A 72,089-nucleotide genomic window follows, 5' to 3' on the forward strand; every position below is an offset into this window, starting at 1 on the left:
CAAAGTCCCTTGGTAGCCAAAAACATGTTAATTATCATTTTTTTTTTGAGGGGATGTTAATTATTATTTTATTATTTTTAATTATGATAAAACTTAATTTGATTAACATTAATTATGATTAAACCCAATATTCCATTTGGTACCATTGAATTTTTGGCTTTTCCATTTGGTACCACTGTTATTTTAAACTTCCACATGATACCACTCTAATTTAATATTAATCTTTATCATACCATTTTTTTTAAGTAAATTGTTAGTTAATGGTTGAATAAGAATACGATTTTGTTTGAGTTTGCATGTTTCTATTTGCAGTTGCAAAAATTTAATAAATTAAGATTTTAGGGTGTCGTTTTAACCCTTAAAGCTCTATTTTTCAGTCAAAATTTTCATAAAAATGATCATAATATTCTATGTCTTTTTATTGTCAAATATGACCTCAACTTTGACCTTAACGACTAAAACAATTACTAAAACCTTAACGCAAATTAAAACATGTAAATCGAAGTAAAACTCTAGCATATTCTAACTTAAATTAACACTTTACTTAGTTGAATGCTACAATAGAGAATAAATTCAAATTATAGTGGTACAATGTAGAATATCTGAAAAATAGTGGTACCAAATGAAAAAGCCAAAAGTACAATGGTACCAAATGGAAGAGTTATCCCTTTTATTAATAATTAAAACATAAAAAAAATCCCAAAACCCAGCCCCACCCTCCACGACCCACACCAGACCACCACCTCTAAACTCCACGACCCAGCCGCCAGTCGCCAGTCGCCACCCCACACCGGACCTTAGCCACCCAACACAACCCGAGCCACCCAACCAACACCCAAACCAATTCGAACCACCCAAACGTCAGAGATTCGAACCACCTACACACTACCCCCCAGCCACCCACGGTCCACCCCCGAAACCAGTATCCACCACCCACCGAAACCACCCTCCAAACCCGAAAACCACCTACGAAATCAATCGATGGTATTTGATGATGATGATTAATCGATGATGGTGGATCGATGATGATGGTAAATCAATGGTGATGATGGTGATTTTTGTGGGTTAGTTGGTGGGTATTTCAGTCAATTCTAAATCGATAATGATGATGAATCAATGATGATGATGAATAGGGTCAGTTAGTTTCGATGGTGGAGGATTTCGTGGGTGGCTGGGTCATGGAGGGTGGAGGTGGTGGGTGGGTGGTGCTGGGTCGTGGAGGGTGAAGGGTGGAGGTGGTGGTCTGGTGTGGGTCGTGTAGGGTGGGGCTGGGTTTTGGGATTTTTTAAAAGTTTTAATTATTAATAAATTTTGGTTTAATTATAATTAGGTCTTGATCTCCACGCTTATTTTCAGTTCAATTTAGTTTAGTTCAGTTCAGATCAGTTCAGTTCAGCTCTTGATACTCCCGTATATCACTATTCAGTTTAATTCAGCTGTTTCATACCGAAAAAAACATGCCCTTAATATCAACCAAAATGATAATTAACATGCTTTTGGCTACGAAGGGACTTTCCCAAATATTTTAGGGCTACCATTAAGAAAATAAAATAAGAACTGTTACTATAGAGAATTCCTAAAACTTGAGATCTACCAGAGAATTTCCCTAAATAATATACGTAACGTGGCAGATAGTCGGCGAACTGTACGAAAAGAGTCTTTTGTCTCAAACTCTCAAGTGGAGTGGTAAAAACTTGACACGTTTCATAGAGCGGTGAAGAATAATTATCTTTAGTTGTTGGCAAAACAAAAGTAAACATCTGAACGTGAAAGAGGGCACACAAAAATCCAACAGATCCAAGATAACCACTCAAACTACACCACTTGTTTACTTTAGTTACTATTCATATAAAGTACAATTACTCCCTCGTCCCTCCTTTCATGTTTATGGCACCAATATTTAGACAACTACTATTACTACAACTTGGTTGTGGAAATTTTAAGAGAATGTTTAAGTAGTTAATTGATTACTAATAAATGGATATTATTTGTGATGCATAAAATATTTATTTGTTGTAGCTATTTGTTACGAGGATTGTTAAACATTGTCTTGAAATTATTTAAAATCGGCCAAAATATATTTTTATAGACCATTTCACCATTTCCTCTTTTCCACACCACCCACCACTCCTACCACCACCAACCTATTGCCATTTCACCTTCTCCTCTTTTCCCCACCACCCACCACACCACCACCAACTACCTTCCCACTACCACCGTCGACCTCCACGCCATCGCCTAACGTCCTCCACCGCAGCCACCTTTGCGTCGAAATTTTTTTATATTGGCGATCGTCCGACCAGGACGTTCTGCCCATGGGACGATCGTCCGGCCCGGACGTTCGCGCCACGGGCAGAACGTCATGGCCGGACGTTCGCCAGTATAAAAAAAATTCGATGCGGTGGTGGTTGTGTGCAACGTAATGCGAAGGTGGTGATGGTGTGCGACGTTACGCGAAGTGGAGGTGAGGGTGAGGGTGGTGGTGGTACGTAAATAGTGAAGGAGAGAGGGGGGGTAGTTTCAATGGAGGTGAGGGTGGAGTGAGGTGCGTGGGTGGTGGTGGAAGGCAGGAGGTGAGGGAGATGGTGGTGGTGGTGGTGGCGGCAGCCAAGCAGGCAGGAGGTGAGGGGATGGTGTTGATTTAAGAAAATAATGAGGAAGGTTATAAATGTAATTTCAATGTTTTTTTGGGCGATTTTAAGTAATTGTTGGGCGGTGTAAGAAGTTCAGTTTTTTTACGTATCCAGTCATTTAATTCTAAGAAAACAATAATATTTTGCTCTGAAATCTAAATGTTATCCAAAACTTTTTGCTATACTGTGTGAGTGATTCAAAAACCTGCATCTAGCAAGTTGTTGCAAATGTTGCATTCCTGAATCTTTTGTCAATTGTCATTGGTTATCAGTTAAAATCTACTCAACTTGTATATGGTCAAATTCTTCGTTTCCATGTCAAGTGATTTTTCTTTATTATAGCTAGACAACACGGTCATACTAACACAATAAGTGAACAAGGATTCAATAATCCAAAACCTGTCATGCAAATTATAATAAAATCCACTTGTTACTGTGAATATATGATATATGATATTTGCCTTATCTTTTTCATGGTGCTTTCTTTTAAAGGTGAATCGCCAACAAGTTCAAGGAGCGTATGATGTAGCTCAGCAGTGTGCTAGAACTTGTTCGCAATTCACCATTGCTAGTTTCAAATTTCAGTTTCGCAATTCCCCCTTTGTAAAAAAAAAAAAAAAAAAAGAAAGCCCAAAACTCTTAATTCTTGCAACAAAAATGGTTCATTTTTCCACTCAAGTTATTGACATTGAAAGGGACTACATTGAATAATTTATGTAATTATGGTGGAATAATAGTAATACATATCCTAGTTTATAGAGACGTTAATTAAAAGGAAGGACAAGTCAAACACACTTTCAATCATATTGCCTCTCCTTTTTTAACAAAGTTTTTTCTAAGTTGATTGTAAACATGAATATATTAGTTTTTTTTTCCAATCAAATATTCAAGTTTGGAATCCCTTCCTATTCATACACCGCATGTTTCGGATAACATTCCTTTGTCTAATTCCAATCTCCCATCCTTCTACTAGATAGTGACATGGTTGGTTGATTTTCACTAAGGCTGCCAATTATCATGATTTGGAATATATATATTTTGTATGTTTCAAGATGTTTCTGATGTCGTGTCTTTTATGTTTATGCGTGTATTTATCATACATTCGGGTATATCATGTATATGATATATTTAAAACTATTTTTTGTTCATTTGGAGTTCTCCTCATTCGGCTTATTTTACCCATTTGGAGTAATCTAAACAAATAATGAGAAAAAAATAGCTTTGGGCCTATTATACTAACTATACGTCCATGTGTATAAAATTAAAGATGTTTGAAAATATACGAGCAATAGGTGATGATCTACTGATATTAACATCACCTTAGGATCGAGTCTCACCCCTTGTGGGATCTTCGATCAATTCCACCCCTCCCCTTCATTTTTATAAGGGACTTCATCTTACCAGTCTAAAAAGAATGTTTTGTCAATATATAATTTTGATCATCAAATTTTAATATAATAACATTTGTCTTTCAAATTCCAAAAGAATACGTCAATGTACACATATCAGGTTACTATTGATTGTTATATAATTCACTTTCTAATACTTGCAACATTTTCCATTTTAGAAAATTCTCTATTACTTAAAGTTGACATTTATAGCAATATATCCTCTATTTCTTTTTCCTGACACACAAGGATTTTTTTTAACTCTCTTCACTCCTTGACCATTACACGTTATACGCATTACAATTTTACAACATTATGAGTATTAAAAAACCGAGAAATTATACAAGGAAACTAATCATCTTGCACCATCATTTAGAATTACGCAACATACTTCATCCTTTCTAAAATAAATAAAACACTTACCTTCCACATAAATGAAAGAATTGTCTCATTTATTTCAAAATAGAACAAATATATAAAGTCTATCATATATAAATATATGATATAAAGTTGATAATATCTAGGATTACTCATAATCTCATATGATATCATTTAAATCGACAACATATACAAGGAAACTAATCATGTTGCACCATCATAATTCATACATGATAGAATATTTACTCACAATACATAATTCATCCGTTCTAAAATAAATAAAAGACTTACCTCCTACATTAAAAAGCGAACCATCTCTTTATTTCAAAACAAAAAAAAAGTATATACTTCATTCGTTTCATATTACTCGTTATACTTCTCAATTCACGAACTCCTAGACAATTTTGGAAAAAGAAAGAAGTAGAGAGTAAAAAGAAAAGGGACCCGTGTGAGATAAGAGATATATAGAGAGTTTATTACACACAAAAAAGTGTAGTAAAAAATGTAAAACTTCCGATAATAAAAAGTATAGCGAGTATTATGAAACGAAAGAGGTATAAAATTTATCACATATTCACATATGATATAAAGTTGATCAGTTAGTCTTGTAAGAGACCGTCTACTTTTAATTTAAAAGTAGGCGCGGCCCAAGCCCAATATTAAGAAGAGAATAAATCATCTTTTTCAATATAGTGACTAGTTTAATCTATTTAGTGACCATTTTAATCTATTTAGTGACCATTTTAATCTATTTAGTGACCAGTTTAATCTACATTAATAACATTCTTTAATTCATTTAGTGACTGATTTAATCCATTTAGTGACTAGTTTAATCCATTCTGTAAGACTGTCGGAATATTTTTAAAAAGTGTTTGTTCTAATTCGAAATTCAAAGGGAAATAAAGGAAGGAGAAGAAATTGACGACTATGATGGTGCAAGATACCTAAAAATAGTGTTAGGTTAGAGAGAAATTGAATGGGCTTATTAGGAGAATGTAGGCTTGGATTGTCTAATTTTATAATAAAATTAGACCGTCTATTATAATAATTTGTGAAAGTTGATATACTATCTAGAATTACTCAAAATCTCATATGATCATAATTTAAAGTATGATATCCCCGTACATAGGTTAGGTTTTTCATATGTCACAACTCCCACTAGGGCATTGTTAAACATCGCCCCACAATTACTTAAAATCGCCCTGAGACTATTTTATTGGACTGTTTTACCCTTTTTTTTTTTTTTACCACCCGCCATCACCTCCCCCACCACCTCCCACTACCCGCCATCACCTCCGTCCTTCTGCCACCCGCCACCTCCATCTGATCTTCTGCGTATGCAAACTGGAGTTATTTTCTACAAGCAACATCTGATCTTCTGAGTACCCACCACACAATCGACCAAGAAAATGGTACAATGAGCCGCAGATGAACCGAGTTTACCTTCTTGTAAACATGCCGCAGATGATCTTCTGAGTACCCATCACCTCCGTCCTTCTGCCACCCGCCACCAACCTAGCGTCGAAATTTTTTTTGAACCATGGGGGCAAACGTCTCGCCGAGACGATCGCCCCATGGCCCGAACGTCAGGCCTGGACGTTCGAGCCATGGGGCGATCGTCTCGCCTGGACGTTTCACCCATGGCCCGAACGTCCAGGCCCGACGTTCGGGCCATGGGGCGAACGTCCAGGCGAGACGTTCGCCCCCATGGTTAAAAAAAATTCGAGATTTACTGGGCCATGGTTGGCGATGGTGGTGAGAGAAAGGTGCCGGCAGGAGAAAGAAAGGTCGAAGGAGAGAGAAGGCCGGCGAAGGTGAGAGAAAGGCCGCGACGGAGAAAGAAAGGCCGTGAAGGAGAAAGAAAGGTTGACGAAGGTGAGAGAAGGCCGGCGAAGGAGAGAGAAAGGCCGACGAAAGTGAGAGGAGGTCGGCGAAGGAGAGAGAAAGGTTGCTGGTGGGGGATGGCAGGAGGTGAGGGTGGTGGTGTTGGATCTGAAATTTGAGGTGAAAAGGTTACCAATGTAATTTTAATTGTTTTGTGGGCGATTTTAAGTAATTGTGGGGGCGAGGTTTAGAAGTTCAGCTCCCACTATTCTTCTCTTTAGAATTCTTCAAATAACTTCCAATCCATTTTTATTTCATTTTCATCTCCCCACCTTCTCTTACCACTCTCTTTTATATCTCCTCCACAACAAACACAAACACAAAAACTAGTAAATCTAATCTACAAAATAACAAATCAAAACGATGAAGGCAGAAAAAGACGACGTCGTTTCAGGATCAACCACCGACAAATCACGATTAACCATCATCGCATTCGTAAGTTTCCTCACTGGTGCTTTCTTAATGTCGGCATTTCTAACCGTGGGCCGTCGTGATTGGCCCTCTTATCTCCTTTCTCAGCCCAACACCAAGCCCAACACCAAGCCCATTTCAACATCACCGATCCAACTCCAATCAATCCTTCATTACGCCACGTCAAAGATAACCCCACAACAATCTCTACAAGAGATAACGGTGTCGTTTAACGTCCTCCGTCAAATCTCACCTTGTAATTTCCTAGTTTTTGGGCTGGGCTACGATTCTTTAATGTGGGCCTCACTTAACCCAAATGGGCTCACGTTATTCCTTGAAGAATCACCTGAGTGGGTCACCACAGTGTTAAAAGACGCGCCTTTTTTAAACGCTAAAACGGTGTCGTATCGTACACATCTTAAAGAGGCTGACCGGTTACTTGCTAGTTACCGGGATGAACCTTATTGTTTACCTGGGAAAGCTTACTTAAAGGGTAACCGGAAGTGTCGGTTAGCTTTAGAGAGTTTACCGGATGACGTGTATGAGAGAGAGTGGGATGTTATTATGATTGACGCGCCTAGAGGGTACGCGCCTGAACAGCCAGGTAGGATGGCTGCAATCTTTTCCGCTGCGGTTTTGGCACGGTCGAGGAAGCGCGTGGGAAACACGCATGTTTATTTACATGATGTGGATAGGAAGGTTGAGAAAATGTTTGCTAAAGAGTTTTTGTGTATGAAATATAAAGTTGGTGGTGTTGGGAGATTGTGGCATTTTGAGATCCCTCCAAATAATAGTAGTGGTACCAATTTTTGCTAGGTATCATTCATGAGTATATGATTAATAATGTACTACTTTACTATTTATATTATGATTATAATACTAGTATTAGTTGCTAGTAATTAATTCATATATATCGGAATTGGCATTGCTGGTGTTATAGAAAAGGTTACACATATCTGAGTTCTTTTCAGATGTATCGAGAGAGATTATATGAATATATGATGATATTGTGTAATAGGGAGTATTTGTTACCTATTGGTTTTTTCCCCTTTTTTTGAGCTAGTTTTTATTGGTTTCATCATACAATTTTCTTGTAGGTGAGTTAGTTTTATTGATTTTATCATACAATTTTGAATAGTTATGCAACTACGATAGATGTGTTAGTTGAGAATATTTATAGTACACCTGGGTGTACCATGCTCATGGTATACCTAAGACTATTTTTTCCAAATGAGCAAAATGAACAAATGAGCGAACACTTTTATTACAAAATGAGCAAAATGAGTAAATGAGCAAAATGCTCATATAAGCAAATTTGGTGTCAAAAATACCCCTGGGTGTACCATGAGTGAACTCACATTAGTTTTATTAGTTTTGTTTTTTTAAGGTAAGATAAAGTTCTTTGCAAAAAAGGAGGGAAATTGAGGATCCTTCTTTACAAAAGGTGAGGCTCGATTCCAAGATCTCTAGAATCGGAGGTTATTAATTTTATTAGTTCCGACTGTGTCTAATTTGAAGGAAAGGAGATATAGTTTTTGTATCAATATTACTAACAAATGAGATCTAGTTTTAAAGGTTAGAGACTAGAAGTACAATTTTAGTCAAGAGTATCCGTTTAATATCTTAGTTATGTTCAACGAATGGCAACAATTGTAAATTAACAAATCAATTGTGATAATGTTAACTAATGAAGTTTGATTCAATCAAGTAATCAACCGTACTATTCTTATACATGCTCATGGTTTATAATAATACTCCTGTCTCCAATGACCCTCTTGTTTCACATTCATAGCACGTTATAGACTTTGGAGTTTGAATCAGTCAATCTTCCAACATAGTAATGGTTATAAGCATCGACAAAATATGAAAAAAAAAAACCCCTAAAATAGTCATATTCCATCGTATTCATTGTATTTGGTTAGATTTGAAGTTTCAAGTAATAATCGTATTCTTCTTATTAATATATGTTATTTATAGTATATCCAGGTCTCTTTAACGGATGAGTCGTAATTTGAACTCATTTGTGTGTTGAACTTTGAGTCAAACTTAGCCGTGGATCGAACTCTTAGCCAATTTAACCAAATCGAGCCTAGCTCCTTGTCAAGTGTGTTTGGTATAACATGTAAAATGAGATGGGGAAGTTCTTGAAAAGGTAAAATCCTTGGAGTTATTTGCTTGAAGAAAATACTCATGTGCAACTTGATGATATACTTTGTCCATTTTTTTTTTACTTAAGAAAGGGAAAAGTTAGAAAAGGGACCTTATGTCCTAGGAGAAAGAAAGAGAACATATATTATCAAAAATAGATATAGCGAAAGTAAGTTATTTCCCGAAATGAAAATGACGCAAATAAAAACAAAATGAGCAAGTAAACTTCGCTATGACAAGTTTTTCTCATTTTCTAGGAAATGCAATGCAACTACATGGAAAAGCTTCCTACACGCGTTACTTCCCATGTAGCTATGTTCAACTAAACTAGCACTTAGCCTTATATTTTAAGATCTGACTGGACCGACCAATCCCCCTCCTAGCCCACATGCTTCGTGGGCGGGGTATGGCTCTCCACCTTCCAGAGCAGGCCACTAGCCACCTCCGCTAGTACTATAACACATTAACACCCATAATATGCATTTGGTCATCTAGATACAAGAAGTGGAAAGATGGACATGTATTTGGTAGCAGCAATATACAGTGAAAGACTGTTACATGGTACAACATACATTTTTTACAGGGATCTGATCAAATTATGGATATATCGAATACTATATCAGAAATCAGAAAGGCTAAAAACTAATAATTATAATAAGAGAACAAAAATTTTATCCTAAAGGAAATATTTCATTCGATCATCCTGTCGCATAGCGTTGTAGACCGCTTGCACCTGTACAAGGCAAACATCACGGCGTAAATCAACCATCTCTCGCGGTTTTCTGCAATAGATCATGTTCATATAGAGAGAGATACCTGTTCACTAGAACTGACTTGCACAGGTCCGATATTAACAGATACGTACTTTCCCCCTGACGATGATTTCTGCTTTACTTGACCCTTCGTTAATGAGTAATCGCGTTAGTCTCAATTTTTTCAACATTAAAGAGCATGTAAAGAGTTTCTTCCCTAAAAAAAAAGAACATGAAAAGAGAGGCTTAACCAGATTAGCATAAATCATAGGGGTAAAACCACATCTAAAGAATAAATTCAAACTTTACCCCCCAAAAAGATGAAAAGAGTAAACTTCACATTAACTTTACAGCTTGGTTTGGAAAAGAGACTGCAAAAACCTTATAATAAAGAGTGATGGGTTTATCTGATTGAGCATCAAATGAGGGTAAAACGGCAACACCTTTCGGCTTCAAGCGTCCATTTGTTCCATACCAAAGATAGATTTACATGTTAACTCTTAAAAGAAGCACAAGGAGGTAAATTCTGAAAATAAGGAGTAGGGACCCTGAACACTGTTAAGTTTACTGTTCTGCTGATTGGAGACTTGTTCTCCAATGAACATGTGAGGAGAGTGCAATTTGGTAAGTCCACTTGTTTTAGCCCCACAAAATTCTCCTCTCTTTTGGTTTTTGTTCTCCATCTAGCATTTTTCTCAAGTTCAACACAAGGCAATATCAGACTAACAATCCTTGAACGCAGCAATTTAGTGGACCCATCTTTTGGTACTAAGGCTTTGGTATAGCTGCTCAGCTGCTGCTATTGTAGCGAAAGGGATATAGTGGTCTCTACCAGTGATTGGGTTAGGGAGGTCACTATATACACCACAATCACCTCTAATCCGCTCAAGCCTGAGAGGGTAAAGCTCGATTGTAGGCTGAGAATATAGTTTCTGTTTCAGCACGGTCTAGTATCAACTTGGATGATTGATGGCCTCCTAAATTTTGATACTGCTACTTGTTATACAAAGTTATGCAAGCTTAATCGTATATCAGAAAATGGAAGTTCAGTGGAGAAACAACATTCATCTGGACAGACAGAACTGAAGTACACAAACTTAGGAACTGTGGCAGCAGTTAGGCAGCTGGTCCTTTTCCCGGAAATGAATTCGTAACATGGCACCTTTCAAAAGATGAACCTTGCTTGGAAGGACAAGTACCAAATGGAACACGAGCGCTAAGCCGTAAAAACAACTGTGTTAGCAAGTTAAGCATGCTTCTGGTAGTTTCCGAGTTGATAATTGAAGTTATATAGTTGGAATTTTCTCCATTTTTTCCATAAATTAGCATTAATTAAAACACTAAACCAACATAAATCATACTCCTAGGGAACAATGAATAACTTACAATAAGTCACAATATGTCACTCAAAAGGAGATAGGTAGACTATTGGCCCTGCATTGATAACATGGAATTTCCAGTCTAAGAAGGCAAAAAGATGGTCCAAAGACAAAGAAGAGCAAATATATCCCTTTGGTTTCTAATGAAAAAAAATTATGCTTTTGTCTTTTACTTATTCCCCTTAACTTGGCTCATTTGATAATATATGTTTTACCCGTCTTTAAGAAAAAGAATCCCCTCGCAAGATTTTGTTACTACTTGCTTGTAACTGGAACTTTCAAAATCAGATTGAATGATATTGCTCAAGTTCAATCATGAATAAAGTAAAAAGTTCAAGCAACAAGCACATTACGAAAATAAAGAGGGATATATTAAAGAAGGATATATAAAGTTGCAGCTGAAGGACATTGGAATCAATCATGAAACTTCAGTAGAGTCAAATGCTAGTAATTTAGTGCTAGTGTCAACATTACTAAGAGTATGATAAGCTAGCAGCCATTTGATTGAAGTAGAGGAAATAGAAAGGAAGCAACAAAAAGAAAGCAGAGGGAAGAATCAAAGAAAGGAAATGAAACAGACACAGAAAAAGAAGGGAATAATTTTACAAACATCTTCTTTAGTTAAACAATCCCCCCCCCCCCCCTTTTTTTTTTCCTCTCACTCAAGTCTCAACTTGCCAGCACATCTTCGAGTCTCCAACCATCCCTACAACTGACAATGCACTTCTCCTTTGCTAACAGCCTACCACTCTCTAACACATCGTTACTGTCTTCCTCTCACACAAAGAAGTAGATACAATTTATGGGTGGCCATACTTGCTCATTCTATCATCCCATTCAGTCATCAAACATTCAAATATCAACCACTAAGAAATGTATGGTAGGTGACAAATAACATGTATCATGAGGTTTCACAGATACGCCACCTCTACAGCATAGCTGTAACCATTGGTCACAGATGACTTGCTTATGATTCTGGTGCCCGCAATGAGCAGAGTATTGAGTTATGAGGAAATTTAGATAACTCTTTTACCCTAAAATGAAATAAGGGAATGAGAAATCTCAATTGACACCAACGAAGGGAAACAAGAGAATGAGAATCTTTCCTGTATTCACAACTCGAACCATCTGAAAAATGGTGAGCAAAGAAACCAATAGTCCGGGACTCCACATAAAGCAGTATCTAATAAACTAGTGAGCTCGCATTAGTATGTGCTCACAAAGTCTTAAAGGCTTAAGAGTCACTTCATGCATCAATTAGAAAGGTTGATTAGGTCATGATTATAGGCGCGGAATGTCTTGGGCTTAGCCTTATAATACTTATGACATGGGGTAGATGAGATTTTATTCGCGGTAAGTACTGGGCTGGCTATAGGATAAATCATACATGACAAAGAGCAGGGTTCTTTTCAATGATTATCATCTTTAAATTGCTTTCAAACTATAAAAGGATTAATCCTCTCAGAGCCATTAGGAAAGTAAGTAGGCAAAGATTGTGAAGAGCTCAAGTCAACCAGTAAATACACATCAAATCCTCCTATTAAAAATGCCAATACTTTAATTTCATAATTCTTCTATAAATTTGTATTGAATCTAGATTATTTCCCACTTAATCGTTCCACGAAAGCTCTATTAGAAACAAGAATCCAACTGTTGCGGAAACTGGCAAACATGTGATTTATTTTATCAACCCTTTCTTACCACAGGCCACAAATAAACTTCATCAACAAGCAATTTGAAAGAGTAGCCTTCTGATATGTATAATCTGCTTCGTACCCTATCTTTCTTCTTCTTTTCTTCTTACACTTCAACTACTATGCCATCATTTTTTATTCTGTTTGACTACATGTCTTGTATAGAAGTTTCATCTAACAAATAATGTCCATTATCAGTTCATCATAATGAAGAACTTGGAGGAAAAAGAAAACCTCAGTAGGCCAAAATTGAACCCAAAACCTAGTAGTCCAAATCTTTTTAATGTTCTACGCACTGATCCAGCAGAGATATCATGCTATCACTAGGTACCATATGTCCATTCAAGGAGAAGCTTTAGAGGAATAATTTTTACCCTTGGAAGTAATGTAATATAGACACAAAATTGATCAAAGAATTGAGACATGTTTCTAACGTTGATAGACTCGTTTAATGAAGCACATAATATATGCCTCACCAGGCAGGTTGGATCGCATTTGTTCTTACACGACATACACAGAAAGAAAAGAGAGAAGTCAACACATAGGAGGAGCCTGCGGACAGACAAGCACTTAGCTTTCCATAATTCCAATTGCATTGTTTCTCACCCCATAGCCTTCTTTCCTCTCAATATTAGGCATCCTATGTCAGCATGCTAGTAAATAGTTTTGGAGTTCAGATATGCAATGCAATCAAGTCATTTGTGGTTCAAACCGAATCTAGAGATGTTATCCCATGAAGAAAGAAGAAACGGAATAGAAAAATGCTTGAAGATATATCAGATAAAAGAGTTCCATTTGATGAATAACTGAGATCAAAGCCAGGCTCCACATATGGTACGTCGTCCATGGGATTTGAGAAGAGCCTTTTGCCTTTTGCCTTTGCCACTCTTTCCCACATTGACCTTGATGTCAAATCAGACACGAAATTTTGGCTAAATCACATTGCACATAAGCTTACAAACAGCGTAGAGAGATTGTATTCTATATGGTTGTCATTAATGAAACACTCACAGGGCTAAGATTCCCACTTCCCACTCTTGATCTCTAACTACCAAAATACTGATGTTCTAATCATCATGCCTAAACAAACTTCAGCTGTTTTAAGCACCATAGATCAAATGAAGAGAAGTAATGAGGTTTCATAATGCTAATAGATATTACTGACTAAGATCTCAACAGCAGGATATAAAAATAACATGCTATTTCAACTGGTGCATAATTTGCCCTATATGCTTATAACACCAGAAATATGGGTTAACTAAATATTTGGATTTTGTAGGACCAAGATGATACTTCATATGATTGCAAATAATTCTCCTCATGCACAATACTCCAGGTTCATCTGTATGAGCTAAACAAAGAACACAACCTAAGGAGACGTCAACCATTCCTCTAAAATCTAACACATTGTGTCTGAATTATCAATTAATTAGCTCATCGTGTGGTGCTCATTAGTAAGCTTTACCTCTGGGATGGGTTGCTGAAGAACGGATTCGACAGCTACAACCATAGAATGTACAAAGTCATCACCACCGGTACCAATAGCTGTAAATCCTCTAACTGTAGGGTATGAGTTCACCTACAATAAAAAGAATTGATTACAGAATCAACCAGGAATATCTCAGTCTATCTCATTTCCAGAATATAAAAAAAAGTACACAAGCAAATAGACAACTCCATCCCTCATTACAGGGTTACAGCATTTGATGCTCATGAATCATGATGGCCCAAAATTTTGACATCCAAAGGGAAGTACAACAAATTCAAGTAAAACAAGTATAAACATACCTTTTGATCCAAATCAAGCCATTCATTGGTAGAATCATCTGCTACTGTCCCTCCAATGACAACATTCGTAGTTTGTCCAACTCTTCCTTCTGTCTTTGAAACTTCTGAAACAAACACAAAGAAGAGTACACATAGCCATACTTTGATCAATTGACGGCAACACAACCCAATAATAACTAAAAAAGCGAATTTCATGATATAAAGGTCATAATGGCCAATGGGAATGAAAAGGTTGCTCTGTTTTATATCACATGATACTACAGCATTAAACCAATGCCCTGTTACAAAATTACTAAACAGATGACTAGGATTACACCACGTTGGCACAATAATTTAATCAAAATGCCAAAAGTCTATTCAAGTAGTAGATTTCTCATGTATCCTACGTCCCAAAGTGTATCAAACTAGCAATGATCCATTACATAAGCAGCAACATCTACCACAATATATAACGACCTATAGGCTATATCTACATAGCCTACATCTAGTTTTACCTAATTCTTTGTACAATAACAGATACAGGAACACAATTTGCCACCTAGTTCGATCAAATTAACCCAAAGGTGTAGCATGTGCCATCACTCATTCACCTTTTTCCGCTCGCAGATCGCATAAGAGAGTTTTAGCAAGTTAGGTAACACTGCCTACAGCCGATCAAGCTTCATATAGAATGTTCAAAGTTTCCTCAGTTAATCACTTACTCAGACTTGAGGTAATCATGTCCGGCAAGGCTACGCGTCCCAGTATCACATAAGCCATTTATTATACTCCCTCAGTTTCTTTTTAATCTACACACTTTCCTTTTTAGTCCGTTTCTTTCTAATCTACACACTTTCCTTTTTAGTCCATTTCTTTTTAATCTACACACTGTTGCTTTTTCTATTTTTGATAACATATCACATCTATTTCCTCCTCCTTTTCCACCCATGTCATTCACTTTTTAATATTTTAACCCACTCTTTTATTTCTCTCTCACTTTTCAGTTTCTCTCTCCACATTTTCAATTTCTCTCTCATACTTTTGTACTTCCTCCTCAGTTCTCTTCCAAAGTGAAGTGAGTAAACTAAAATGGAACAGAGAGAGTAAGAACTTTCTATGTATTTGGTCCAAAACCAAATGTCAAGAGTCTATAGAATAGGATTTTATCATTTCATACTTCAGGTAAAATGAAAAAGCCTCACCAAAGGAGTTTTTCCATAAAATTGTAGTACTTCTTTAAGCTAGACTACCATTAAAGACTAGAAGTAATGACCTTTTTACAAGGCACTAAACAATAAATACACCAAGTAAAATCCAATATCAAACATGCAATCCAAAAGTTCCTCAATTAGCATCATATTTCCATTGATAGGAACAAATTTAGATAAATATAGAGCATAAATCAACACACAAACGCACAAAGTAACAAACTTTCACATATCATCAATCAATCAAGTATAGCCAAAATAATAATAAAAACTCAATCAACACATCATATTTCGAATATTATCTGAAAAAATAGATAACCCAGAAATTATAGGATAAGAATCATACCTGAAATGGCTTTAAGAACAGCTTCTTGAGGTGGGCCTTGATCATCTTGAGAAGAGCAACTAAGCCGGTGAAAGTACTGGGTCCGGGTTGCCCGAAAACCCGAACCCATTTTCATATGTTGTGTCTTACACGCCCCACCCGGAGTAAATCGGGTCGAAGAGCTTGGTAGTAGCCATGGCTCCGTAGAGAATACAGTTCGCAGCACCATTCTGCACGCCATATGTTCGACGTTTTGCTTCTATAAGTGAAATTTTACCAAAGATTTTCTCTTTCTTGTTAGATTTCTCCTCTTTTCTTTTGGCTTTTCGTTTTTTTGCGGTTGTTCTTTTTTTTCTTTCCTCTTACATATTTATAGGTGCAATGCTAAAAAAAAATCACCAGTTTATCCAAAAGAAAAAATGAGAATTCGAAGTCCCATTTTTCTGGAATAACTTTGCATCTACTAGCCTACTTTTTCACCCCGTCTCATTATAGTGCTTATTTTCTTTTTACACGATCTCTAAAATATACATTTGATCTTCAATGTCTTTAGTTGTTCCATATTACTCCCTTCTTCCTATAATATAATACTTGATTTCATTTTTCACCGAAAATCAAGTATATGAAAAAAGGTGATTTTAGGAGTGAAAATAGAGATAATTGGTGAAAGAGCATTAGATGTAACCCTTGGATTAAATAAACAAAGCAACAAACTAATTTTAAGAGCAAATAAACGATGCTGATTCGATTTTTCTAGGCAAATTACGAAAAAATATAATTAAATTTAGAACCAAGCATTATATTTTGGGACTCCCAAAATGGAAATGAAAACATTATATTATGAGACGTAGGGAGTAATAAAAAAATATAAAAACGATTTTTCCACCAAATACCCACGATTTTTCACGAAATTCACCGAGTACCCTTGCACTTTTGAAAATACGCCTAGTACCCCTCAGTTTTACGATAATACACCCAAATGTGCTTAATAACTAACGGCGTTAATTACAGTTAGTTCTAACCCTAATTAAATTCTAATTAGCCCTAATTAACCTAACTTAACCCTAATTTCTAACCACACCCCCACTCTACCGCCACACCCTCTCCTATCCCTACCTTCCCCCCACCGCTCCCCTCCCCCACCCCCTCGCGAGAAAGGCTTGGTAACCAACTGTTTGAGTCCAAAAAAGACTCAAACACCCAAAAAAAAAAACACAATGGTACCATTATTACCTGACATTGGTATCAAATTGTTATCAGGACTGGTACCAAGGTATCAATATTTTCGGAGAATGGTACCATTATAACCTAGCATTGGTACCAAGCAAATGTCAGTCACACGCGAGTGAAATCTTCCAACGCATAAAATGACCAAATTACCCCCGTTTGAGTCCCCTAAGAGACTCAAACGGTTGGACGCCAAGACAAGCTCACCCCCTCGCAGCCGCCCATCCCACCAAGCTCCCCATTTGAATTTCGGTCCCTTCCCCCCATCCCCGTTGAGTTTCACTCCCCCCCATCCCCGTCGAGTTTCCTTATTTGGAATAATCACACAATAAGTGAAACCAAGCTCCAAATGGTAAAAAAGTTTACTCCTGTTATAAATATACCATCAAAAAGTAAGAGGGGACCACAACTTCAATATTTATTCACTCTACTTTATTGTGGTCCCAACTTTCTCTCTCTAAATTTCTTGGTGACTCCCCACTTTCTCTATGTTTCACTTATTGTGAGATGGGTGACGTATATAACGATAAATTTCTTATTTACTCACGTTCTCTCGTAGTATTGACATTTTCATTCACTCTCAAACCTTGTACACAAATGAGGTAAGCTATAGTGATAGAGAAACAAGTCACAAACAATTGCACTAAGACGGAGTGTGGTTGAGTCATTCTAAAAGAAACAATACAATATCATTATTGATAATTGTTTTCAACTTCAGTGATGGACTTATCATTGATACTAATCCCTATATATTTTCTCTCTATCATCTCCTAAAAATAAGTGTGCCTGTATACAATGCAAGCGTAGGATAAATTGAAGTATAATGCAAAAGTTAATTTCATCAATTACAAATTAACAACTAACTTAATCTAGATTGGAGAATATTGATTGGGAAAATGTTTACTAATTTGTTTAAACATGTCACCACAATTTTTTCTAATGAGATTTTCATCACAAAACATGGAAGTAATTTCATAAGCTATATACTATGTGGGAATGCTTTTTTGCAGGAAGATGAGAAGGATCATATGCTGATAAATAATCGAATTCTCTTTACACAACACACAAGTTGAGATGGCCGAGTTGGTCTAAGGCGCCAGATTAAGGTTCTGGTCCGAAAGGGCGTGGGTTCAAATCCCACTCTCAACAATAATTCAATGTTTTTGTCCTGAAATATATGAACCAACCTTCCTTTTTTCCCTCCTTTCCTACGCAAAAATATCAGATGAACGTCCTCAAAATTGATATTCCTTACTCCTTTCCTACTCAACCAAATTTGATTCACGGTTTACATCAAAAATTGCACAAATTTTTTTCAAAAAGCAAGTGAATCTACTGCTAGTATCCTACAGGCTACAAGAATCACACTCTAATTCTGAACTCTGCCGCGCCCTAAACTAACACATAAAGCTTGAAGGAGCAAAAATCATTACTTCATGCCCACATTTTTTAGTGCATTACAATCTTAACTTGGAAAGTATTCTGTCGAATAAAAATTACAAAATCCTGGGTGAAATTCATGAACGCAAACCAAGGGTGTTGCGAAAGAGACTCGAACCAAGCTATCCGGGCACTGGATGGCAGATAGAACTTAAAAGACTTGTCTGATGTTAATGTTGATTCTTGAAGTTCCAATGTAATCCAAGAAACAACGATCATGTTCAGTTGTAAAGTGCTTCTCCAAAGGTGCAATTTCAGAGTGTTCTGTGTCGGTGAAGATGCGGGGTACCCCTGTCACATTGAAGATGAGCAATCGTTCAGTGGTTAGTTGAGACAGAAACATGAAGTATAAAATAGTAAAGTTATAGCATTTAAGTATGTTGCTGAATAAAGACACTGAAATAGGCTTCTTAAGCACTCCGTTAAAACTAGTATGAAGCATGACCTAAAGTAGTTCTCTTCAGCTTAGATAGTGTCATGGTGACATCAGAACATGCCTCATTGCATACAAAACCTAATTTGATACTACAAAAGCATTTTAGGAATCAAAGAAATGCATAACCAAAAAATTTATGTTCATAATATGGTTTTGCCATCTCCCCCTAATTTTGCCAGAATTCAAAGCAGTATGTCAAACTGCTGGTAGGACTTCATAGTTCATACATTTGGAGCTCCCAATTAGACTTAATTTGTCATTGCAACCTAATTTTACAAGAAAAGTCAAAGCACATAATTTGATGGTAGTGATCTCAAACAGTGATAACAAGTTTTATTCATGTAAAGGCTAGTAATTTCCACATTTACAACAGAACAATTCATAAAAAATGGCCCAATATTTGAAGTCATATCACATATGGACATTTATACCACTTGAACATGCATATCATAAAAATTGACACCAAATGAGAATGTGGATTCCATGCTTACCATGAAAGCATTCCCTAGCTTGTCCAGCCATCAGTACAACATCCCCACTACGTAGGAACATTGCCAAGGGCTCATCATCTCTAGACTTTCCTCCAAGAAGAAATATTGCTTTACAACCCAAACTGAAAGAACAGGTGAAATAGAAGGCTTAGCTTCCTGCTAGCATACAATTTTTCAAAGAATTAGTAGGAAATATAAGGATGCAACATAAGACCTCATGCTTACGATAGGTTTAGTCCAGTCTAATTCCATATCATCAAGATGTCCACCGAGGGTATCACCTGGAACATGGAAAGTCAGGTCTTAGAAGTCAAATGAGAAAATATTATCCTGCAGTTGATGGGAGTTGAAGATGAGACACAAAACACTGGACATATATATTGATACCTGAGGCAAAGTAGTTGACGATAGCAGCTTCCGGCTTGAACTCGTCCCCTGCAGGCATAGCAGGTGCGGCCAACTTCTTAACCAGTTGACAAAGGTCATCTGGAATCTTGTTATGTGGTAGAGAAACATCATAGTTTCGCTGGACCATGAAAATAAATTTGTCTAAAATTCAACCCTCGAAAAATTTCAACTGCAGATGCTAACTAAGAGTGCAATATTCCACTGAATTTGACTTGTTTAAACTTATTAGAACTTTTAGTTGAACTTATAATACTTATTTGAAATTATTTGTTCTGAAATAAGTCAAAATAATTTGAACAAATCACTACCTTACAGGCCATGCTAATGTTATAAGCTGAATAAAAAGGCATGAATGGTCACCTTTGACCAATCAAATTGTAATCCAAGTGTACTCCACCGCAACTTCCGTAGAAGCACTGATGCCATAATTGAACTTCCACCATATCCCTTCAAAGCTACATTTTCTGACTTATCGCAAAATTTACATCTTTGAGCCTGACCATTGCTCAATGACTCTGGTGAATGTTCCTCTTGAACTAAAATTTTTCCTTCTCCAGCTGCAGCAAACAAATCCTTTATAGGACCATAATGTGCATTGTGATTTGTCCGATTGGGAGGTTGTGGGAAGCTCATCAAGCTTTCTCTTATCCATTGACACTGTTGCTCAACATTCAATGCTCCGGGAATAAAGTAAAATCCTGCAGTAGTAAGAGCAACTAAGTTCAAGTGCCAGATTTCAATTTATGAATAAGATCATAAATTAGATACATTATGCTTATCATCAGTTACCACTGAGAAATGCAAGTTATCAAGCAGAATGGCTAAGCCATTCCAAATAGTTACACGAGGTAACAAGTTACCACAATACTTAGTAGATCACAATAAGCCTACAAGCAAAGAAGCAACTTATAAACTTTGAATTCGGTTAATATGTTACATGCTTCCCATTAATAGCAGTAAAAGCATCATGAGGCAAGTATATGTATTACTCCCTCCGTCCCAAAATATAGTTCCCATTTCTATTTTGGGAGTCAAATTTTAAAAACTTTGACCAAATATTCTTACTAATGTATACATAAAAACATATTCATGAGGGGTCTTGTTAGATTCGTCTCAATGTATAAATTCGTAATATCAACTTTTTATATTTTTTACTAATAAGAAATAGAAGATATCGTAGGTCAAAGGTACGTCTTAGAAACTGTGCAAAATGAAATGGGAACTATATTTTGGGATGGAGGGAGTAATTAGTAATATACACAATGTCTAACCTGGACGATTGTCAAGGCGAAGAACAGGACAATCAAACTCCCCCTTAAGTACATGAACTCCATTTGGTGTTTTCCCAGTTCGATTAAAGGTGTCCAAGATTAACTTGAAATCCAGCACCTCAGATATATCTACTGGTCTAGGTTGCTTCTTCCTAAAAGAATCGCAATCAATACATTAACCAATGCTTTACCAGAATCACGAATAAATGCACAGTGCTAAAATCACAATAAGATCAGTACTTTTTCGAATTCTGATCATAATAAAGCTTGTATTTCTTCTCTGCTCTCCGAAACGCGGTTCTATCCACATCATCAGTAACTCCATTGCCATACATTATATTCTGAACTACCAACACTGATTGACAAAATAAACCCAACTACCATCTTCAGCAGCAAGCAATGTAGTAAATTTGACAAAAAAAAAACTACAAATGACTCATTCATTTATCTAATAAAAACTCATATGTCCATCTACATAATCTAACTAAAAAGCTAAATATTAACTAATAGTAGTATAATAATACCCTTGAAAAATTCCTTCTTATTTCTACTATTTAAAGAAAATTTTAGATTGTCATAAGCTCCTAAAATCTATGATCAAATTGTGGAAAAGATATATAATTTTCGTGCCTATGAAGACAATTTTTCAAATTTCTCATCAAAATTGGACAGAAATCATCAAAAGAGACTAAACGATGATTCTAAGATTGGAAATTTGATTGGTAGCGTCAAAAGAGAGAAACTGAAAAACCCTAACTCGCGAAAATTACTCATTGTAGGGCAAATTAGCACAGAATTTTCTGAATAAACTAACCTTCAAAAGAAAGCAGAGATGATGAAATTATCAAATTGAAGGATTAAACTGCATCGGCGCACAGAACAACTTACCTTGAGAATCGCAAAGATCGCGATTTGCGAGAGATATTGACAGTATGACTATGAAACTGAGGATGAGGTCGTGTAACTGTGTTTATGTCCTAAACTCAATTCATCTGAATTAATCCCTCTTGATTTTTAAACTTGACAAATGAAAGATTAAGTGAATTTATATCACTTTTAATCTTAAAGTATTCGCTCACAAACAAAGGTCGGATTAACCTATGAGAGTTGTCTATCTTGTAAGACACTTCATCTTACTATAGAGTTCTCACTTCTCAAATATCTCAATAGGAGCTCAAAAAACGATAAATGAATATTAAAGTGAAATACCCCCTCCGTCTCAAAATATAGTTTTCATTACACCCAAAATGACAATTTTCATATTTAGTTCCATATTTTTCCGTAATTTATCAAGAAAAAACGTGTCCCATCATTTATTAGCTTCTTGAATTTTGTTTTTTCCTTTGTTTATTCAGTCAAAATGTTACAATTAATGCTCTTTCACCAATTGTTCTTCATTCTCTCTCCTAAAATAATCTTTTTCCATACAACATTTATTTAAATAAACAAAAAAATCTTTACTATCCCTCTTAGATTCTACTTGCATAAATTACTGTGAAAAAAGAGAAATGAGAACTGTATTTTGGGACGGAAGGAGTAGTAAATAAACGAAAAAAAACAAAAGCAGTAATGTGAAACATGTGGATTTTCTCTTTTGATATGCTAATGCACTAATTAACTACTATACAATACTCATGTTGGTATTTGTGAGGGGAAAAATCTTTTGAAGACGAGATATTATTTTATTTTTGAGGATTTCAAATATACGTTGATAAATAATCCAAGCATATCGTCCGGGACGAGAAGTAACTAAATTTCATAACTGAGTTTATGATAATCTACTAGAGTTATTTATGAATGAAATTAAGAGTAAAAAAAGCAATCTAGATCAAAACAATGAAACCATATAAATTATTACAATATCACTGTTCCTATTAACGTAAAGTGAGCCCCCTCTTTTTTTCTCTTTAGAACCCTAACCTCCTCTATTTCAATTAGGTCCTGCCATTGATGATTTCATCAATGGTAAGCTCCTTTTTTCTTTTTGTTTTCAGTTTTTAGTTCTTTTTCTTGTTTTGTTGATTAATTTAGTATCTCCTTGTGAGATTTCTTCAAACCCTATTATGGAGTTTTTAGTCTCTGTTGTGTAGATCTCACTCTCCCCTATGAGAGTTGTGAGTATGTTTTTCTTGTTTTTTGTTATGAAAAATTATTCTCATTGGTTGACGTTCGAGACTCAACATGAAGATCTTGGAATCTCTGATGCGGTTAACATGGCCCGGTCAAGGATGCTCTTCCCAAACTATGTCAAAATGATAGACTTTCTTATCAATAGCTGCCTGATTCAGCAAATACAAGGGGGTTGCGCTGTATTGTTCAACCTGGTTCATTGTAGTTTTTTCGAAGATAAATTTGATTTAACATTGTTTGATTGTATTTTGTTTTTCTTTAATATCTATTGTAAATGTCATTTGGCATTCAATTGATGAAATTTCTCTTTCAAAAAAAATATAAATTATTACAAAAATTTGCATACACCCGAGTTATCTAGCGTGTGTGGCCAACATTTCATAATTACATTTTCAAATGGTTATAATAATAGGTTCACTTTTTTTGTCATGTATGCCCGCACGTGCTAGGAAATTGATAAATCATATACTTTCTTCATTTTTTATATTACAAAAAATATAATATGTTTTTTAAGAATAGATGAATATTCCTTGCACAATGCCACATAACTAGGTCAACCTTGATTCTTATTTTAAAAATACACGTATTGAGATGTATTTATCAAAATCTTACATTAACATATTGTTGGGATGAGGATTCGAACCATGAGCAATGCCTTCGAATTCAGGGTGATACTCCATTGCCCTCAATGGTGACCCTGTTAAGGCGCGGGCTAATGAAAGAGATAGGGATGGTTGGCAACCTCCGGAGGGGGTGATGATAAAGTTGAATACAAACGCTGCTGTTTTCCCTGATGGAAGAGTGGGGTGTGGAGGGATAATGAGGGACTGTAGGGGTGAAGTTCTGGGTGCTACATGTCTGTCTTTTGAGGGGCGCTATGACATTGACGCTGCGGAAGCATTTGCGGCAAGGCATGCGATGCAGGTTTCGTTGGAGGCGGGCGTGAATCGATTAATGCTTGAAAGTGATTTCTCATTCGGAACGAGGAGTTACAGAGAGCTCTAGCTTTGATTTCTTAGTAGCTGATATTTTAGATTTGTCTAGTAGATGTCTTTCCTTTTCTTGTAAGCATGTTAAGAGGGTCGGGAATCAAGTTGCTCATAAACTTGCGCATTTAAGCAAAGGATTCTCTGTGGTGAAGGTGTGGCTGGATGAAGCTCCCTTGGAAGTTAACTCTCTTGTAATGGCTGATATTGAGTAAAATATTGGCACTTTACCCGTCAAAAAAATAAAATAAAGAGCTACTACCTCTTTCTCATTTGTGCATAAAATAATAAAGTCAAAGTAAACATAAATAATGTCAAATATAATAAATTAATATCAACTAGTACTAAAAAAAAAAAAGCTCTCGTATAATTTTCTCATTTTGGTGGCGAATATGGAGAAAGAAGAAAAAAAAAAACCTCACATAAATACATATGGTATACAAGTAAATACAGACGGTAAATAGCGGGAAGGTTTTGGAAGCGTTGCTTCACTAATCAGTAATCACTATCGTGAACGCTCAACGGCTCAACTGAAGCATTCTTTCAGTTTCCTTTAGTTTTTCCCGCGCTCATGTTAACCATGGCAACAACAACTTCCACCAACAATTTCACCTTTTGGGTTTCATCTTCTTATCAAAATCACTCAAAAATTACCCTCAATCATCATAAATTTTCGTTCCCACTTTTCAAACCCACTTCAATCATCAACCCAAAATCATCAAGTTTCATGTTACAAACCCCCATTAAAACCTCAGCTGTGCTGAATAAACCCAATATATCACACAAACTTACAGATTGCAATCAGAAAATTCGACATTTTTGCGAAGTTGGTAAAGTGAAAGAAGCTGTTGATTTGCTCTGTAGTTCAATAACGTCGAATTTAGAGTTGGGCACTTATTGCTTAGTCCTTCAACGTTGTGCGGAGCAGAAGTTATTGCGTGAGGGTCGTCGAGTTCATTCAGTCATTTCGTCGAACACTTTGCAGGGGGACAGTGTTTTGGGTGCTAAATTAGTGTTTATGTATGTGAATTGCGGGGATTTAGTTGAAGGTAGGAAAATATTTGATCAAATTGCGAATGAGAAGGTATACTTGTGGAATATATTGATCAACGAGTATGCAAAAATTGGAAATTTTAAAGAAGGTGTATATTTGTATAACAAAATGAAGGAATTTGGTGTTGAATCTGATTCGTATACTTTTTCTAGTATTTTGAAGTGTTTTTCAGGATTAGGGTTGTTAAATGAAGGTGAAAAGGCTCATGGGTGTTTGTTGAAGTTGCATTTTGGTGTTAACACTGCAGTTGTGAACACCCTTATTAGTTTTTATTTCAAGTTTGGGAGGGCTGAAAGTGCGCAGAAGCTGTTTGATGAATTGCTTGACCGAGATGTTATATCATGGAATTCTATGATTAGTGGGTATACGTCGAATGGATGTCCAATGAAGGCGGTCGATGTTTTTAAGCGGATGATTTGCACTGGTGCATTGCCCAACTCAACAACTTTGATATGTGTTCTTGCAGCTAGTGCAGACATTGGTGTTCTTGGGTTTGGTGGAATGCTTCATTGTTATGCAGTAAAAACTGGTTTTGATCAGGATTTGATTTGTAACAATACATTGCTTGATATGTATTCCAAATGCAGTGATTTGAATTGTGCGATTGAGGTTTTCGAGAGTATGGGTGATCGGAATATTGTTTCGTGGACTTCCATGATAGGTACCTATGCACGAGAAGGTCTATCTGAGGCTGCAGTGAAATTGTTTCATGAAATGAAAAACAAGGGTGTTAGACCCGATACCTTTGCTATGACTACTGTGTTGAATGCCTGTGCTTCAGGTGGATTGTTGGACGATGGCAAGGAGGCACACGAGTATCTCAAAAAGCACAATATGCAGTCAGATTTATCAGTATGTAATGCTCTTATAGATATGTATATAAAATGTGGAAGCATGGAGGATGCAGAATTAGTCTTCAGTCAGTTGTCTTCGGTAGACATAATCACCTGGAACACTATGATTGGTGGTTACTCAAAGAATGGCCTTCCCAACGAAGCACTGATTTTATTTCTACAAATGCAACGTGAATTTCAGCCGGATGGTGTAACCATGTCTTGCATATTACCTGCTTGTGCAAGCCTAGCTGCCTTGGAAAAGGGAAAACAAATCCATGCCTACGTAGTCAGAAATGGACAATTTTCTGATCAGTATGTTGTTAATGCACTTGTTGACATGTATGTGAAGTGTGGGCAACTGGCTTTGGCCCGTTTAACATTTGATATGATTTCTAACAAGGATTTGTTTTCATGGACAATAATGATTGCGGGATATTGTATTCATGGACTGGGTAGTGAAGCTAGTATCACTTTTGATGAGATGAGAAGTGACGGGATTGAACCAGATGAGACTTCCATCACATCTATATTATATGGTTGTGTTCACTCTGGATTGCTTAATGAGGGAAGGAGATTTTATCACATGATGGAAAAGGACTATAACATTGAGCTCAAGTTGGAGCATTACTTTTGCATGGTGAATCTCCTTGCTAATGCCGGTAGGTTGATAGAAGCATATAAATTCATCGAAAGTATGCCACTGAAGCCTGATTCTGCTTTTTGGGGTGCTTTACTTCAAGGTTGCAGAGTACACCATGATGTCAAACTAGCAAAAAAGGTGGCTGAGCGTATCTTTGAGCTTGAACCAGATAACACAGAATACCATATGCTTCTTGAAAACATTTATGAAGAGGCTAAAACATGGGAGAAGGTTAAATGGTTGAAGAACAGAATCAGCCATCTTGGACTAAAAACGAATCAGGTTTGCAGTTGGATAGAAGTTAAGGGGAAAGTTCAAATCTTTATTGCAGAAAATACGACTGCACACCCAGAGTTCAAAAAGATAGAGACATTCTTAAAGAAGCTACGAGTGAGGATGAAGAATGAAAATTACTCTACCAAAGCAAAGCACACATTGATTGATGCACAGGAGTTGAAGAAAGAAGTGTCTCGTTGTGGACACAGTGAGATATCAGCTGTGTCTTTTGGAGTTTTGACTTTGGCACCAGGGAAGACTATACGTGTTACAAAGAACTCAAGGGTTTGCCATCAATGCCATGAAACAGCAAAGTATATCTCAAAAGCTGTTGGTAGGGAAATCGTCTTGAGAGATTCTCATCGTTTCCACCATTTCAAGGATGCACGTTGTTCTTGTAAAGGTTAATGTTAAAGAGGTTCTATATAGTCTTAACTGAAAACGGCTTGGAGAGCTCCCTGTCTTCTTTCCACCGCTGATATATGTAGATTGCAGGTATCAGCAATGATTTATAAATTTCATTAATTAATGTATGTATCTTTCAAAGCAAACTGTAGTTAGATTTGGGATAAGGGTGCTATTCACATTTTGCCACCCTGTTGTAAGGGTTCGAATGCTGGAATTATCTTTTGATATCTTTATATATCCCAGGCCTGTGGAGCTCTCATATTATACATTGATGCTAGAACTAGCCAGCATAGGTTAGCATTTGGTAACCTTTCATCTTAGTATCATATACGCGCGAGTCGCGGCAGCTGTGGTTTTTTTGGTACACACTTAGCATTGTCTTCCACCGAGATATTTGGCTAATTAAACAATGTTAATGCTCGAGGGTTTTTTGTGGTGTAGTTTATAGGCCCAACAACTATGCTTTGTTTCCACTGAGTGAAAGATACACAGTCGAAGATTCATATGGGTGATTTGTGCGAACCATCAATCTCATCCCTCAGGTTTTTCGGATTGATTCTTGGTCATCTTAGATTCTTTTTTTCTTCTCATATCTTAAGTAGTAAGTAGTGACCTTTTATTTTGTCATGGAATTTTAAACTATAATAATGTTTAATTTTTGACAGTAATTTTGTTTTGTGCTACTACTGAAATTGTGGACCTAATGTTTTACTATAATAAGAGATTAGTATTTTTGTTTATTTGTTTTTGGATTTAGAATTATTAAAGTAGATACTTTTGTTTACTTAATCTAAGCCCACAGATCTTATCACTTTAACCAATTTACATAATTATAAGGCCATTTTTACATTTCTCTTCTTGATACTCATACTTCAAATTTTCTTTTGCAGGTCGTCAATCCAACAACATCATGGAACCAGCATGTATATCTTGCATTTCTCTTACTTAGTTTTGGTCATCTGAGGTGTTCTCTCTGAGGGGATAATGGATACAGTGATTCATTATAGCAGAGTACAGCGTTTGCTTCTGCTATTAATGATCAGATGTACATGGAGTACACTGTACATAGATTTCCGCCAATAGACAAGGACTGAAACTTCCAGAGTTGCAGCCTCTACTAATCACAACAGTCAGGCCTGAATCCTAGCCCAGGTAAGTTACTTATATAGTGATTCTCTAAATATAACGAGGCATCTTGTATTATGATCCTGGTGTATTCGAAGTTCCGATTTATAGTACTTAAGATGAATTCCTAGCTACATGACTTATAAAATATTCAGCTTTTGTGCCAATTTTAAGATAGGAATTTTTTTTTTTAGACTTAGTTACAGTGCTCTTGTTTGCATCTGATCAATAACCTACTTCGAGGTCGTTCCAGTATAAAAAGGGGTGAGGTGAAAGTGTCAATCTTTAGTACTCTTAGCGTAAAAAGTAAAACCAGCTTGTGTTTATATATGAATGTTTTCTGCAGATGATTATATTTGTAACAGCCCATAGGTGTAAGTTTGTTTGGTAATTGATTTGGGAGTCATAGAGGTATGCGTCGATGTTGGGTGACTCATAGAAACCTGATATCACGATGATGCACTTGCTATCCAGGTTTGTAATATGATAGCCAATTCTGAAGTTGGTGACGTGTTGAAAAAGAGCGTAGAAACAGAGGTTCTTTAATCTTTAATTTGCAGTATCACTAGCTCTACTACTATATAAGTATCAGATGCATTAGCTACTCTCACATTTACCTTAGATCTGACTGCATGCCCTCGACTCCCCGTAAATCTATGAGGTTAATGACTTGCCTGGCTGTAATAGGAATGCGAAGGAGCAGTTTGTGCTCAAGTTTTTAGCTACCATAATATCTGCTTTTTAGCACCAAATTTTCGTGTCTGTAACCTAGAAAATTTTGTGTTGCAAAAGCTAAGTTATACCTCTTATGTGTTCTGTAACTCTTTCCTTTCGTGAGAATATACTTGATTAAGTAATTGTACTCTGTATTTCGGTTCTGACAGACTGACAGTGCCTGAAAGTTAGTTTTCTATATTTTGGTAGCCTGGTCCTCCACTTCAAGATAACTGGTATCATCTCCTCTTCATTTCTTTCATCATTTATCTATTTTTGTGTCTGTAACTTTAAGTAGAAATTTGAATTTTGATATATAGGCATAGCCAATTCTACTATTATCATTGTGCTATATGTGATGCAAACATGTATTTGTAGTTTTCCAGGAGATTTGGCTGGGTTTCCTATGAGATTTTATGCTATACGCTTACGCGAGTTTTATGTCAAGTACTTGTGTGTGTTGGTTATCTCTTGCACATTAGAGATGATCCTTGCATTCTGACTTTCTCTTGCTACTTCCTCCTGTAGTTTGTTTACTGTTTTAGTGTTGATAGCGTCTGTACTCTGTAGTATTTATTTATGATCTTTGAATTCTAAAATCTGTTTACAGTCAGTGACTTGGTTCTCTAATGTTGACAATATGAGCTCTATCTTTTTCCTTTCTGAAAATACCATAGAATTGTTGATTTTCAGGTGGAAAGTATTCATTAGTAGACTAAATCTATGGGAGCGCCTATTTTCCTACCTAATTCTTGTATGAGACGGGTGTATACACTAATGCATTGTACCATGAAGGTAACTTTTTGTTTTGTTAGGTCACTTGTATAAAAATGAATCTTTTAAGGTAAGAAGTTATTTGTCAAACGGAGGGGTAATTATTTTAAGTTAAAGATTACCCTTTATTTCAAAGTAACACCTTAATTTGAAGAGTGACCCATTACAATAAATTTATTGTACATCTAGTATATACAGTACTAATTGATTTTCCTAATAGAAGTGACTTCGCGGGGGTGTTGAATATGAACTAGTGGAATGTTTAATTATGTAACCGGATACTATTGGATTAACTGAATGTGAAATTTGTCAATCATTAACTAATTCCTACACTGTTTATGCATGCTCTTAGTCACAAATATGCTTTTAAATGGGATCTCATGAGAGATTAGCCAAGAGTGCATCTATTGATGTTTGTTGCTCGTGTTCCGAAAATGTTATCGAGGCATGGATCATTAAACATTATCTTAAACCAACCCGAATGGCTTCAAAGGCTTTTGGATACTGCCCTATGTTTATTCCTGGTAAAGATATGGCTTTAGGTGGTACCTTATCACTTTAGGATGCATCACATGAGGTTTTCTTCTCAGGTAGTTACTTGTGGGGATGTCCTCGAAGCCTTTATTAAAACCTTTAAATTTAACAATTGTAACAAGGATGTTTTGGCCTAATGGTTAAGATTGAGGTGCTGTGAACGATATGTTACATGCCCAAATCCTCCATCTCATTTGTTGTACTTTGTACTGCCTTTGTGACTCATATGGATAAAAAAAATTAACAATTATGGGAATGTTCAGGTTTCAATGATTTTTTTTATATCAAGGATCCTTCCAAGGATATCGAGATACCATAAAATGCCTGTTACTGCTTATGATAATATTATATGATGATAAAAACGAAAAATGCGCAATAGTTATAGACACATAAAACAAATGAGGGCCAATCACGAGCGTAGGGACTTAAAACCTTACAACGATTATTTATTTATGAGAAACTCAAAGAGGGAAACTGTTTCATTAAATCAACGTGAGCATCAGAAATAACAGACAACGAAAACTTCGACTCCCACACTCTTTCACCCAACTCTATTTGTTGAAGGTGAGCCAAATTATGTGCAATAGAATTACCACAACACTTAATAAAAGACCAAATGACAGAATCATAACTACTAACAAGACAACAATATCCTCTACAATTAAATGAAAAGTGCACTCTCCCGAACTTACAAACTTAAGAGTGTTTACTACTCTTAATAAACCAAGCATGCACGCCAATTTCATTTCTTTAAACCAAGCCAAAAGAAAACAAAATTTTAAAGTATCCAACATGATAATATCTTTCAGAACATCATAAAGAATAAACCCCTAGGATAGATTTTTATTAGATTCACAACATTCATCCCAATTTCCACATACCGACATGCACCACAAAAATAAAATCCAAAAACATTTAAAAGACCAAAAATAAAATTGCCAAAACTTGACAATATCTACTCCCATAATAAAATGGATAAAGCAAGAGTTACAACATTATTCCATCATAAAGTCCATCAAAACAAGAAAGGTCGAAAATTATATAAATCAAGTATACTTTCAAAAACATCAAGCAAGGCTTGGCCTAGTAATAAAGGTTTAGTCTCATAACTTAAATATTATAGAATCAAACCCTATTAAGACGTCTCCAAATTAAGATTCCTTATTATTTCCCATCAATATCAAACAATCTGACCCTTAAAACTAACTAAAATTAAATATATCTACAAAATGTCAATACAATAACGTCCGTTATCTTACCTATATAAAAAAAAGGTATACTTCCAAAAACTAGTACTACAATTACAATTTACATCTACTCCATTCCATATATATTGTGGTGATGTGGTCAATGAGGCTTCCATGTAACCCATCCAATCAAAACTTAGATAGACTCAAATTTCATTACTCAAACTTTTCTTAAATACAACATCTTTCTTTCTCTCTCTCTCTCCTATTCCATACCATTTCTTTCTTCCTTTCACATACTTATAAAACTTAGTCGACGTGTACAACTTTCTCACCACTTTCACCTCAAAAAAAATCAATCCAAACACCCACACACAAAAAAAAACCTCAAATCTCCCATAACATTCTCATATCATCAATATCATCATCATCCCCTTTTTTTCTATTTCCTCCAAAAATGGGCCCATTGGTTCTAACCCAAGTAGCCACTGGGCTAAGTGTGTTAGCTGGTGCAGCCCTAGTGAAGTCAGTTATGGACCAGAATACCATGGCTGGCCCATTCCCTAGGTGCCCAACTTGTAATGGGTCGGGCCGGGTGGCCTGCTTTTGCTCTAGGTGGTCTGATGGTGATGTGGGTTGTAGCTCGTGTGCGGGTTCGGGTCGGGCTGCTTGCTCTAATTGTGGTGGGTCGGGTACGGGTCGACCTCTTCCGGTTCGGGTCACGGCTCGTCCTCCTACTACTAATGGTCGCCCTTTTTAGACATGTAATGTTTGTTTATAGTAACTTGAAAAAAAAAGAGAGTTTATTTTTCGTACTTTGTAATTTATTTATGTTTAGTACATATGTAGTTTCGTGATATTTTTTTTTTTTTTTTGCTTGAATATGTAATATATGTTGCTCATACTGAGGGATATTAATGAGATTTTCGTAGATTTGGGATAAATTTCGGCTTTGATTTAGTAATATGGACGATTAAGTTTCCATCTAAATTTCGTAGCTAATAACTTGGGATCGAATTTCATGTTTAACATGAAATTGGTTACTATTGAATTAAAAGTTTGTTGTATGCCATTCTTTTAGATGCACAATTTATATTAAAGTCTAACTTTTATCCCTCCGTATTCTTAGATTGATATTCCTAAATATGGTCTAATTTTATTGAATTAAACTTATGTATGCTTAGTGTATTGGTTAAGATTGAGATACCGTGACCGTTACAGGTTCAAATTTCCCTTCCATACTTTGTTTTTTGTACTGCTTTCGTAGCTTATATGGATAAAAAAAAATTGAGTATTGGACTATTGGTGGCTAGTTATACATGGTATATATTGGTGCTTATATTATCTACATTGAAGTTTGTTGGTTTAGTAATAAATGATGATAATTTTGCTATATGAATTAGCAAAAGTGTACCTTGTAGAGTTGATGTAATGTAGGTTTTGGGAATTTGGTTTAAGCTCTATTGAATTTTGGTGGACATGGCAACTTGTAATCAGTATATTACTCGGTCAATTCCTGTCCACAAACGAATTGTAGGCTTGCAGCTTGTTGGTTTAGTTAAATGTTTTGAATCTTGAGTCAACCAATGTTCTCCTGTAGTTGACTCGATTCTACTAATTCAAAATGGGAGGGCTCGAGGGATGTGATGTAACTGTAATCAACAATAAAAGTACATTGTAGCTACTAGCTTGCATCATGTAGTTCATTCTCCGTATCTTCTTTAGATGATAGGCAGATAGGCCTGTATGGTAATTACTACTCACAGACTAACCTTGTTTAGTTTATATTAAGTAGTACTTAGTCTAGTGATTTAGTTTGTATTTCATAACCTTGAGGTTGTGGGATCGAATCGCATTAGAGGCACTTTAGGGGTGGAGATTTCCTCTTACCATTCCCCATACTCCCAAGGGGCCTTGCCTGCAAAATCGGACCTGGTTGATTTGTACAAGGTTCTGATCTGGTTAGGGCGCCTTCTTCTTACCTAAAAAAAAACCTTGTTAAGTTTGTTATTACTTTGTGACCTTGTTTCATTCATTTTATTGCATATTTTCATATATTTTTTCCGTTATGTTTAATTAAATATCTTATTGACCAAAGTAATTCATTACATGGCGTGAAGATAAGAAATATAACAACTAAAAAACAAAGGAAGGACATCAATTTGTGAGCTCTCAATTATCAAAAATTGGTGAGCTCTTGGCTGCTGTGCTATTTTTTTCCAAGTGTCATTTTGGTGTCAATTAACGTAGTTAAACCAAAATTTGTATTATTGTATGTAAACTATTAAATACTTAAAAACCCCTAACTCTATAATTAAGGTGTTAAGAGAGCTTTCCAGCTTATAGGGAGCTGTAGTGGAATTTTATTTATTTGTTAATTTAGGGTTTTTTGAATAATTTGAAGCCAAATTTGCATGTTTGAAATAATGATTGACACCATCGAGTTGTGACATTTATATATTGGATTATCCATCATACAAACGCGTGTATACACTTAAGCCTTAAGGACGCATATAACACGTGATGTATGTGTTCCTCACACGACGATGTCGCCTAAAAAAGTTCTCAAATATAGATATGCCGAATTGTATGATAGATTTTGCGCTATTCATGCCATGTTAATTTGGGACTAAGTCTCCAAAAGTGAAAAGCAAATGAGCTAGTAAAGTTTAGTTTAGTGTTCTTTTGTTTTTGTTTTGCTTAGCCCTAGTTTGTATACTGTGTTTTAATAGATGCAAATTTTCTTGATGTAAAAAAAAGCTAGCAGGGTAATTCTAATAACCATTAGTTTGCTGGAGTTGCTGTCCTTAAAAGAAAGAGCAACAATCACGTCAACTTCTTCTGTGTAATCACTTAATAACCTAGCTTTTTTATCCCTTAGGTGTTGAATCAATAATTTGAATTACTTTTGTTGTTTCGTCCATTTCTGAAATACCAAAGTTCGACCTTCAATTCTGTGTTTGTTTATTTCAGATTTTGAGACGGAGGTAGTATATATACGATCATAGAAGATGAATGTACAATTGTATATTTTTTAGAAAGCAATATTGCGCGAAGATCAATGTATGTCCCAGACTCCCAGCCAGTTGATTCGATGAAGCAATCTTGGACCTTCTTGGCTGCAAGAGTCCCGTGTGGGATGGCTCTATCTTAAGCCTTAACAGATCAAAGATACACTAAGCATATTGTACATTCAATGATTCAATGTCTGACTTTATATAGCTACCATGTTAAATATAAAAATACTAAGGACCTTTGGATCCAATGGTATGACTTCCTATCTCCCACATGGTATATCAAGGTTCAAATCTTGTTGGGCCTCTAGGTGAGTGGCCCTGTGCGAGGACAGGTTAGAGAAAATTCATCTTACTACGAGTTCTCGAAAAGAGCCCAAAAAAATGTTAATTATAAAAATGTCAATCAAAACATGCTTTTTAGACCAGAATCTTAAGCTGGCGCTTCTCAAATTTCTTAATTGAACATTGTTCACAGGATTACATATTCAATATGGGGTGGAATAACCATCGCTAGCCTCCTTGCACATCGTCTACCACCTTCTACACTTTTAGCTATATCATGATTTGGAAACACAGATGTTAGAGCTCGTGGATCACAAATGAATTTTTTAAGGACAACGACGTTTTTAACACAGTACAATGCCAATGGAATTTCATAACGATCATGAATGCTAAATGCTCCACACCATTCGAGTTTGCGTAAGTTCGGAAGGGTTGCAGTAGTATTCTCTTGTATATTCAACCAATGCTTCACAATATCTAAATTGTACTCAGTATCTGGTTCATCCTCTGACTCTGATTCTGATTCTGATTCTGACTCTGATTCTGATTCGTTCTTTGAATCAGATGTCACTTTGGTACAGCCACAAAATTGCCAGCATAACTGCAAAAGCCCACCAAAATATCATGCTAATTGATTCGCACTAATGAATAGGTCAAGATTTAAGTAGAAAATCAACTAGAGCAACTACACTGAAGGCCAAAACTAAAAGTACAGTACCTTTACCAACAACTTCAAATCTTGCAAAACAGGACATGCCTCTGCAAAGCGTATCCATGGAAGAATGTTTTGATGGGAATCGATGATGAGTCGCAACTCCAAGTATTTGACATTAGGAAACGAAGGAATGATAACATCACTGGAAGTTAGCTATCAATAATAATCAAAGCAAATTAGTGTGACCAAACAAAATTTGTTGTGCAGTGAATAAAGGACTATATGTTTAGGTACAAACCACGAACATATCAAGGGAGAGTTTAGAAAGCTGCGCACTGAAGAATTTGTTGTACAAGAAACTTGGAAGCTATTTTTCAAAGGATCACCAAACGACACATGCTTCACCAAGTGATGGAATACTAGCATTGTAATTCACTATGCTGTCATCGTTAGAATATCGAAAAGATTGAAGACTCACATCATGGATTTCAATTGTATGCAAACTAAAACAACCGTGTAATTCCAAGTATTTCAACTTGGATAAATTTATGATTTTCACATATGGAAGTTTTTGTGCACTTTCAATGTGTAGCCGTTCTAAAAGAGGACATCGAGACAAAATCAGTTCTAGTACTGTTGGTCTGATATCAACATTCTTTAAACATATGGATGTTAATATAATAAGTAGCTAATACCAGCATTCTCACATGGAGAACCTCTGAAGCAATTAGAAGGTAAGGAGTAATGATCAAGGCTAATGTCATCATCAATATCATCAGTAGTAAAATCGAGCTCCAGCTTCTTAACTCGCTTTGAGATAGCGAATTCGATCCAGTTATTGATATGATATGTATGCTTAACATCAAATGGAAGGCAAATTCTGAATTCATCAATGAATGGAGTATTATACAAAGTCACAATCTGATTCACCCCATTCATGTATTTTTATTTCTCGTTTTCGAGTGACTTGTGCTCACGCCGATATTCTGAAAGCAATGTTGGCGAAACATAAAAGTAGATACTTGTTAAATGTGTCGCCATATATCTCCATCTTCTTGAAAGGATGCTACTTCTTGTTGCATCTTTTCTATCAACAAGGGACAAGATGGAGACATGAATTTCATCTGGTAAGTTGCTGAGCTTGTCCTCGTTTTCCTTTAATCAACAAACAAGCCAAAAAATAAAAATCACACGCTTGTTATATACAATCAATTAGTCTTATATGCACGCTATGCGCGCCAAAACATATACAATCAACTAGTTTTATATGCATACTATGCGTGCGAAAGCATATACTTCCTTCGTTTTTTTTACATGTTACACTTTTCAAATCACGGACTCCTAGGCAATTTTTGGAGAGGAGAGAGATAGAGAGAAAGAAAACAAAAAGATGCCATGTGAACGTATGATAGGAGAGACATAGAGAGAAGTTATTACTCAAAATAGAAGTGTAACATCTAATTTAAAACTTCCTAAAGTAGAAAGTGTAACATGTATCTAAAAAACGGAGGAAGTACAATTTTTCATATATAGGAGTAATATAAATAGAGATAGAGATATAATTATCTTAGTTTTTTAAAAAAATTAAAGCCAGTAATTGACCTTCTTTTTTTTTCTAATTTTTGGTGTCCTCCATATGTTGTCTTATATAATAAAGATTTATATCAAACAATATACAACGCCTTATTGTCAGGTCTTTATAAATCAAAACTCAAATATGATGATTGCTTAGATGAGAGTTCAAAAAACAACAACAATGTTGTGTATATATAACTCTATGTATCTTTTTAATAAATTAATTGAGTGATTGACATACATTTGAACGTAAAACAAATCATAATAAGTTGCTTACATGGTTATGTAAAACCCCAATAACCATACCTCTATAGCCTCGCCTTATGTTTGCACATTTTGTATATTGCTCATTCTATAATAAATGTACGAAAATGCAACGAGCAACATACACGACATGCGAGAGAATGCACCTAACTCTAAGTAAACCTATGAATACTGAATACCTAAGGATTTGCCTAACTAGACAAAGGTCCTCAATATCAACCCTACCGAGCAACATTTAGACGATGCCGACCACTTCAACCATCACTTGTCATTCTCGGAGGTTGTATTTTGTACTGAACAGTAACTGCATGATAATTGGGATTAATGCGGCTTATCCCTTGTGGAGTTGTGGTTTGACGGGAAATATATATATATAGAAGAATAATACAAGAATCCTTTCTAAACACAGTTACTACTATAATACACCCCCCAATCTGTTGAGATATTCTAGGCATGATTTGTTAGGATTTTTTTTTCTTAACTTGTATTCCTATCTTTTAGGAAGTATTCCTATCTTTTTGTATGTGCCTCCCTATTAATATAGAGGGAGATTGTTTCACGTTAATAACACATGTCAAAATCTTCTTCCTTCTTCTATATTCTTCTACATTATGTCATGGTATCAGAGCAGTTTATGCAAATCATCATCAAAACCTAATTCTGTCATGGTATCAGAGCACGTTTTTGACGAAGATGATCCCATAAACGTTTAGGATCGCGAAATTTAGTTAATGTACTTTTTACCTCAGGAGTTATGGTGTTTGTGATCCAGGACACGAGCATGGCCTGAATGGTAAGCCAATCACTATCGGTGCAAGGAGGAAGAGGCACAGAGATAGCGCCATCCACAAAGTCGAATTTACGCCGAGGAACCGACGCTAATGGAATATCAGAAGCCCAATCCGCATAATTATCATGACGAAGTCGGGTAGGAGTAAGAAAATCACCAGGCCGATCTTGAGGTCCGAGAAAAAACGGTGAAGAGGAATCGATCTTGGGCGGCGGTGGCGGAGGGGCATCCTCGCCAGCCATGCCGAATAGTTTTGGTTAAAAAATAATTTAGGTTTTGATGATGGTTTGCATAACCTGCTGTGATACCATGACAGAATGTAGAAGAATGTAGAAGAAGGAAGAAGATTTTGACATGTGTTATTAACGTGAAACAATCTCCCTGTATATTAATAGGGAGGCACATACAAAAGATAGGAATAGTTCCTAAAAGATAGGAATACAAGTTAAGGAAAATAATCCTAACAAATCATGCCTAGAATATCTCAACATACATTCTGTCACAATCTTTACGGGGCAACAAATAAATTAGAACGATGTTTAACAAATAAATCACCAGAAAGACCCTTAATAAAAATATCCACAACCTGCAATGTTGTAGGAATATACTAGTTCATGTTTTCCACTTCTTCTAGTTACTTCCATCAACAAACTTAAACCAAAATCGAAACAATGTGTTTTCATTGGCTATGCGTCAAACTATAAGGGCCAAAGTTTCCTACTATTCTTTTGTACATAGACAATGCAAATTAAACGGAACAAAAAGGGTCAAAGTTTAGAAATATAGCAAAGATTGATTTTTATTTGCAGTATGTATTATTACCTTTTCTTTAAGTAAATTAAGAGGTGGATTCTTTGACATTACAATTGGCTAGCAATTCTGCAAGAATACAACTTGTATCAAACAAGGACGAAAACTGAATATACTGACCTAATATCATAAGAAAAATAGTCTCGAACTCTAATATAATATACTTACTATACTTCTAATATGAGCAAAAATCACAAAACGGAAAACAAATCCGAATTAATTACTTTGTTGTTTTTATAAATACTTTAAATCAAAATTAAACTTTACCATCAGCAATCACTCCTTTTTTCTTTCTAAAAACTAACAACAAAACACTCCCCATAAAAATAGCCAAAAAATTCTATTGGTAAAATCTAGAACTGATTCTTAGTTCATCTGCAAATTATCAACAAAGAGTTATATTAATTAACAAAAAAAAGAACAGATTAATTGCTAAGTATTGAGTTCAACATCTTAGTACCCAGACGTGAGATGAGAGATGACACAGAACAGAAAGACCTTGGATTTGTGTGCGAAGAGATTTAATGTCAAATAATATTTGTAGAGAGAAAAACAACCGTGTGCTTTTATTGGCATACGTAACCCCAATATATAGAGTAGTATAGTAAAACCTATTAAGCTTTTCCTATTAGAAGTCTAACTAGAAATAGGAAACAAAATCTACAAGATTTCCTAATAAATATTAATGATTTGGATGGAATTTTTACCAGCTCGACTACATCTCTTCTCTATTAATAAGACAAGAGGGGGACGTCAAAAAATAAAAGCACGGGAAGCCAAAATGATAATAAATTAATCGTGATACTAAAATGTGTTAAGTGAAATAATTAAAAACAATTAAAAAATATATAGGAATACTTGAATTATCACAAAGTAAAATAAATCTAATACAAATATATTAAAAGGTTGCATAACAATGTATACACGCCACGTGGCACCTCTGTTATCCAATGTGTACATCAGTCATGTCGATGAATAAAAGTAAAATCAACTTGCAACAAGATTTAAAACTGTGACTTCTTACTACTATTCATGACACAATTACCATTTCAATCAACTCTTAATCATGCTTTAAGTATTCACATTATTATATTTATACCTTTTAAATGTTGAGTTTTTCTTAATATATTTTGGTGAGAATGGAAAAAAAATACATATTAAGTTCGGAAACACAATGCCAACTCGAGGCAACGCCCAGACCCAAATACTAATTAACAATGATACTAAGACGTATTAAGACGTCATCAGTAAAATAAATTATCATAAATGGAATATATGTATGTAAAAGTATATGTTATTATTAAAGATGGGTTAGTCATTTGGAAAATCTATCATATATGGATAATTGAATTGAAAACATAGAAAATACGACACTAAATAATTAGGTGAAACAATACCATAAAGTTATAATAATTGCGCTACAATTGTCTTGTTATTGTCAGTCAATTTGCTTCCAAGTAAAATTGAGAAATTGAGGAAGATCTAAGAATAGAAGGTTTGATGGTTTAACGTTAAGCAATATTATTTACCACATAAAGGTATATTTGCTCCTTTGTTTTCCTAATAATTATGCTTAAATGGCTATATTTTTTTTGGTCATACTATGAAGAGTTTCTCACCGTCTTTGGTAAGTGGACCAATTTTCTATGGGAGTTTGCATGAGTACCTCAAAAGGGCAGTATCCCTCCCAGCTGAGATTTTTTCCATATTCAAGGCTCGAACACGAAACCTTAATTAAGAAACGAGAGGTCCTTAACCACTCACATCAACCTCGATTGGTTGCTTAAATAGCTATATTATGGTGGTAAACCTCCTTAATAGCAAGATTATATTGAGCAACTTTTAGATAGCAACTTAGCATAATATAATCTTGTTTGTTGAATTGGTCCCTTACCCTAGCTAGTTGACTAGTTCCATCATCGGAATCAAAAACGGACCAAACAACAGCCCAAAAGTATGGGCTCAAATTTCATGGATGTATCATGTAATCATATATCAGATCCAGGACTTTCTGTGTTCTTTTTGAGTCAAGGAGACCTACTCTAGGGCCCAGAGTGTTAAATTGGGCTACAATCCGATTAAATTAGACTTTTTCTAGTTTGGGCCCTTAAGACCAATTAATAGACCTGTTAGCATCGTTCTCCAGCCTCCACCTCTATGAATGACTTTCATTTTTTATGGAACTAGAATTTTTTGCACGCGATGCGTGTTTGAATTTTTTTTCTCAAAACAGAAACTCGATTTTCTTCGACATAAGAGTCAAAATTCAAACATTAGACATACGAAGTATAATTGTTTTTAGTTGTAAAATTTGATTGGTTTAGTTTCTGTCACTTAAATCTCTCACCATTCTTTTTTTTTTTTTACTTTTCAAAGTTAAATTCTTTGAACAAAATAGATATTTTATTGAATTTATTTATGATTTCTAATATTATAATTTTTTAGTTGATTTTTGAACTAAGTACAATACTTCATAAAGTGTGAAGAAAGTAGACACTTTGATTTCAAGTCAATTTTTTCATAGGTTGTAGTTTGTAAGTGAATTTTTAAGTTTTTGTAAAATTTCCTCATTTTAGTGATTTGCATAACGTAAATTATGCAATTTTATGATTTTAGTTGACTTGTAAGTGATTGTTATAATTATATTTTTGATATTTTTGTTTGAAGCCCCCTTTGATTTGTAAGTGAATTTGTAATTTAGAATGGGAAGGAGGTCACATAGTCTCTTCATTCGGGGACACCATAGCTCCCCCCCTTCCCTTATATAATAGAGATATGTTGTACTTTAATTCTTGAATGATATTTTACATAAACCTTTTTACCTTGATAATTAATCGCTATTATATAATAAAAAAAATAGGTCCAAATATATGTAAAAGTTTCATTATATATAGGAAACACTATAAAAAAGTAAATAATTTTTTTCCTACGTCTAACTTTATGATTTCACTACAAATACACCTCTATTTTTTATCATGACCCACCATTAATTGTGAATTGTTCTTGAGAATAGTGATTTGTAAGTAAATTTTTGTAAATATTTTTGTATATATTGACGTTCTAGGTTATTAGCTAGTTTTAGTTTGTATGTTAATTTTAAGTTTTAATAAAGTATCTTGATTATTTGAGTGATTTTTATAACGTGATTTTCTCAATTGTATGGGTGAATTGTAAAGTTTCTTCTTTTAAGTAATTTGTGAGTGAGTGTTGTAAATTTATTTTAGGTAGTTTTCTTTGAGTGCCGATTTTGATTTTGACATTCCTTTTGTAATTTAGAAAGGAAAGGAGGGTAAAATAGGCGTTTCAAAAAAGGACACCATTGCTCCCCCTTCCCTTATATAATAGAGATATGAGTGACTTTTTCAAATGCTTTTTTCTTTGGAATAATTGAATCTAATAGTGTAATTTTTGATCGATTAATTTTTAGTAAATCAACTTTTCAATTATTCCTGAATAATGAAACCTTTATACTTTATTTACTTTTAGGGGGCGTTTGGTTCATATGATTTTGGTACACTAGGGGAAAAAAACAGAAGGGCTGCGCTTTTGATAAAAGCGCAGCCCTATGGTTGAAGGGCTGCGCTTTTTCAAAAAAGCGCAACCCTTCAATTGGAAGGGCTGCGCCTTTTAAAAAAGCGCAACCCTTCACCTTGGGAAGGGCTGCGCTTTTTTAAAAAGCACAGCCCTTCCCAAGGTGAAGGGCTGCGCTTTTTAAAAGGCGCAGCCCTTCTCAAGGTGAAGGGTTGCGCTTTTTTAAAAGGCGCAGCCCTTCTCAAAGTAGGGCTGCGCTTTTTTCCTACTAGCTGCTTCTTTTTTTTTTCGATAACTCCTATGCACGCCTTATACTCCTTCATTCCCACTTTCCCTCTTTCACTTCTTACCCCAAATTGTGCGAAAAACCGAGTGCACCACCACCACCTTGCGAGCCCTAATTCAACACACCACCACCACTCACATTGCTCCACCACTTTGCGCGACACCACTACCACCACCACCACAACATTTCTTCTCCACCATTGCCGCCCACCACAATTTCTTCTCCACCATCACCTTGCGCGCCACCCATTTCTTCCATTTCTTCTCCACCACATTGTGGGTTCGCCACCACCTTGCGCGCCACCCACATTGCGCGACGCAACCCTTCTCTTCTCTTCTCTTCTCCACCATAACCACTACTCTTCTCTTCTCATTTCTTCTCCACCATTTGAGTGGTTAATTAGGTATGAATTAATTTTGTTTTTAAGTTACTTTTGTTTTTCTTAATTGAATTAAATGATTAATGTGCAATGTGGGTTTTATCAATTGTAGGAAGAAGAGGCTAAGGAAGGCAAATAAAGTCCCAAGTAGCTCTTTTCTCTTCATTTCTCATCGTTGGTGTTAAGAGGTAACTAATAGATAGTTTAACATGTAAACAAAGTTGATAATTTATTGAATGTATATGTATTTTTTATAATGTATATATATATTATTTGTTGATATAAGATTGTATGAAAACGCAATGTGATTTAGCTATATATATGAAAATATATAACTAGTTATTTGAATCATCATCATATATGCCTAGATACCCATTCAAGACTTACTCATTAGGAGTAAGTCTTGAATAGTCCCCGGTTTGGGACTGTTCTTGGACGTTTGATCTCACTTAGGTGGTGAATGTGTGTCTTCTTTTCAATTCTGAGGAAAATCTTGGCTTATCGTTTCGCTACATTGTTATCTGGGTACATATGTAGATAAGCAATTATCTACATTGTGTACTTGGAGAACTGTAGGGAAATGCTGCCGGGTTTTCCTTAGAATTGAAAAGTTGGCATATATTCACTAGTGAGATTAGACGTCCAAGGATGGGTTAGGTTGGAGTGATAAGGACCTTTGACTGCATGCATACAATTGAACATGTGACTATCTTAGCTTGTTGTATACGTGTGTGATTTGAATATGAGAGTGTGTGTACTTTAATAATGATTGATGCATTATAATGAATGTTGTGTTTAATTATTAGAGTTGGTCTTCTTGAATGAGATGGATCGTACTTGGATGTATGGTAGTCGTGAATCAATTGAGTTTGTGAAAGGGGTCTTGGAATTCTGTAGAAGTGCATTAGAATATCAAACATCCTCTGGAGCAGTCGACTTTTATTGTCCTTGTTTGGATTGTAGAAATGTAAGCAAGGTTAGTAGTATACATGTGGTTAGGGAGCAGGGGAGGTATATGGGAAGCTCTGGAGTAAAGAATGATGTATGTGAAGAAAAAAAGAAGGATGATGATGAGTTAGGGGATGAGAATTTGGATGATAAATTTGGAGATGATGATAGGGATCGGGTATACGAGATGATACACGAGGTTGAAGATCAGTCGTAGACGACCTCGTATTTTTGAGTCTATGTCTCAGGCTGCTGAAAAGCCGTTGTATCCAGGTTGTACAAAGTACACCAAACTTTGCGCGGTGGTAACACTGTTCAACATTAAGTCGAACGCTGGTTGGACGGACTCTAGTTTCACATCGTTGTTGGAAGTTTTAGCTGAGATGCTCCCTGATGGAAATGAACTGCCAAAGTCGTACTATTATGCGAAGAAGCTGATGTGTCCTTTGGGTTTAGAGTACGAGCGGATACATGCTTGTCCTAACGATTGTGTGCTTTATCGTAATGAGTATGAGCATTTACATGAGTGTCCACGTTGTGGATTGTCGAGGTACAAGCGTGAAGGAGCTGGAGGTAGTGAAGGACCACCAGCCAAGGTGTTGTGGTATCTACCCATAATACCTAGATTTAAATGCATGTTCTCAATAAAAGGAGATGCGAAGAATTTGAGGTGGCATGCAGATCGTAGGAAGAAAGACGGTTTGCTCAAGCATCCGGCTGATTCGCCTGAGTGGAAAACTATCGACAGGGTGCATAAATCATTTGGTAATAAGGATAGGAATCTGAGGCTTGGATTATGTACGGATGGCATGAACCCTTTTGGCAATCTCAGCTCGCAGCATAGTACATGGCCAGTAGTTTTAGTGGTTTACAACTTGCCTCCTTGGTTGTGCATGAAACGCAAGTACATGATGTTGTCGCTTCTTATATCAGGGCCCAAACAACCTGGAAATGACATAGATGTATACCTTCAGCCGCTTGTTGAAGATTTACAGAAGATGTGGAACGAAGGAGTGTTAGTATTTGATGCGTATGCTAATGAGATGTTCACTATGCGTGCCATGCTTTTTTGTATAATGAACGATTATCCAGCTTATGGGAACTTATCTGGGTATAAGACTAAAGGAAAACAACCTTGCCCGATTTGTTTAGATGACATAAAATCTACACACCTTAAGGGCTGCAAACATGTGTATATGCGCACACGAAGGCTCCTCAGCCGCGACCATCCCTATCGATTTAAGAAGAAGGCATTCGATGGGACGGTTGAAGAAGAAGTTGCTCATAGACCATTAACTGGTACTGAAGTTTATAATCAGGTGAAGGGTATTAAACAGTCTTTGGTAAACCTGCTAGTGAGGTTGATAGACCTACAGGATTATGGAAAAAACAGTCCATTTTTTGGAAATTACCATATTGGAAAGATCTAAAGGTCAGACATTGTTTGGATGTCATGCACATAGAGAAGAATGTTTGTGAAGCTATTATCGCGACACTTATGAATATTCCGGGTAAGACAAAAGATGTTAAGGCGTCACGACTTTACTTGGAACAAGAGGGGATTCGACCAGAGTTGTGGGCTCAGAAAAGGGACGGAAGAAAGAAGAAAAGAGGGGAGGAAAGGGTTGATGATGATGAAACACTGAAAAGTAAAAAGGTGGAGGATTCTGAGAGGAATTATTTGCCACCAGCTTGCTACACGATGTCGCGTGCAGAGAAACGGATTTTTTGCGAGTCATTGTATGGCATTAAGGTCCCTACTGGCTACTCATCGAATATGAAGCACTTTGTTACCTTAAATGGTGAGTTGAGGTTATCGAGTATGAAATCGCACGATTGTCATGTCATGATGCAAGTATTCTTACCGATTGCAATTCGTGGGATACTTCCAAAGCATGTGAGGCACACCATTACAGAACTGTGTTCATTTTTTCATTCAATCTGCAGCAAAGTCCTAGACCCGTCGATCCTCGATTCCTTGCAGTCCAGAGTAGTTGAAACTCTATGCAAATTTGAGATGTATTCCCCCCCCCGCATTCTTTAACATTATGGTCCATCTCATTGTCCATCTAGTTCGAGAAATTAAGCTGTGTGGTCCAGTGTTTTTGAGGTGGTGCTATCCTTTTGAGAGATATATGGGAACTTTGAAGGATAAAGTTCGGAATCCTGCACAACCAGAAGGTAGTATAATTCAAGGGATTGTGGGTGAAGAGATCAGTAATTTTGTGGCTGAGTATTTTGCTAGTGTTGATCCTGTTGGACTTTCGACATCCCGACATGAGGGCAGACTTGAGGGCAAGGGTACAATTGGTTCAAAATTGATCACACCTTCCGTAGAAAAGCGTAAACAAGCTCACTTATTTGTATTGCATCACGTACCAGATGTCCATCCTTATTTAAGTGAACATATGGAGGAATTACGTGTTAGCAATCCTGGAAAAGGAGTGAGGGCATTGACGCAAATGCATAACAAGACTTTCATTGATTGGTTTCATAAACGAGTACTCAATGATTTGGATGAAAGTGTTTTACAATTTCAGGGACATGGCGGATGTGCATACGGATACGAGTGCGGAACACACTACCGAGGATGATTGTTACGATCAGAGAAAGGAACAGCGGCAATTGGTTATGGCTCGCCGTGAAGAAAAAGGTTTACAAAGGCCAAGTAAGAACTTGGAGATGAAAAAGAGGAAAGGAAGGGGACCTACAAAGTCACTAGGGAAACCACCCTAATGACTTTGGATTATGATCATTTGGGTTAACCTTGTGGAAAATGGCGTCAAAATTATGCCATTCAAGTTGGGATTTGCATGCATAAGCTCTCCATTCTCCACTCATGGAAAGAGGTCCCCGAATCTTTGAAGAAGATGATTTGGGAAGATACTATGGTAAGATTCGCGTACAATTACATTTAGAATCTTAACACTTTAGTTAAATATACTATGTAATATTTACTAATTTGTGAAATGCGTTCTTTGTAGAATCAATTCCATATTCCAAATGATGAAGCGAAGAAGAATTTGTTTCTATCCGCGGTTGCCCAGAGGTTCCGAGACTTCAAGGCCAAGCTAGTGTCGGGTGGATCACGAAGCGGAGAAAAGTCGGGGGAACAAAGAAGAAGAAAATCTACGAGGGGGAGCAACACCTTCTTCTGAGGCTTCACAGGACACATCATTTGAGGATCCCTCCAAGCTTCCATATCAGATATGGAGGCATATCACAGCTGAGGAGTGGCATGCATTTGTTGCACAAAAAACAACCCCAGAAGCTCTTGTAAGAATTTTTTACTAGCTAAGATTTAATACTTTTAGATCCAATATTATTGTATAACACCATATCTAACCTTTGTTTATATTTGTGTGTTTTAGGTATCTCGTGAGCAAAATAGCGCGAATGCAAAAGCTAGGAAGCACTATCACCATCTGGTTCTAGTCGTATGGTCAGGCGAGAGAATCGTGGATGTATGACCATTACCCCACGATTGCGTCGACCACGGCATCGGGCACTAGCTCTACGACGACAGTTGCACAGCGGCAACCAGATAGAGCGCTCGATTGGTGGTGTTCCATGCATGGGGTTGATGCAAAGGGACAGAGAGTCATACCTGATCCCGCAACAAAACAGATAGCTAATGCCATTGTAAGTACATATTATAAGTTTTTGATAAGGTTTACATAATAATATAACTTGTGCGCTCACGAGTATTTCTCTCTTATCCTTATGCAGATTGGCTTGAAGGAAAAGGAGGCAACTGGTGAGTTCACTCCTAGAGGACAAGTTGATGCCTTACACGAGACTCTAGGACGGGACCAATATGGACGTGTGAGGGGCGTAGGAGGTGTCCGCCTCGGGGTAGAAAGGTGTATGGTGATCAATACACCTCTACGTCAAGATCCATGCCTCTAGTGTCAATTCATCACCTTCCATAGATGTGGAGGCTATGAAAGCCCAGCTTCGGGAGGAGCTCAGAGCGGAGATGACTCAGAATTTCAACGCCATTTTGGCGCAGATGGGCTTACCGACTTTTGGTGCTTTCACGCAGGGCAATGTTCCTAGCAGCCTGTTCCTACGCAGCCTATCCATATCCGGAGTTCACGGTAATCATTTAATATCACAACTATTGTTCTTAAATATGTTGTTTCATAGACTAACTATGAATAGAGTTTTTTTTTAAAGGAAGAGACACCATGTGAGCTACTAAATCAAGGAGATGGTCATGGTAGTTTCATTATCGTGGCTTATGGATCTGTACAGCCCCCTAGGGACCGGGTACGATTGCACAACCAGCCAGTCGCTGATATTCACTATGTGGTCAGCGTTTCAGACATTGTGCCCGGTTTCGAAGCATTTCCTCTTCCGCTGCCGAATGCAGGAGTTGGTGTACAGTTATTGTCTGATGCCCTTGGCAGTTATATTCTATGGCCGCGTGCATTGGTGCGGTTATCAGATCAGGTACAATGATTAACATAAGTTATATACATAGTTTTCTCTTTATAGTTCCTATATATGATTGTCAGTAATATCTTTTAATTTAACTAATTACTAGGGTTCGGGGAAGGCCGACAGGAAGGGAAAGAAGGTAGCTTCACCTCAGGGAGGCCGACGTGCCCAAGTGGAGAAAGTAAATGTTTCTACGGCAAAGTCTCCACTCATTACGGATATGGAGGTGGTGCAAGGCCTTACTCAACCGCTTCTGGCTACATGAGTGCGTTGCGATGCAGACGATGAAGCAATGATTGAGATTAAGTTGTCGGACCCACCAATTCCACTACATTGAGGAAACATCGACCTTCATTTCTAAGGTGATATTAAAGAATTCTTACTTGAGGAAGAGTTGAATGTTTCCATGATACAAACATTCATGAGGTAATACTTTATTAGTATATAAATTAATAAATATACATATATGCCTTAATTAAGTAGTATTCAATCCAACTAATAATAACTTCCATAATAAGTAAGTTTTATTTTTATCAATATGAATTCTCAGGCTATTATACAATGATTTGAGGCGATCTAGTCAGCCAATGTTTGGTTGGTTATGTCCAAGCTTTGTACGAGATAACAGTTGCGTACAAAACGAAAAGGAGGTGAAAGCATATCTCAAGGATTCTTTGAACGCATGTTCTCGTAGTGGATATAAGATCATTCTTCTTCCTTACATTGAATCGTATGCTTCTTAAACTCATTTTTAATTAATTAAATTGACCTATTAGTTGTTCTACGATAATAATAACATTTTTATTGTTGTAGGAACCATTGGACACTGATTGCAATATGTTTGTCACGTAACGAAGTCTACCACTTTGATTCTTTGCGTAAAGGAACAATACGGTCCTTACTAGTCAAATCATTGTTAAATAGGTAGCCTAATCGAAACTATATGCACACTTAGCTTATTAAATGTACATCTAATCTTATAATAATGTATTGATGTAGTGTGATGAAGAAGATTACTGCATCTGGACTTCGACAAGGAAAACCTCCTTATCAACATGAGTAATTTTTTAGTCGAGGTAACATGAGTAATTTTTTGCATCCTTTTATAGAAACACATAATACACATCTAACATGTCATTTATTGCATCTTTGGTGAATTTTAGTGTCCGGTACAAGAAGGTGGACGTTCGTGTGGGTATTACGTCATGAGGTTCATGCTCGATATCGTCAACTATTGCAAAGATGTTGGTGATCTTCGAAAGGTATGTAACTTTTAGGTTTCCAATTGTTGTTTGTTGCATTTTCGCCTCCAAAATACTTATGAAGTGATTTAATACCCAAATTTCTTTGAACATGATTATATGAGGCATAATATAACTCGTATGTAGATTCTTAGGCTTGCATTTGTTGTTAGTTGCATTTCGGGAACGAAAAGGCCATTTCCGGCCAATTTTGGCCTATTTTGGCCTTTTCGCTCCCAAAATGTACTTATGAAGTGATTTAACCCCAAATTTCTCTTTGAACATGATTATATGAGGCATAATATAACTAGTATGTAGATTCTTAGGCTTGCATTTGTTGTTGGTTGCATTTCGGGAACGAAAAGCCATTTCCGGCCTATTTTGGCTTTTTCGCTCCCAAAATGTACTTATTAAGTCATTTAACCCCAAATTTTCTTTGAACATGATTATATGAGATATATTATAACTAGTGTGTAGACTTTTAGGCTTGCATTTGATTTTGATTCCATTTCGGGAAGGTATATATCATTTTTAGAAGTACTAACTACGGTAAAATGATTGAATTTTTATATATGTTCATTCCTTGGTTGTTTTGCAAGGTTTATGCGAATTCCACACCACGTTTGAGGAACTTCACCAAAGAAAAAATTGATGAAGTTCGGGATAAGTTGGCGTCCCACATTACCGATGATTGCATAGGATGAGATTTTGCTTGAATGTACAAGTTTCTATCAATCCTATGTACACTTTTTACATTATTAAATATATATGAAGTTAATTATTACCTTTCTCCACTTGTCATATATTATCGTATTTTCATTTGCACTTTTTTTTTTGGTCCAAGGGAGGTTTTGGGTGGGGTGGGATGGGCTGTGGATGGGGGTGCAGGGGTGGGCAGGGGTGGGCTGGGAGGGGGGCAGCAGGTGGGGGATGGGGGCAGCAAGTGGGGGATGGGGGGCAGCAGGTGGGGGGAGGGGGCAGCAGGTGGGGGAGGGGGGTGCAGCAAGTGGGGGAGGGGGGCAGCAGGTGAGGGGGTGGGATGGGGGTGCAGTGGGCTGGAGGGGGGATGCAGCAGGTGTGGGAGGGGGGTGCCAGCAGGTGTGGGAGGGGGGTGCCAGCAGGTGGGGGGATGGGGGGCTGTGTGCAGGTATATTAAAAAAAAAAAGGTTGAGAAGGGCTGCGCTAGTGTTAAAAAGCGCAACCCTTCTTGAATGAAAGGGTTGCGCTTTTTATAACTAGCGCAACCCTTCTTACATGAAGGGCTGCACTTTTTAGTAAAAAGCGCAGCCCTTCCTTCTGAAGGGTTGCGCTGGACTAGCGCAGCCCTACTTGAAAAGTGAAGGGCTGCTATGGAAAGGGCTGCCGTCAAAAAGCACAGCCCTACATGCCATTTTCAGCGCAGCCCTACTGCTTTTTTCCACTAGTGGTATGAGGTATGGGTTTAGAATGAGCAAAACCCATACCTAGTGTTTGTTTACAAAATTAAAAGATTTAAAACCAATACCTCAAACCCATAAGGTATGGGGTTTAGAAACCCAAGGGGGTAGGTGGATATGGCTCATACCAATACTTCAAGGATATAGAAGAAAAAAAAATCCATTCCCAAATAAAACCAAATACATGGTATTTGGTATCAAGTTCCAAACCTATACCACCTTGGTTTCATTCTTGATTCCAAACATATACCACTTTATGAACCAAACGCCTCCTTAGTGAGTCAAAATGACTTAGATTTGTGTAAAATATTAACTCTTTATCATAGAAGTAGAGGCATTGAAACAAGGAAAGGGAAAATGAACGAGCTGGGAAATGTGGCTTACAAAACAAACTGATTATCAACATGTCAAAGCTCATTAAAAGCAAAATACTCCCTGAAGGTTGCATTATTCAAGAATAATTGAAAGGTTAACTTATTAAAAATTAATCAATAAAAGTTGTATTATTAAAATCTATTATTCCTTTTTTCTTTTCTTGAATGCTTGTGACATTCGGATTTTTACATTATTCATATGCTAATATCGACCATATTTAGGTATATGGGAAGTGTAATAATGTTAAATATTGTTGAATTAGTCTTCTATTACTTTTACTAATAGATGATTGGATATATAAAAAAATGTAATAATGTAAAATTGTGCATTAACAATTGTAATATGTTACAAGTTCATTACAACCTGAAGAAGATTAATAAAGTCGTCAAAATTGTAAATCAGTTGTAACTATAAGTTATGAATATAAAGTTTGTTAGAAACTTGTTATAGAAGTTTAGAGTTTGTTAGAAACTTGTAAGAGAAGTTTTAGTTTGAGCTGTATAAATACATATATCTCTCTTAGTTTTAGAGATATGATACACAGAAATAATAATCTCTCTATCTTCTCTACATTTCTCTCTGAATATCTTTCCTAAATTCCGCATTAATTCAATCTCAGTAGGTTGAATTCACATGGTATCAGAGCTGCAAAGGTTCTTAAGACCAAATTCTGCTTGATTTTTCAAGTTCTAATATATTCAGAGATTACATTTGATTTCTGATCATTTTCTTCTTGAAATTCTTGAAGTTTTTCTTTAAAAATGGAAGAAGCTGCGAGAAATTTGATTCCTAATACACCTGAGGTAACTGATAAAACCTCAAATATTGGATATAGTGATCCTTTCTACTTAGGTTCTGGTGATCATCCAGAACAACAACTTGCTACACACAAGTTTAATGGCGACAATTTCTTGAGCTGGAATAGAGTAATTCGTATGGCACTTGGAGCCAAAAACAAGCTGTGTTTCATTGATGGATCAAACACAAGACCTGCTGTTGATGATGCAAACATACAGAAATGGATCCGTAATGATTATATGGTGCAATCTTGGATTATCAATTCCATGGAGAAAATAATTTCTGAAGGTTTTCTTCTACAAACATCTGCACATCAACTGTATGAGGAAATCCTTGAGAGGTATGGACAGTCCAATGCACCTCAATTATTTGAATTGCATCAAAAAATGACATCTATTCAACAAGATAACTCTTCTATTGTTGAATATTACTCTCAATTGAAAAGAGTTTGGGATGAAGTGCAATTAATTGAAGGATTTCCTGATTGTAACTGTGGTGCTTTGGCCAACTGCTCTTGTGGTTTACTTAAAAAAGTGTTGGCTGCTGATCAAAAGCAAAAACTCATTCAGTTTTTAGCTGGATTAAATCTGGACTATGCATCATCTAAGACAAACATACTTAGTATGGATCCATTACCTACTGTTAATAGAGCATATTATATTTTACTCCAAGTAGAAAAGCAAAACAAACTGAATAAACAGCAAGAAACTTCATCTCAGATTAGTGCTTTCAATACCATGAAACAAGATTATCATCCAACTCCTTATAATTCTGGTGCAAAGAGGGATTACAAGAAACTTAAGGTTGATAAAGGTGATAGGAAGTGTGATTATTGTAAGAAGATTGGGCATACAAGAGATCAATGTTTCAAGCTTACTGGTAATATTCCTGAATGGTTCACTAATCTCAAAAACAAGCAGTCAAATGGTGGAGGTTCTACTCTTAGATTGGCTGCTAATGTGTCTGATGTGCATACTGGTGAGTTTGTTGCTGATCATCCTCTGGATTATGATGCTGGTTGTTCCTCTCACAAAGAAATCACAGTAGATTCCTCCTTAGTGAATGCTGTATACAAGGAGATGGTGAAATTAATGAAGAGTAAAACTCACTCTACTGAAGATTGTTCTCAATCAGCAGCCTCCATCAATTTTGCAGGTACAGGTACTTCTAATGTTTCACAAAACTCAATCTATACCTGTTATATGCCCTTAGATTGGATTGTGGACACAGGTGCCACAGATCACATGGTTTGTGATAAATCATTGTTCATTCAATCTAAAATTTTAAATCAACCAATAAAGGTTGGCTTACCTGATGGTAAGATAAAACTAGTTACTCTGACTGGTTCAGTCTCTCTTACTCCTAATATTATCATCTCAAATGTGTTGTATCTTCCTGATTTTAAACACAATCTATTGTCTGTTGGTCGAATTCTTGATGAACATCATCTGATTGCAACTTTTACATCTACCTCATGCATTTTTCAGGACCCTATAACTAGTCATATCAAGGCAAGAGCTGTGAGACATGCTGAGCTTTACAAGTTTCAGTCAGTTTCTTCTGATGTTTCTTCTCTAAACAAAGCTTCCAGTGTTAGCAAGTTACCTTCATTTGCAATTTTTCACTCTAGACTTGGTCATCCTTCTGTAAATAAGATGAATAAATTGTCTCATTTGTTCAAAAACAATACATCTCCTGTGTTAGATTGTGAACCTTGTCTAATTGCTAAAATGCATAAAGTTCCTTTTCCTACTTCTAATTCTCATGCTTCTACTTCTTTTGAGTTATTACATGTCGATTTATGGGGTCCATATAAACATTCTTCCTTGACTGGTGCTCATTATTTTCTTACTTTACTTGATGATCACAGTAGAGTCACTTGGACTCATTTAGTTCATTCAAAGACTCAAGTTCCAATTATAATCTCTCAATTTCTAGCTTACATTGAAACACAATTTCACACACATTTGAAGATTTTAAGGAGTGATAATGGGACTGAAATAATTCAGAGTTACTGTACTCAGTTATTTGCTCAAAAAGGCATTATACATCAAAAGAGCCTTCCTTACACTCCCCAACAAAATGGGAGAGTGGAAAGGAAACATAGGCATCTATTGGACACAGCTAGAGCAATTAAATTTCATGCTCATCTACCTATTAAATTTTGGGGAGATTGCTTATTAGCAGCTACCTACTTAATTAATCTTATGCCTACTAAAATACTTGGCTGGAAAACTCCATTTGAAGTTTTGATGCAACAACCACCTAGCTATGATCATTTAAAAACTATTGGATGTCTCTGCTATGTTGCACAAAAACCTTCTGATAAATTTTCACCTCGAGCTGCCAAGTGCATCTTTCTTGGATATCCTTATGCTCAAAAAGGATATAAATGTTATGATCTTCAAACACATAAGATCCTTCTTAGCAGACATGTTACATTTCAAGAAGATGTATTTCCTTTTGCTTGTTCATCACCTGATGATTCAAGTTCTCCTTCTACTGTCAAACTTGTCAATCCAGCTCCTCTTGACACTGACTTCAATGATACTCTCAATATATCCTCTTCTTCACCTACAAATGATATCCCATCTTTTCCACTAATTTCTTCTCCTTCTCATGTTACTCCTGTTACTGCTCCTGTTTCTCCACCTGACAACCATTCTTCTTCCACTCATCAATCTATTACCTCTTCTTCTCCTATGCCTACTGCTCAACCTCCTATTCTTAGAAAATCAACAAGAAATCATCAACCTCCTGCAAAATTAGCTGATTTCATTGTTGATATTCCTGATATGCATCCATCTCCTCCTTCTGATTCTACTTCTTTCAGCTTTAATACTTCTTCTTTTCCTTTATTTTCTACATATAGTACAGAACACTTAGCTAGTCTTGCTAATGTTCTTTCTACTATTGAACCTGCCAACTATACTCAAGCAAGCCAAGATGCCAGATGGATTGAGGCTATGAATAAGGAAATTATTGCCTTAGAACAAAACCATACTTGGGATCTTGTCCCTCTTCCACATGGAAAGAAAGCTATAGGATGTAAATGGGTCTATAAGACCAAGTTTAATCCTGATGGCACAGTTGAGAGATGTAAAGCTCGCCTTGTAGCTCGAGGTGATAGACAAATTGAAGGGAAAGACTTCAAACACACATTCAGTCCTGTTGCAAAGTTCAGCACTGTAAGAATTCTGATGGCTTTGGCTGCTGCATCTAATCTTGAACTACACCAATTAGACATCAACAATGCTTTTCTTCATGGTTATATTGAAGAAGAATTATATATGACCCCTCCTCCTGGTTATCACAAAGCATCTACAGGGCTTGTATGCAAACTGAAAAGATCTCTATATGGTCTGAGGCAAGCCTCAAGACAATGGAACCTGGAACTAACCAAAATTTTGATCTCTCATGGTTTTGTTCAGTCTAAATTAGACTATTCTATGTTCATCAAGGCACATGGGTCTGATTTTACAGTGGTTGTGGCATATGTTGATGATCTATTAGTTGCTGGCAACAACCTTTCTCTTATTCACACTCTTAAAGCTCAACTTCATAAAGCTTTCACTATCAAGGACCTTGGACCTCTGAGATACTTTTTAGGTATTGAGGTAAAAAGAGATTCTTCTGGGATTTTATTAAATCAAAGGAAATATATCCTTGATTTACTTAAAGATTGTTCTATGACAAACTGTTGCTCTGCTGCCTTTCCTCTTCCTAAAGGTCTTAAACTCAGCATCTATGATGGAGATAAGCTTCCTGATCCAGAAGTTTATAGAAGGATTATAGGTAAACTTCTATATTTGAACATGACTAGGCCAGATATCAGCTATGCTGTTCAGCAACTCAGCCAATTTTTATCTGATCCTAGAGTGCCTCACTTTCAAGCAGCACAACATGTCCTTAAGTATCTCAAAGGTACATTACATCATGGATTGTTCTATTCTGCACAAAATGATCTTCAGTTAACAGCATATTGTGATGCTGATTGGGGCAGTTGTCACTATTCAGGAAGATCATTAACTGGATATTGCATATTTCTTGGCTCTTCTCTCATTTCTTGGAAAACCAAGAAACAAAAGGTTGTTTCCAAGAGTTCTACTGAGGCAGAATACAGAAGTATGAGTCACACAACCAGTGAACTTGTTTGGTTAGCTGGCGTTCTCAATGACTTACACATCTATCCTACTCTTCCTATTTCTCTATTTTGTGATAACATTGCAGCAGAACACATTGCAGCAAATCCAGTTTTTCATGATAAAACCAAACATCTCAAGATTGATTGTCATTATGTTAGGGAAAATGTGCAATCTGGCTTCATTGCTACTTCCCATGTTAGTACTCATATGCAGATTGCTGATATAATGACCAAAGCTCTTGGAGCTGTTCAACACAAGTTTCTCACTGTCAAGCTTGGAATGATTCTTTCTGATTAGCTCTTTACATTCCAGCTTGAGGAGGGGGTGTAAATCAGTTGTAACTATAAGTTATGAATATAAAGTTTGTTAGAAACTTGTTATAGAAGTTTAGAGTTTGTTAGAAACTTGTAAGAGAAGTTTTAGTTTGAGCTGTATAAATACATATATCTCTCTTAGTTTTAGAGATATGATACACAGAAATAATAATCTCTCTATCTTCTCTACATTTCTCTCTGAATATCTTTCCTAAATTCCGCATTAATTCAATCTCAGTAGGTTGAATTCACAAAAATCCTCAAATTTTACACCATTTACCTTTGTACATAAAAATTACTTGTTATTTGCACTGCAACCTAGAAATAGGATTAATTCAATTTATGTAGCTAAGATTATCTTCACCTCACTTTATTCTTATCATTATACTTCATGTACTTTTATTATAATGTTCTTTTATTATATATTTACGTTCTTTTCAGATTTAAAGGAAGCTAATTAAACCCAAGTCCAACCATAATATTGGCAAAATCATAGTTCAATATAAATAACTTTTTTTTGTCCTACTATGAGGAGTTTCCCACCGCCTTTGGCGAGTGGACTAATCTCCTGCAGTCCCGCGGGAGTTTGCATGGGTACCACAAAGGACAACATTTCTCCTAGCTGGTATTTTTTCTGTTTCTCTTAAAAAATTCTAATTGGAAAATCATTAGTAAAAATAATTTAATAAAAAGAATTTTCCAAAGTGTATGATGAATGACTGAATGAGAAGTTTTGCTTTCAGACTATTACCCATATATTCAGGAATGTGAAAACGATTCTGCCAAAATAAGTGGAGTATGATGTTTGTTTTAAAGTTACCAGTTTCAAACTTGTTAATACTTAATTCTATTTGCGAAACTTAATCATTAGGGTAATTAATTATCTTCCCAAATCACGACAGTAGCATGATTCACTGTGAAAAGGGTTGATCTTAAATGTCTTCTATGGCAAAATCTTTGGTCTTTACTTTGATTCGTAAAATTAATCATCACTTCCACCATTCTTTTGATAGTTTCGCCTTGAAGGTAGAATCAAAGAGACGACCCATTACCTTAATCGCTACCACCACATGTTCATGCAATAAAATACAGCCAACAATGTTAGATGGGTTAGTTGCATGCCCGTCTTAAGTGTAATATGTTACGTCATAACGTATTGTGTTACATAATGGCGTAGACTCTAACAAACAATGACATGCAGCTAATGTCATTTTGTTATTTATTTAATGTTATTTGAGTATATATATATATATATAACCCAAGACAAACAAATGACAAGCTACCACATGTACTCTATCCTCCTCGACACAATCAAATAAGACATTAAACCATAAAAAATGTGTGTTTGAAGACTTGAACACATGATCTTTCATTTGATATGCTAATGCACTAATCAACTACACTACAATAATGCTTATGTTGGTCTTTGCGGGAGAAAAATGATTTAAAGACATATATTTCTATTTTTGAAGACTTCAAATGTACGTCATTAAATAATCTGAGACGTATGACCCGGGACAAGAACTAGTTGTTACACTATAATGGATCAAAGTATAATAATTTTGTTCGTAGGTTATTTTCTCAGTAATGTACTGAATGCTAGTGATATGGAATATGTCCTTAGCATCAAAGTAACATTATATTTTGTTCAAAGTTTTGTCATTTTTTTCCCCTGAAAGACGTTTTTTTTTTTTTAAGGGAGATGTGTAATTTTTTTTATTACATGTAAATCACATCCTTTGTTTTAAGCAGAAAATACATGACTAAACAAATTAAAGTAAATTAAATGTTATTTCTATTCTAAGCTATACTTGATGGCTTTAATTTTGTTTCTTTTGTGTATCATGTTAACATGCATGTGCTAAGCTATCATAGTACCCTTAATGATGCATGTTTTATGAAAATACTAGCACAACATATATTGTAATCATGGCCTAAAAGATTTTAAACTGTTAAAGGACAACAATAATTTGTATGTACCCTTTCCTTAGTCAGATCGAAGATTTTAAACGTGTCTGGTGTCTTGAAGTCCTTGTAAATACTTGATTTACGATCTATGATGCTTAACCTACTTAATTAAGTTGAAGTATAAAATAAGAATCTGAAGTTTGCCAAAAATTATTGTTAATAATCTGAACTTTCAAAAGCTTTTGTCAAGGATCTGAGTAGTATTACCTTCCTTTACTTTTTGCCTAACTTCGAGTATTTGGGATTAAATACAATTAAAAGAAGGAAAATAGAAGGATGAGGAGCTAGCTCATGTGGTAGAGCACTCCCTTCTGATCTCTGAGGTTAGGGGTTCGATCCTTACCCCCAGCATTATGCTGGAATATTTCCTTAGCATGCTTTGCATGCTTTACCCGCCAATGCGCTGGTAGTTCCTACAAGGCTAGTAGCCTTGGTAGGGGTTAGCCCTTGGGCTGACTTAATTTCCCAATCAAAAAAAAAAAGAAGGAAAATAGATTCAAGTAGGCATTCTTTCTCTCTATTAACAACTCTTTCCTTAGATATTCCCACTCAAAGTTACTTTCCAATTGTCAAGCATTCGAACTGATATAATATAAAATTAATCTTGGGATTTCAAACATTAGTTTCACACTGAGTTTAATGTTTTATTAGGAGGACTTTTGATGCAGTCAAAAATCAAAATTACCAACTAAAAGTAAGCGCTAATTCTATAACAAATGAACAGATTTACAAGCAATAAATTTGTGAAATAAGTGTATAAGGGGGAGACTTCCCTTTTTCTCTCTTCTCTCCCCTCTCTCCTCTCTACTTTCAAAAACCCTAGCCTCCATTGTTGATTTTTAAAGGGGATTCCATCGGTTTTTACCGTTGGAAAGCCCCCGCCTTTGTTTTTTTATTTGTTTTTAGGTTTCCAATAACGATTTCTCCCTCGAAAGAAAGGGTTTTCGATCTCCTTCGTAAGAAAAGGTTTTTCGATCTCCTTCGAAAGACAAGGTTTTTCGGCCTCCTTCGAAAGACAAGGTTTTTCTCCTCTTTTAGAGGGGGAATTTCTACAGGTTACAATCCGGGATACTAGATCTAATGGATTGCCGTGAAATTATTTTGTTGGTGAAGAGTTATGCGGGATCACAAAGGTTATCAAGTTTTCGAATAACGGTCAGATGAATCCGACGGAAATCATCCTCACGACTACAAGGGATCGTTAGATTGTCTCTCCAACAAGGCTGTATTTTCCAGCGATATAAGCGGGAGATGTTCCACATTGCAAGATTTGTTTGACGATCGTAGTTTTTATGAAGGAAATTTTTGTTTGATTCAACTTATGTATTTGTTTGATTCGATTGCTTATGTAGATGTAGTATGACTTTTTATTAATGAATTAATTTTACTATTAAAAAAAAAAAATTTTGGAAATAAGTTTCAGATTCCACTAGAAAAGAGATAAACTCTCAACATATAAAGTTGACTCTAATGACGGCTCAAAAGCATTTAAATAATTTTAGCAAAACCCTAACACGAAAATTATTGAAGGCTGTTTTCGGGTTAGTAGTACTTGATAGTTTAAGGTTGAGTTTGATGTGAAGGAATGGAATTGGAGGATGTTGAAGTTTAATATGAAGCAATCTCCGAACTCATCATGTGTGTTATTTTCATTTATTTTTATTTTTTTAAATTGCAATTAACAAGCTCTTCAAAAAAGATAAAGAAAGAAAGCCTTTAGGCTCCGTTTGGTAGGACGTAAAACGTTTTCCCGGAAAACTATTTTCCTCTATTTTTAGTTTTACATTGTTTGGTTGGCAAAAGAGTGTAAAACTATTTTCCTTTGGGGTAAAATTACTCTCCCAATGATGGAAAACCATTTTCCTTTCAAAATGAAGGGAAAACTATTTTCCTTATCTCTCTTGTACACTCCTCTCACTACCTCCTTACTTTCCCTTTCATTTTCCTTTCATTTCCTCATTTTTCTTACATGTAACCAAACAACGGAAAACTAGTTTTGGAATTGTGTTTTCCATTGTAAATTGTTTTCCATGAAAATCATTTTACACTGAAAATATTTTACGCCCTACCAAACGGAGCCTTAATGTAATTTCTTTTCCCAAATCCCATCTAATCCCAAATATTAGGTAAAAAGTATTAAGTATAACTCATGAAAATTCTGGTCCTAATAATAACTTTTGACAAATTTTAGATACTTGTTATACGCTTACCTCATACTTAATCTATTACTTAATCTATATAAATAATCTATACAAATATATTAAAAGGCGTGTGTGACAATGTATACAAGTCACATGTCACCTCTGTTACTCCACTAGAATTGTCCAATGTGTACATAAGTCATGTTGATTAACAAAAGTAAAATTAGCTTGCAACAAGATTTGAACCCGTGACCTCTTGCTAAGTTGCTATTATAATATGACACGATTACCATCTCAACTAACTTTTAATCAGTTTAAGTATCCACTAAAAATTTAAATTACCATCAGGAAAAGACATAATACAATAAGAAACCACCAGAGAATCAACCCTCTTGGTAAAAATAAACTCAGAGGCGGAAGGCCACCGTTTTGCATTATGAAAAAAGAAAACCTAACTCTATAGTCTATGCCCTATTATATACATCTTTTGTCAGTAATAAAAAAAATTACAACAGATTTTTATGCAACAATAGTAATTCAATCCTAAATTTTGGGTTTCACGAGAAATGAACAAATGGGGTGTTCAGAGGCTTTTTCGAGGCAACACAAATGTGCCAAGCACCCGCGCAATGTTACAAGTCACATCGGCTTTTCTAGGAATGTTTCGAGAGAAAAGATGACCAGGCCCGGAAAAATCCAAAAATGTCCCAAAAATAGCCGAAATTGAAGGTTATATAATACACGATTTCGTACTTTCCCATGGCTCAAGATCCGGACGGCACGGGGTGCCTTCAAGGGACATGGGATGTCATTAGAAAGGAGTCAACAAGTGGCTTGGAACGAATATATGGATGCATTTACATTCATTTGATTAATTTCGGGTTTAACTAGAAATGAACAAATGCGGTATTTAAAGGCTTTTCGAGGCAATGCAAATGGTGCAAAATACCCGTGCAAAGCTACGGGTCACGTTAGATTTCCTAGGAACATTTCTACAAAATATGACCATGCCCTGAGAGGTTCAAAAATGTCCAAAAAACAACTAATATTGAAGGCTATAATACATGCTTTCGGACTTTCCCGGGGACAGAGCTCCGACCGCCACGAGATGCCTCCTAGGGACCTGGGAGGTCATTGGAAAGGAGTCATGTGGTTTGGAACGAATATGTGGATGCTTTTATGTTCATTTCGAGACAATTTCGGATTTCACGAGAAATGAACAAATGGGGTGTTCAAAGGCTTTTCGAGACATCAGAAATGGTGCCAAGCACCCGTGCATTGTTACAAGTATCGTTAGCTTTCCAAGGAATGTTTCGGGAGAAAATATGGTCAGGCCCGGAGAAGTCCAAACATGTCCCAAAAACAGCCAAAATTGAAGGTTATAATACACGCTTTTGGACTTTCCCCGAGCTCGAGCTACGGACGCTACGAGATACCTCTTAGGGATATGAGAGATCATTGGAAAGGAGCCATGTGGCTTGGAATGAATTTGTGGATGTCTTTACGTTCATTGTGATTCAATTTTGGATTTCACGAGAAATAAACAAATGGGGGTGTTCAGAGGCTTTTCGAGGCAACGCAAATTGTGCCAAGCATCTGCGCAACGTTACAAGTCACGTCGGCAATCCTAGGAATGTTTCAGGAGAAAATATGATCAGGCACAGAGAAGTTAAAAAATGTCCCAAAAACAACCAAAATTGAAGGTTATATAATACACGCTTTCAGACTTTACCGGGACCCGATTTCCGAACGCCACAAGATGACTATTACGGGAATGGGAGGTCATTGGAAAGGAGTCATGTGGCTTGGAACGAATATGTGGGTGCCTTTACATTAGTTTTAGGTTTCACGAGAAATGAACAAATGGGGTGTTTAAAGGCTTTTCGAGACAACACTAATAACGCCAAGCACCCGCGCAACGTTAAAAGTCACTTCGTCTTTCCTAGGAATGTTTTAGGAGAAAATATGGCCAGGCCTAGCGAAGTCAAAAATTGTCCGAAAAACAGCCAAAATTGAAGGTTATATAATACACGCTTTGGACTTTCCCGGGGTCCGAGCTCCGAGGGCCGCGGGATGTGTCCTAGTGACATGAGAGGTCATTGGAATGGAATCATGTGGCATAAAACGGATATGTGTATGACTTTAATTACGTTCATTTTGAGACAATATTAGGTTTCACGAGAAATGAACAAATGGGTTGTTCAAAAGCTTTTCGAGGCAATGCAAATTGTGCTAGACACCCACGCAGCGTTACAAGTCACGACGGCTTTACTAGGAATGTTATTGGAGAAAATATGACCAGGCACAAAAAAGTCCAAAAATATCCTAAAAACAACCAAAATTGAAAGTAATACACGCTTTAGGACTTTCCTGAGACCCGAGATCCGAACGCCACGAGATACCTCCTAGGGAAATGGGAGGTCATTGGAAATGAGTCATGTGGCTTGGAACAAATATGTGGATGCCTTTACGTTCATTTCGAGGCAACTTTGCGTTTCACGAGAAATGAACAAATAGGGTGTTTAGTTGCTTTTCGAGGCAATGTAAATGGTGCCAAGCACCCTCGCAAAGTTACAAGTCACGTCGGCACTCCTAGGAATGTTTCGAGACAAAATATGACCAGGTCCGGAAAAGAAAAAAGAATGTCGCAAAAACAACAAAAACTGAAGGTCATTGGAAATGAGTAATGTGGCTTGGAACGAATATGTGGATGCTTTTACGTTCATTTCAAGGCAAATTTGGATTTCTCGAAAAATAAACAAATGGGGTGTTTAGAGGATTTTCGAGGCTATGCAAATGGTGCCAAGTACCCGCGCAACGTAACAAGTCACGCCGGCTTTCCTAAGAACGTTACTGGAGAAAAATGACAAGGTCCGGAGAAGTCCAAAAATGTCCCAAAAACAACCAAAATTGAAGGTTATAATACACGCCTTCAGACTTTTGCGGGAGCCCAAACTTCGAACACCACGGGATGCCTCCAAGGGACATGGGAGATTATTGAAAAGGAGTCATGTGGCTTAGAACGAATATGTGGATGCATTTACGTTCATTTCAAAGCAAATTTGGGTTTCACGAGATATGAAAAAATAAGGTGATCTGAGGCTTTTCGAGGCAATGCAAATTGTGCGAAGCACCAACGCAATATTACAAGTCACGTCGGCAATCCTAGAAATGTTTCAGAAGAAAATATGATCAGGCCTGGAAAAGTCCAAAAATGTTCCAAAAACAGCCCGAATTGAAGGTTATAATACACGTTTACGGACTTCCCCTTGGCCCGAGCTCCGAACGCCACGCGATGCCTCCTTGGGACATGGGAGGTCATTGGAAAGGAGTCATGTGGCTTAGAACGAATATGTGGATGCATTTACGTTCATTTCAAAGCAAATTTGGATTTCACGAGAAATGAACAAATGAGGTGTTCAGAGGCTTTTCAAGGCAATGCAAATGGTGCCAACCACCTGCGCAATGTTACAAGTTATGCCGACTTTCCTGGGAACGTTACTGGAGAAAATATGACCAGGCACGGAGAAGTTCAAAAACAGCCAAAATTGAAGGTTATATAATACACGCTTTCAGACTTTCCCGGAGCCTGAGCTCCGGACGCCGCGGGATGCCTCCTAGGGACATGGGAGGTCATTGGAAAGGAGACATGTGGCTTGGAACGAATATGTGGATGCCTTTACGTTCATATCAAGGCAAATTTGCGTTTCACGAGAAATGAACTAATGATGGTTTTAATAAGATAAAGTAAGGCATTATTGTCAACTAAAGTTGTTTTTTATACCAAAATTGGAATGGTTGCAATAGATGTGAAATGAACCAAAATAGTAATTATTGTAATATAAAAAGAACGGAAAAAGTATATTGTAACCTCGTCTCATGTACGAATTTATAATATGTAAACTTTTGTGTATTATAAGAGTTTTAGTGCTTTATCATTTAATACTACCATACATCATGTATTCTAAAATAAGTAAGATGTTGATGGAGACTATGAAATTAAAGTAAGCAAATAGATAGAAACAAAAAAATTGTGACCTATGTGTAGAAGAGTCGGTATTATAAGAGACCATGTAATTTTAATTTAAAATTAGGCATTTTTTTTGGTAAGATGAATGGGACTCATTTGAGAGGGGGGCGAGGATATGGGAAACTACTCAAATGAGTGCTATGAGGTTTGATCCCCATACCTCAGGGAAAACAAATGGGAAGCGATACCACTACTCCATCACCTCAACCTCAATTAGACAACTATTCAAGTTCAATATTAAGAAGACAACATACCACTTTTTGAATACAGTGAATAGTTCAAGCTATGTCGATTAACAGAAGTAAAATTAGCTACCAATACGATTTGAACCCGTGACCTCTTGCTATTATAACATGACACAATTACCATCTTAACCAACTTTTAATCATGCTTTAAGTGTCCACATTATTATATTTGTGTCTTTTAAATGTTGAGGTTTCCTTAATATATTTTAGTGGGAATGAAAAAAATGCATATAAAGTTCGTAAACACAATACCAACCTGGGGCAACGCCCGAGCCCAAATACTAGTAAATATATTAAAAAGCATTCCTAAGCAAGGAACAACGCCATAGGGCGCTCTCCCTAGGGGCATTTTACTTTATGTAATCCATGTACAATACAAACATTAAAAATTGCATAGTATAGGAGTTGATCCTGTGACCTCAAGTTTATATACTAAAGTTTTGACCACTAGACCAAGTTGTATTTAGTGTTAACATTTTAAAGTACAATATTAATAAAAGAAAATTTTCCTTAATCGGGGCATAGACCGGGCCTGATAACTAGTTCTATGTTACAAGACGAATTGTCACAATCCATTCTCTGTTCGTTGAACGGCCTGATAACTAGTTCTATGTTACAAGACGAATTGTCACAATCCATTCTCTGTTCGTTGAACGAAGTTTTTAATATCTATTGTTTATGATATCAAATTGTGAAAATTTTGAGTCTTAAACCACATTTATTCATGTGTATATTCAGAAAAAATAATAATTTGAAATTAGCTTTATTTATTCTATACTTCATATAGAAAATCTATTTATCTTAGTTTTTTAAAATTATAATTAATTTAATCAAAATAAAAAAAATTATTATTAAATGGGTTACATTATATAGGTTTTTTTTAAAGAGAAATTTCATTGATTGAATGTAAAACTACATCTACAATAAATATTAAAGAGAAACAGTACAAGATACAATTGAACAATTCCTCTTTGGATAAACTACAATGAACCAAATCGAGCAATACAACGCAATCCCCTTGTATTTGCTGAATCAAACAACTATTGATGAGCAAGTCTATCATTCTGACAATTGGAGAAGAACATATATTATTGATCGAGCATCTGAGCTTTTCCAATATCTTCATGTTGATTGTCTTGAATTTCAACTAGTGAGAATAAGATCCATACCTAAAGACAAACAAACTAAACTCACTACTCCCATAGGGTTGAAAGAGATTTTCATAACGAAGACTAAACTCCAATCCCCATAGCAAGGTTCAAAAAACCAATAAACAGAGACTAATTTATTTAGCAAAACAAGAAAATAAAATAAAAACTGAAAATGAAAGAGGAAAAAGAGTTTACCCTAAATGATTTCATCCATGGTAGCTCCTAATTAATGTAGAAGAAGAAGGAGAAGGAGAGAAAAGGGGCGGAGACTATAGATCGAAAACTAGGGTTTAGAGAGGAGGGTTACATTACATAGTTTATCCAAGTATTTGTTTGATAAATAATCCAGGTTATGGTTAAGTTTTCCGGCCCTTTTATTAAATACAGGTTTTTATTAATTACCTGAACAAGAACCATTTCTAACTTGACCTGTTTGTCAACCATAAACTCATAGCTAACTAGGGATGGCAATTGGGCGGGGCAGGTGCGGAGGATGGTACCTCCACATACACCCGCACCCGCATAAATTTTCAATCCCTATCCCCGCCCCACCACCCATTGCGGGGGAAATTCCAGACCCATCCCCACCCCACCAAGTACGTATTTATACCCATCCCCGCCCCACCACCCGCATGGGTACCCGCACCCACTTCATACTCGCGTTGTACCCACTTCATCCCCACCCCACCCCCACCACCCGCATGGGTATCCTCACCCGCTTCGTACCAGCGTCATACCCACATTTATATTTTGCAAGATAAAATTATTAATAACATAAGTATATAAATTGAATTTTAAACATATATATGTGGGGCCGGGGGGGAGGGCGGGAGGGGATGGACTGGGGATAACATAAAATCCATACCTGCTCCACCACCCATTGCGGGTAGGATTTTAATCCCCATCCCCGTCCCATCCTCGCCAAACCTAGACCCATCCCCGCCCCACTTGGGTGAGGATGGGGCAGGTCTCTTACTTGACCCGACCCACTACCATCCCTATAGCTAACATCTCTCTTGTCAAAAATAAAATACAACTACTATTTATTTATTTTCTACCGTCGTGTATGCAGCAGAGGTAGCGGAGTCAACAAGCTAAGGCTTGAATCCTATGTAGGCATAATTGACTTTGTATGGGAGAAAGAGAAAGGAAAAAGCTAAACACTCACAGGTGAGTGAGTGAGTTTGGTTTGTTCCTGAAAGTACTAAATAACGCAGTGGTACAGCACCATTTTGGCAGCCATAATGGCTAACTTGGACTCTCTCAAAGATAAGAAAAGTCGGGGAGCATGCATTACCTATTCATGTTGAACTTAGTTATCTTGGACCATTCAATTGTGCTTGCGATTGATGAAATTATTCTAAATAATTCGATTACAATGCCATATTAGTATTGTTTTGTTGCTTTGATGATACCAAATGAAAGACATATTAGTATCAAAGTACATGGTATACGTCAAGGATTCCAATCAGTGTGTTTCCTAAGCTTGTCCATCCAATTAGTACGCTGTTTAAGTAATTTTTAACTTGTTAAACCAGTCAAGCCTGACGTTTAAAGTTTTTTCTTCCCACTTGATTGACTTAGCAAGTCAGAAATTTACTTAAATGACCTATCAAAATTATTGGTACCATGCTAGTAACACTTTCGTGAAACAAGAAATGAGAATTTAACAAAATTAATGTTTGCTGGATATACAAATTATATGAGAATTGGAATACTAGTATGGTAGTTATTTTGCAGATGTAAAACACATAATTTGCCTTCTTCATTATTACAATTGGATTGAGTGATGTCAAATTGTTCCAAACATTTAAGCATTCGAACGGAGGGATCTGGAGCACTTATACTATAAGCATTCGAACTTCTATGAAAGTTCCACCAAAGTATTATGCATAATCAAACAAAAATAAACATGCAAAAAAAATGAAAAGACCGAACATGAGCTATATCATAATATCAACAAAGTGGATTGAGTGATGTCAAATTGTATCAAACATTTAAAATGGAAAAAAATGGGCTCAACACCTTAAATTATAGTGCGGGTGCACCAAACAACTACTAAGACTTATAGTCAGGACACCCCAAAGTACAGACCTGGATGTAGTTCGTACCATAAATGAGGTCGGTGATCGGAATTCTCACCTCCTATAAGTCGAGTGCTAGATATTGGGCAGCCATATAAACGTTTTTCTTGATTGTGGTTAAACTTCCAAGTAGTTTGACTACTGTAGCCAATCAATATCTGATGGATTCCCTCTCCCCCTTCCTTTTTTTTTGTACTCCTAAGTAATCTTTTAGGGGGTGTTTGGTTCATGTAGTGGTATGGATTTGGAATCAGGAATGAAATCAAGGTGATATAGGATTGGAACTTGATATATCTAATACCATGTGTTTGGTTTTATTTGGGAATACTTTTTTTTCTTCTATTTAATACCTAGAAGTATTAGTATGAGCCAAACCCACCTCCCCCTTGAGTTTCTAAACCCCATACCTTATGGGTTTAAGGTATGAGTTTTAAATCTATCAAAATATTAAACAAACATTAAGTATGAGTTTTGCTCATTCAAGACCCATACCTCATACCAGAATCATATGAACCAAATACTCTCTTAGATGCTTTGAATTTTAAGTTCGTCAAGACTAAATCTATTTTTGTTGATATGGTTCAAAGTTAACTTTAATTAGCAGAGGGAGAGGTGGTAGCTCAATGGAGCACCGCCCCGAATTCCAGGGCAGCCCAGGATTTAGATCCTCAACCCAACAATATGTTGGGCATGTTATTCTGGGGTGTTTAGCCTTGTACCCCAACCTTTGAACTAGTGTGCCCTGCAAATTAGTAGCCTGGCAGGGGTTGGTCTTCGGATCAATTATCTTTCCTAATAAAAAAAATGATCTGTTTCATACTTTCGTTATTTAAGGTACTTTGGACACAAATTAAATTTTCTTATCTCAATTACAATCATCAATTAATAGTACAAACTTTGTATAGTAACACTATTTGAACTTTCCTAGTACATCCTCTCAAATACTAAGTAGAAATGATCATGGTTCAAGATAGGTTGCGCAACAAAAAGATGCTCATTCACATTTGGTTCATACTAAAACTCGAAACCCTAATTAAGCATGTACATTTAGATCCAATATTATTAAAAATTGATTCCTAGGCCTATAGTATAAATAAAAGTTGACTTGATTCAAGCCAAATAAGACTTCATCAACTAAATTTCATATTACCACAAGACATTTGATTCCTTATCCTTTACTTAAAGACTAGTAAGTAGTAACTGGAAGATGTTTTTCCAACTTAGTTGTACATGTAAACGTGAAAATATTAACAAAAACACGCTAACACAACTGTAAGGCAAAAAAATGTGGTGTATCAGCTAAAATTCCAATTGAATTAGTGAAGCTTAAAAGCTAACATAATTATTATTATTGTTACTGATAATAACCAATAAGATTAGTGAAATATAAAATGAGTAGATTTGACAAATCATAGTTAGTCACATGCTGGTGGGGTTAATTTAAGTAATAAGAAGCAGAAGATTTGAAGGGTGCTTTTTTAGTGAGTAGACAGTGAAAGATTTAGGGATGAGTGAATTCCAAGGATTTGTTTTTCAGTAAACGTAATTGAGATTTTGTTTCATGATCAACCAGCATTTTGCAGAGGAGAGACAACCACCTTTGTCTTAGGTACAAACCATGTGGTATTATTTGTTTATGTTAATGAAATTGTTGTTGGACATGGTAGATGGGGCCCTAGCTAGAGTTTAATGGAGAATAAATTAAAGGACATTTCTCAATGAGAAGTCCTGCTGGGGTGCATGCCAAATTTTAGGGTACAAATGCTGCTGCTTCCTTTGCATGATGGGCATCATCATATAGTTAAATTATTACTCAATAGGTAATTTTTACTTAATTAGAGCGTCTTTTCTTTTAACTTGTTATGTATTGGATCACTTGATGTATGGATAAGAGGCTAGACTTCGCCGTGGCTTGTGGGTCGATGTTTGAGTCGAAAGAACGAGAGGAAGTTGTCGCTATGGAGGCCACATGTATGTGCCGGTTGTTGCACGTTTGTGTGGGTCGTAGTGACCTTACACAAATTTTCAATCTCAACCATACCTTCGTGTTGGTCTTATATATTATGCTATATACGTTTTCTAGTTGATCGACTTTAAAATTTGGTTCATTAATTAATCTACTTAATTTCTATGAGCTTAATTACCTAAACGATGTTGATTAATTTTCGTAGCAATTATAACACATGAATTAAGACTTTAAATCTTAGACTTCTGTTAGATTAAAGATTGATTTGGAGAGCCTTATACTATTTGTCACAATATATCAATCTGTTATGCCTTTTCTCCCATTTCTCACGTTTTGAATCAACGTATACTCTTATTGTGCTCCGTGCTTGTTAGTTCGTATATTATATTCACATCATTATTTTTGTTTAATTGCACAATCAGCGAGCTTAAATTCCAAGAGCCCTTGGTGGAGAGTTCGACCTGTAACCTTGATGTTGCGACTCACGATTTGAACACCTCTGAAAATATTAGCTAGCTGCGTAGCTTAGTGGGTGAATTTATTTGTAACAAATGGAACAGTTCAATATTTTATATATGATTTACTATTGTATGTATATTATCAATAAATTGGAGAAACAGTAATGATATATGATTTATGAACGTTTTATTTATTTTAATATACATAAATCTAGTAGAGATAATACATAGAGAGTACAAATTTATTGACATCATGAGACCCGAATTTCGAGATCCTAACGGCCCGTATGGTAGTTGGTTATAAATGGTGGTAATGGGAATGAATTTGTGCGTAAATTTGTGAAGAATATCATTGTCTATTCCCATGGTGATGCTAATTTATCCTAAAGTGTATACTTTTCTTCTAAAAATTTTCATTCTCATCCAATACCACCTTGTAGGTGGTAATGAGTGGTTATGAAAATTGCTTCTCTTTGGAGACAAAAATACAAGTTTAGGGGTGAGATTGCTTGCCCACAGAAAATAAATGTATTTCCATGAATATTTTAAGGATGCTTCCCTAATAACATTACATTTAACGACTACCAAACGTGTCGTAAATGATGGTTCCCTACACTAAACTTGCATGGAGTTGCAGTGTGCATTAGTGGGTACGTGGAATTATGATTTTTTTTTTAAAAGGAGGAATTAGGATTCTTTTAGTTATATAGTGGTAATTGGTAAGCGGTTTATATTTATTTTAACGCAAGGAGGACTTATATAGTAGTGATTTATAGGAATCACTGCATTTAATAAAAAAGGAAGTAGATAAAAATGTGATTAATCTTATCATAATGTGTTGTTCTCAATGTTG

General features: G+C 36.2%; 4 protein-coding genes and 1 non-coding gene across 18 annotated transcripts; 3 read left to right on the forward strand and 2 right to left on the reverse strand.

Moving 5' to 3' along the window:
- The first annotated feature begins 6,126 nt into the window (after nucleotides 1–6,126).
- On the forward strand, nucleotides 6,127–7,725 carry LOC104897559 (probable methyltransferase At1g27930). Its single transcript, XM_010684458.4, has one exon. The coding sequence runs from the start codon at nucleotides 6,647–6,649 to the stop codon at nucleotides 7,508–7,510; it is 864 nt and encodes a 287-aa protein (XP_010682760.1). The 5' UTR covers nucleotides 6,127–6,646; the 3' UTR covers nucleotides 7,511–7,725.
- A 1,613-nt stretch (nucleotides 7,726–9,338) lies between these two features.
- LOC104897560 (uncharacterized) lies at nucleotides 9,339–16,401 on the reverse strand. Of its 3 annotated transcripts, none has more exons than XM_010684460.4 (5): nucleotides 15,989–16,396; nucleotides 14,456–14,556; nucleotides 14,133–14,246; nucleotides 9,659–9,742; nucleotides 9,339–9,575 (listed from the first exon to the last, which is right to left on the reverse strand). In XM_010684460.4, exons 1-5 carry the CDS (start codon nucleotides 16,206–16,208, stop codon nucleotides 9,519–9,521), a joined length of 576 nt encoding a protein of 191 aa, XP_010682762.1. In that variant the 5' UTR covers nucleotides 16,209–16,396; the 3' UTR covers nucleotides 9,339–9,518. The 3 variants fall into 3 exon arrangements, with proteins under 3 accessions (XP_010682762.1, XP_010682761.1, XP_048502475.1); XM_010684459.4 differs by having other exon boundaries at nucleotides 14,456–14,559; nucleotides 15,989–16,384; XM_048646518.2 differs by lacking the exon at nucleotides 9,339–9,575 and having other exon boundaries at nucleotides 9,681–9,811; nucleotides 14,456–14,559; nucleotides 15,989–16,401.
- A 1,861-nt stretch (nucleotides 16,402–18,262) lies between these two features.
- Nucleotides 18,263–18,343, forward strand: TRNAL-AAG (transfer RNA leucine (anticodon AAG)). Its single transcript has one exon. It is a non-coding gene; the product is annotated as a tRNA-Leu (tRNA).
- An 83-nt stretch (nucleotides 18,344–18,426) lies between these two features.
- Nucleotides 18,427–22,284, reverse strand: LOC104897561 (alpha-ketoglutarate-dependent dioxygenase alkB). 2 transcript variants are annotated; one of them, XM_010684461.3, is made up of 8 exons: nucleotides 22,129–22,284; nucleotides 21,481–21,595; nucleotides 21,241–21,392; nucleotides 20,330–20,667; nucleotides 19,949–20,087; nucleotides 19,776–19,842; nucleotides 19,562–19,683; nucleotides 18,427–18,925 (listed from the first exon to the last, which is right to left on the reverse strand). In XM_010684461.3, exons 2-8 carry the CDS (start codon nucleotides 21,573–21,575, stop codon nucleotides 18,786–18,788), a joined length of 1,053 nt encoding a protein of 350 aa, XP_010682763.1. In that variant the 5' UTR covers nucleotides 21,576–21,595; nucleotides 22,129–22,284; the 3' UTR covers nucleotides 18,427–18,785. The 2 variants fall into 2 exon arrangements, with proteins under 2 accessions (XP_010682763.1, XP_048502608.1); XM_048646651.1 differs by having other exon boundaries at nucleotides 22,055–22,265.
- Nucleotides 22,285–24,606: 2,322 nt separating this feature from the next.
- On the forward strand, nucleotides 24,607–35,129 carry LOC104897562 (pentatricopeptide repeat-containing protein DOT4, chloroplastic). 11 transcript variants are annotated; one of them, XM_048646314.2, is made up of 4 exons: nucleotides 24,607–27,657; nucleotides 28,461–28,722; nucleotides 30,103–30,204; nucleotides 34,878–35,129. In XM_048646314.2, exon 1 carries the CDS (start codon nucleotides 24,928–24,930, stop codon nucleotides 27,568–27,570), a length of 2,643 nt encoding a protein of 880 aa, XP_048502271.1. In that variant the 5' UTR covers nucleotides 24,607–24,927; the 3' UTR covers nucleotides 27,571–27,657; nucleotides 28,461–28,722; nucleotides 30,103–30,204; nucleotides 34,878–35,129. The 11 variants fall into 11 exon arrangements, with proteins under 11 accessions (XP_048502271.1, XP_010682766.1, XP_019105996.1 ...); XM_010684464.4 differs by lacking the exon at nucleotides 34,878–35,129 and adding exons at nucleotides 27,814–27,863; nucleotides 28,012–28,112 and having other exon boundaries at nucleotides 28,461–32,363; XM_019250451.3 differs by lacking the exon at nucleotides 34,878–35,129 and adding an exon at nucleotides 29,580–29,645 and having other exon boundaries at nucleotides 30,087–32,363.
- Nucleotides 35,130–72,089: the final 36,960 nt, after the last annotated feature.

This window comes from Beta vulgaris, chromosome 6 (genome assembly GCF_026745355.1).
Source record: "Beta vulgaris subsp. vulgaris cultivar EL10 chromosome 6, EL10.2, whole genome shotgun sequence".
Lineage (NCBI taxonomy): Eukaryota > Viridiplantae > Streptophyta > Magnoliopsida > Caryophyllales > Amaranthaceae > Beta > Beta vulgaris.

What these genes read in the sequence shown, in the direction of transcription:
- LOC104897559 (XM_010684458.4), top strand. Translation starts at nt 6,647, where the DNA reads ATGAAGGCAGAAAAAGACGACGTCGTTTCAGGATCAACCACCGACAAA.
- LOC104897560 (XM_010684459.4), bottom strand. Translation starts at nt 16,208, where the DNA reads ATGGCGTGCAGAATGGTGCTGCGAACTGTATTCTCTACGGAGCCATGG. An exon ending in GGCTTGATTTGGATCAAAAG is followed by an intron (nt 14,247 to 14,455) that starts GTATGTTTATAC and finishes TTTTTATTGTAG; the next exon opens with GTGAACTCATACCCTACAGT. An exon ending in TTCAGCAACCCATCCCAGAG is followed by an intron (nt 9,743 to 14,132) that starts GTAAAGCTTACT and finishes TCATTAACGAAG; the next exon opens with GGTCAAGTAAAGCAGAAATC.
- LOC104897561 (XM_010684461.3), bottom strand. Translation starts at nt 21,575, where the DNA reads ATGTATGGCAATGGAGTTACTGATGATGTGGATAGAACCGCGTTTCGG. An exon ending in CGTCAACTACTTTGCCTCAG is followed by an intron (nt 19,843 to 19,948) that starts GTATCAATATAT and finishes TCCATGTTCCAG; the next exon opens with GTGATACCCTCGGTGGACAT. An exon ending in AGCTAGGGAATGCTTTCATG is followed by an intron (nt 18,926 to 19,561) that starts GTAAGCATGGAA and finishes TCAATGTGACAG; the next exon opens with GGGTACCCCGCATCTTCACC.
- LOC104897562 (XM_048646314.2), top strand. Translation starts at nt 24,928, where the DNA reads ATGTTAACCATGGCAACAACAACTTCCACCAACAATTTCACCTTTTGG.